Below are 60,948 nucleotides of genomic sequence, written 5' to 3'. Positions count from 1 at the left end.
TCTTTCATTTTTCTGTTGCTTGTGTCCTGTGTTTCAACCAAAGACTAAACTTGTATTCTCCAAATATATCCTCTGTATCTTTGCTTATTGCTGCCCTACCTGCTACCCTTTCTTTTTTCCTTGTGATAAAACCTACTCAGCTCCAGTGCTACTTCCCCAGGAAGTTTTCTATGGTTACTTTTAACTCAATGTGATCCCTCTGTCCTCTAAGTCTCGACATTGGACCTTGCTTACGTTTCCCTTATGAGGGGTGTGTGTGTGTGTGTGTGTGTGTGTGTGTGTGTGTGTGTGTATGTATGATTTGTCTTTTTCTCCCTAGTTGATTATAAAGTGACTGATTTCTGGAATTATTTTATTTGTCTTGTTTGCACCACTGTGCCTCACATTCTACTAGAAACTGTCGACTCAGAGAAAAACACACAAGATGAGAGTTGTGAGTTTAAGTTTTATTCAAGGTCTTGCTGAGGACTATAGCCCGGCTAACAGCCACTTAGCCCTGAGGAAACTGCTCTGAAGAGGTAGGGGAGAAGACAGTTTATTTTATGTTATTTTATTTTTAAATTTTTATTGGAGTATAGTTGCTTTACAATATTGTGTTAGTTTCTGTTGTACAACAAAGTCAATCAGCAATGCATATACATATATCCCCTCTTTTCTGGATTTCCTTCCCATTCAGGTCACCACAGAGCAATGAGTAGAAGTTCCCTGTGCTATACAGTAGGTTCTCATTAGTTATCTATTTTATACATACTATCAATAGTGTATATAGAGAAGACAGTTTATATATGATTTTTGGCGAGGAAATAACTGCAGGTTAAGCCTACATCTTGGTAAAAGATTACTGCTAATCACAAAGAATAGATATCTCAAGTTATTTTAGTGCTTTTCTATGTATGGGAAGGTGCAAAAATCTGGGGTGATTAAAATTCTTCCTGAGATATACATCTATGAGGGGCCTGCTTTGTCCAAAGCAGAGGGCCTCATCCTGTTGTTAATTTCCTCTCAGAGTGCACTGGTGGTCAGCAACTGTAGTGGGTTACGATGTAACCCTTGTAGAGATGGATGGTGAGCAAAACTATTTGTCTTAGCAATCCTGATTTATCTGTATCTACAGTACTTAATAAAATGAATGAGTGAAAAGGATGAGAGAAGATTTTTCTTAGATTAGGAATTCTCAAATATTTGAGTATAGGAGGACTACTAAAGAATTTTGTTTTTTCAGAACGCCATTCTCCTTGCAGAGATCAGCTGTATTACCAGCAGAAAATAAGACTATATTATGTGTATGCAGTAAAAAGTATTGTAAGCTTATATATGGTTTGCCCCTGGAAAGTGAGCTCCATGAGGACTTTGTTTTGTCCTCTGTTTTATCTCTGGGACCTAGAACAATGCCTGGCACATAGTTGGTGCTAAGTATATATTTGTTGAATAAATGAGTGAGTGAATACATGTGTTTCTGAAAAAAAAAGTTAAAACCACAAAGTATAAATTTAAAACAATTAAGCATAAACAATTGTTTCTGAATTTTTTTGTAGTATTTGTTTTTTATTCTCAATTTGGTAGGCAACAAAGAATTGAGGAAAAGTTAAAATTAATGGATAGAATTTTCTTAAATTCTGCTTTCTTCTGGAAACTGGTATAATTTGACAAAAATGTACACTTGAGAGTTGTTGAACAGGTAAGAACTCTTGTGTTAGTTTACAAAGTCTTCACTGGGTAGTTGGCATTTGCTACCTTGTATTCTTATTTCTATTCTTTCCTATCAGGCCTCTTATTGAAGCTCTTATTCCTCTTTCTGCCTAATTCCCCACACCTGACTTTTCACTTATTCACAGGCTGGAGAAAGCTATCCAGAGGCCCTTTCCTATTAAGCACGGTTAAAATGTGGGCTGATAACCATTGAATTTAACAAGAGACTTAAAAGCAGAAGATTTACAGCTCAAAAAATTGCAGCTGGAGGTGCTATTTTACCACAGAGGAGCTTGACAAAATTTCCCCTTATATCCTGCAAGCGTCTATTCTATCTGTTCATACTGTTAGGTAAATAGAATGGGATAGGATTGTGGAGGGCCTTGAGAATCTGGATTTCATTCTGTGGGATTTTTAGGAGTCAGGGAATAATCAGTACAAGCTGATGGTCACCTATAATGTCACCTGCGTGTGTTTTCTTTCCACCTAGATGCCAAGGAGCTCCAGAATAGGGATCCTTGTCCCTTTCTCATGTTTCCCTGTTTTCTCCACCTGTTCATTAAGTGCTTGCTGAAGGAGTGGTGAGCTTCTTAAATTATATTTTTGCAGGTTTTATTCAGGAATACTGTGCCTATCCCTCAACGTAGTTTCATCTTTCTGGGTAAATGACTTTCGTGCCAGTGATACCAGAGTCCTACAACCATGTTCTTGCAGAATTTGAGTCTCTGGATCCATTACTTTCAGCCCTGAGGCTGGACTCCGCTCGTCTAAAGGTGATTTTCGTGATCCTTATATCAGTTTTATTTTCACTTTCATATTTTTGTGTGCTCTCGGTTACGTGCCCCTCCGACCCCGTTCTTTATGTTTTATAGAATCTTGGGTGTTCTTACCTGTGCTAGTAATACCTCACATAGAAGTAGTATGTTCATAGTGCTTTCTTGATTTATTTTTCAAGCAATCGTTTGAATTCTTCTTTCCCATCCTTGGAAACTATCATATAGATTACTGAATTTTCTCGCCTCTAATCTTGCTGTCTTCTCTCAGAAAGTAATGTATTCAATTGAAAATAAAATAGTATAAATGAGTATACCCCATTGCATTTTGAGCAACACGAACCATTGCTATTAAACTAAGTTCGTTCCAAAACAAGGAGTTTGATGTACCCCCTCTGTTTTAGGGAACAGAGCTAAAAATTAGCTTTATAAAGTTAGCTAAAAATTAGCTCTGTGGGAAGGAGTATGTGCTTCCCTCGAACCTTGAATTCATTTGATAAACTCAGGAATGACATGGTAAAGAACAGTTTCATAACCAATTCCAAAATAATTTCATTCTTATCCTTTTGTTCCCACCCCAAAGCAACTTTCTAGCCTCTGAGCAAAGGGAGAATAGGAAGTAATAGGCAAAGTAATATGGACAACAATTATGAGGGTTGATATCAGACGTTTTTTAGCTGCAAGTTACAGAAAACCTTCTCAATAATATCTTAAGCAGTAAAGGTGTTTATAACCTGGTTGGAGGTTATCGTTTCTGGGTTTAGTGTAGTGGCCTTTGATATTCCTTAGGACCCAGGCTCTCCATCTTTCCTGTTCTACCATCATCTGTATATTGACTGTTGGTCACAGTTGCAAGATAAGTGTGCTGGCTCCAGTCTTAATGTCTCCGTTAGCATCTCAAGCAAGAAAGAGGTGGCCGAGGACAAAGGCTTTTTTCTCTTCAGCTCCGGCCATTTATCTGGGAGGGCAAAGCTTTCCGGGAAGCCCCAGTAGGGCTTAGTCTTATTAGCTGGATTTGAGTCACAGGGCTCCCCCTAGCTGCAAAAGAAACTGGGTAAGTGAAGATTTAGGTTTTCCAGCTTCTACGGTAGAAAGCAACAAGTTCGAAGAGGATTGAGAATTCCTGTTCGTTCACCAACCAATAATTTTTGTCACAGGGTATTGGGCACAGCCTGGCCACTGCTTTCTCTGGTGGGTAAGGAGAAGAATCAGTAGGCTGAAGGTGTGGGGAGACGTAATAGTACACTGACTTGCATTTGTGTCCTCTGCAGTCTCACTTGCTCTCAAAGCTGTGGACATTTTGTGCTGATTATACAGACGAGAAGTGATTTATGTGAGCAGGTGATTAAAGTGGTTGCTTTATCCCCTAGAGACTTACTTGATCTTCCATCATTGTGGTCAGTATTGGAATGACCTAGCTGAATTGCACAGAAGATGAATGGGCTAGTAACTGGCTTTTGCCAAGGGAAAATTACTCATTTATACAATTGAGCCTATTCAGCAATTTCGAGATTCAATTAAAAATTTAAAACCAAAATGTTCTTTCTTCTGTATCTTTCACTATCTAGAATAAGAGCTTGAGTGCCATTATGTGGTGTCTAACTGGGCAGGTGGGTTGGGTGCGGGGAGGAACCTGACACAGATCCTCAGTATTTATTTCCAGTACATAGTTTATTTGTTAAATGACTGTGACAGTTTCACACTTGTCTGTTGCCATGTTTTTTAGTGCACGAGCATAGCTGTGTCTCGAAAATGGTTGGCCTTGGGCAGTTCAGGAGGAGGACTCAATCTCATTCAGAAAGAAGGATGGAAGCACAGGCTTTTTCTTTCGCACAGGGTAAGATTAAGGGTAGCCCTGTCATGTACCATCCGGAGTATCTTTCATAAATTTGAATTTCTCTATTATCAATGATCATTTGGACTAAAAGAAGAGGGTAAAACTTGAGATTTAAAAGTAAAAAATTACCCATTTTTGAGGAGCTGCCTAATATTTTTCCTTTTGTGCTCTAGGAAGGTACAATTTCTCAGGTCGCCTGTTGTTTACATGATGATGATTATGTTGCTGTGGCTACCAGGTAAGAAACTGTTCTAAAACTGTCTGATCTTTTCCAAATGCATTTGAAGTTGACAAATGTAGTTGTGTGTTTGTTAGGGTGACCAGCCATCCCAGTGTGCCTGGGCCTGACCCTGTTTTAGCACTGAAAGTCCCGTGTCTTAGGAAACCTCTTAGATGCAAGCAAACCAGGATGGACAGTTGGTCACTTAGGGTCTGTGGAAAACAGTAATATGAGGCAACAACATTTCTGTGGCCTTAAAAGAGAAAGGTAACAGGGATAATTTAGAACATCTAAGTTCTCCTATTATATTGGATTGGTGGACTAAAGCAAGGAAATTAATACCTTGGCTTTCTACTTCCTCTTTTCTGAAGAATAAGAATTTGCTTATATATTTAACATAGTTGATATTGTGGTGCATTGAAATTGTACCTTTTTCACCTTTGCCAAAAATTTGCTTTTGTGTCTCAATACTTGCAGTCAAGGTCTTGTAGTTGTTTGGGAATTAAATCAAGAGCGTCGTGGGAAACCAGAACGAATTTATGTGTCTTCAGAACACAAAGGCCGAAAAGTTACAGCTCTCTGTTGGGATACAGCTATTCTTAGAGTTTTTATAGGTGATCATATGGGGAAAGTTTCTGCCATCAAACTCAACACTTCTAAACAAGCAAAGGTGAGAACCAGTCCAGTTCTTTGTGTATGTAGGTGAGATATAAGGTGTTGTCTCACAGAATTTCAATTAAAGGACACAGTTTGACCTACTGTGTCTCTTGGGGACTGATCTAGAGCTCAGACTATGAATTTTGAGAAGACTTGTTTGCATGTAGTACATATGGTACCCTGGTTTAGCTTGACACTGTTACAGAATGGCTTCTGTGAGCTAACTTCAGTAATTTGCAGTTGTCTATTATATTACTCCATAATTCACCTTCATGGCTCATTTAAGTAAAGCATTCTTTAATACTAGGCTGTTAAGAAAGAAAAGATGGCTGGACTTCGCGGGCGATTCACTGGTTAAGACTGCGTGATCCCAATGCAGGGATCACAGGTTCGATCCCTGGTCGGGGAACTAAGACCCTGCATGCCACATGGCGCAGCCAAAAAAAAAAAAAAGGAAAGAAAGAAAAAAGAAAAGATGCCTGTTTATTAGTTGTGTGAATAAAATGGCAAACATAGAAATGGTACCAATTGTCCAGGGTCCTATTCTCCTGGTCCCTGGTTAGAAGAAACTCATGGGTCTAGGTATATTTTCTCAGGATGGATGTAACTTGTTTGAATGGAATCTTAAAGACATCTCCTGGATTACGCTAAGCAGTGTGAGTCCCCAGGCTTCCTGCCACAGTTGTTGGAGTAGAAAAGTTGAGTCTCAAGTTATCCTAACAGAATGCTCCAGTCTGTCATTAAGGCAGAGCCAGCCTGCTCCTCGCTGTCCCTCTCCTCCAAAGCTATGATATCAGAAATGGGGGACTTGTCTCTCATTGGCTTATTTGCATGTAGGATCCTGGTAGAGAAGAATAACTATTGGCTAAGTTATTTTAATTAACACATCAGAATATTCTTGATGTATTAATTAAATATTCATGATGACCCATCAAGGTTACTACTTGATTCCTAACATATTTTTGATATACAGTTGGAATTCTACACTTATTGCAGCTCTAATTTGTCTTTTTTCCAAAGAGAGAAGTACTGTCTACAGGTGAAAAATTGTCTCACGTATTCTAAAACTTGCTTCATCTTTTTCTTCCCAACTTCTAAGAATAGATAATCACAAACAGAGCCTTAAGAATTCTCTTCTGCAGTTATGTAGCAAATTATTTCACAAAACTTAAATGAGCGAAACTTGATATTCTAACAGGCAAATTAATTTTGGCCCATTTAAAGTTTTTATTTTGCTGTCTAAACTGTTTTCATGTAAAAGCACATAATCCCCTTCTCTCTAAAGAGAAGGGGATTATGTGTATACGTAAAGATAAATAAATTTTATTTCCTTGTCATATCCCTTTTAGGCGGCTGCTGCCTTTGTGATGTTTCCTGTTCACACAATAACGACAGTTGACTCCTGTGTTGTCCAGTTAGATTATTTGGATGGAAGATTACTTATATCTTCACTTACTCGATGCTTCTTATGTGATACTGAGAGGTATATTGACTAACCATGAGTCATTGGAAATACAGAATTTTAGTCCCGGAAAGAAGTCATCTCACCCAAACCCCTCAATTCAGTTATACAGATATTAATAAGGAACCACCTGTGTGCAAGCTGATGTTAGTGAGTAGAGAGGAGCTAGAGGAGAGTGACATAGTCCAGTGGGTGACTAAGACAAATACTCAGTTAACTCTACCAAGAAACCTGGTCTAAGTGTCATGAGGGAAGACCGAACAGAGGCCTGTTTCTATATGGGGAATTGGGAAGTCTTCCTTGATTGAGTTTGTTGTTGTTGAAATTGTGTATTTAATAGAATTTTACTATAGGGTAAAATTGGGTGAAAATTATGAAGCTGACAGATATTTAATGAAATCTCAACAGTGGAACCAAAGGTGCAATGAATGGCAAAGGAGTATATTGGCGGTAGCTGTGAAATACCAGAACAGAATAGGAAATGGTTTGAAATGAATGTTGTGTATTGCTGTGTTTAAGTTCTTTAGCCATTCTCACCACAGGGAAATATTCACTGGGCATTTTTTTTCCCCCTCCATTGGCCCTGTCCAACTACCATATTCCTCAGGACCCAGCCCTTCTGTTAAAAATTTATTGTGGAGAATTTTGAGCACACACAAAAGAAGAGAGAATTGCATAATAAACCACTGTGAGCCCACTAGCCAGCTTCAGTAATTTGTTGAGGATATTTAATAGGCGAAGTTTGAAGGAAGAGAGGTAAGAGGGGATAGGATATTCTAGCAGGAAGGAACAGAGTCTTGGGGAAAAGTAAGAAAGAATTAGGCATATTCTAAAACGTGTCCTCTGGCTTGAGTAGGGGAGTCATGGGAGATCACGTTGGTAAATTAGTACCACATGGAGAGTGACAGTCTTAAATGTCACACTAATTAAGTATGTGGGTTCTCAGATCATTTTAAGAAAGTGTACATGTAGAAAATCAGGGTTTGGAAATTGATTCCCTTAGAACTATCAAGGATTGGAAACTTTTTATGTTTTTCCAGGGGTTCTTGTATCTCAGTTAGAAGACTGCTATTCTAGAAAGTAGGAGACTGGGCTCCAAAAGTTTTGAAGGAATGTATGTTGACTGTCAGGGTTAGTAGAGGGAAGGATGAGGAGAGGATGTACTTTTAAAAAATTTTCTTGGGATGAGAAAGGTATGTGGGAAGGAGACCAGTAATAGTAGGTTGCAGATGTCTGGTATCAGAGAACCTAGCTGTACAGCAGAGGGGCAAGGCTTTGAGATGCAAAGGATCAGTTTACATGGAATTAGCAGGAAGGATGGTGTACTTGGTTCTGACTTATTTCAGACTGTAGGTCCGTGATGAAGTTAGACTTACGGAACTGGAGATCATGTAGTGTCACTCTTTCATTTTTGCAGATCAGAAAGCGTAGTGAGTGATAGAGCTTGCCTCACATCATGCAGCTGGGAGGAGGCAGACTAGAATCTTTCTGTCTTGATTTTGTGCCTTTCCTGTTACCTCTAGTATATTCTTTGACATTGGACCTTTGGCCATTAAATCCATCCTTGAGATTTTGGTAAAATATTTGTTAGCTTCACAAATTTCTCAAATATTCTTCATCTATAGGTTTTCGAGTTTACCAAACAGCCCAATTCAGAAATTTGGCTGAAATTCTGACAAATGGTCAGAACACTGCATTGAATGAACACCTTATTGGGGTTGTTTTGAGAATCTAGTCAAATGGTATAAAGAGCTAAATAAGTGGAGGCTTATTTTTCCCTGTGTGCGGTACAGTTGCTAATCACTTATACTCCCATTTTACAGGATTGTGGCTAGAGTTGGTTATGAGAATAACTAACTGCAAAAATAACATGTTTTAGAAATGCCTACTTTGTTAGCTAGAATTCAGTTTGGGGGTACATGGATAGTACAATAATTGAAAATTTTTATGTATGTTTTAAGTTTTGTTTCAAGGTATATTCCCTTCCAAACAAAGAAGCATTTTTCTTTTTTAAACAAAGGCTCCTAATAACTAACGGAAGTGAGGTACGAGTTTGCTTTTCATGCTACTTTCTGTCAGTATTGTTAATGAACAGGGTGGATCCCAGGAGGAAGTAGAACAAACAGAAACAAAGAATTATGTTGTAGTAGAGAGAACATTGGATAAGGGAGCCTGACAATATGGTTTCAAGTTCTAGTTCTGCCACTTCTTAAACCTTGCCAAATGTCAGTTTCCCCATCCAGAATGTAGAGGTAGTTTTAAGGATTAACTAAGATAATGTATAGGAAATACCTAGCCTTGTGCCTGTCACATGTCATTTGAAAATGTGGAAAGCAAGACTAGTGAGCATGCAAATGAGAATGAGTTGACTGTATTGGTTTACTCAGGAGATATTTATTGCACTCCTCTGAATTAGTAGCACTGTTGTTAAGCACCAGAGGATGTGAAATAAGCAAGAAATATATTTTATTTCCCAAATAAGGAACATAGGTAATAAAACCGTAACTTCTTGTATTGCTCTGTATACATTTTAAAGCACTTTCACATCCATATTCTTCTAGTAAAGCTGATGTTATATTTTATTCATAAAGCAAATAAGTACAGGGATATTTATTGAATTATCTAAGGTCACGTAGGAAGTTCATGCTAGAGACCATATCAGGCCATTGTCCAAATAAAGAGTTTGAGTATATGGAGCACAAAAGGCACTGAGTGCTTTCCGTGGGCCAGCTACTGTGCTGTGCACTGGGAGTTCAGCTAAAGAGGAAAAAGAAATGACGTTTGTCCTGAAGAAAGTCATAATCTGCTGTTCAAATAGACACAACTACCACATGTAATGTGGTGAATGCTTTGAAAACATAGCATGGGAAGCATATCCTTCTGCTTATAGGAGTCAGGGAAGTCTGTCAGAGGAGGAATGGTAGAGTTAATTTATGAAGAATAATAAAGGAGTGTTTGGAAAGAGATATCCTCATTCTCACCTTCCGTGTTCTCAGGCAGTTTTGTATATGCAGTTCTTTTATATATCTAGCTCAGGTAACCCTCAGGGAACAGAATGTTCCAAGGTACAGCCTTTCAGAAGGACTTAGCATTTTGAGGAAAGAGTGAGGCATTTATTGGGTATATGTGGCCGAGGAGTGGCCTGGAGACAGGGCAGATCAGTAGCCTCCATGGAGTGGCCAAAGAACAAGGTGATTTGGAAAGCAGTCAGTAGGATTTAAGGATGTAGGAAATGGTTTGGTAGCACTTACTTTTTAGTTTTGAAAGGAGAGTTCACATTCTGTGGATAATAAACTGAGTACTAACTTGAAGTCATTTGCTTTCTGTAACAGAAATAGTTAATGGCAAATCAGAGCTAGAACCCTATTTTGACCTTTCCATTCTGTTGTTCTTTCCAGTAAATTGCTAATATGAGGAGAGAGGGGACATTGTGGGTGGGGTTATTATGGCCATGCTGATATGTAGTGCCATTGCTTTTGACTTTTTTGTGAGTAAACATGCTTTCTCTTTTCTGCGGGGGTCGGGTATTAGAGAAAAATTTTGGAAAATTGGAAACAAGGAAAGAGATGGAGAATACGGAGCTTGTTTCTTCCCTGGAAGATGTTCTGCCAGCCAGCAGCCCCTAATATACTGTGCTCGCCCTGGCTCCAGGATGTGGGAAGTGAACTTTGATGGAGAAGTTATAAGTACACATCAGTTTAAGAAACTCCTCTCATCACCACCTCTTCCTGTGATTAATCTAAGGTAATGATTTGTATGGCCAGCAGGGAGTATTTGAGGAACTTACAGGGAGGGTTTGGTTTGAAACCTCTGATATTCTGCATGAGTTAAAGATTTTATCGTGCCTTTTGAGAGTGAAGTAGAATTTTTATTAAAAGATTCAGAGAAACCAAAAAGTCTTTAATCAATTATCTTTCATATGCTTAAAGCAAATTCAATAAGGGTAAATGCAGTTAGGTTCTTGAATTTGTTTTGGAGGCAGAAATTTTCCTATATAGGGAAAAAGATACTTGTATATTTTGATTGAATCATTAATCATGTTTACTTCCTAGATCAGAACCTCAGTATGATCATACGGTTGGATCCTCCCAGTCTTTGTCTTTCCCCAAACTCTTACATCTTAGGTAAGTTTCTCCCTTTGATCCTTTAAAAAAAAAATGAACACTTAACTTTTCCTCTTTGTTTCTTGTTCAAGGTAGTTAACTTTTCAAGTTTGTTTTTGTACTAAATCATTTTTAGAAAATTAGGAAGTGACTGTGTTATGTGAAGTGTTCTACATATAAGAGGAATGAAAAAAAGCATAGAAATATGCTTCCCTTTCTGTTTTGAACTGGCCTAAACCAGTTGGACACTTCACAGTTGTCGAGAACTTTTGACAAATTAGAGCTCGGAGCTGTAGATACACATTCTTTCATAACCTCCTCTCCCTAGTGGAATATTCCAGTGAAAGCAAGTCTCAGACTGAAGTCTGCTGCATATGTATGTTTCCTGGTAGGCAGGCACAAAAGTAGTTGTAGAACTTGTTCTTGTAAGCTTGGTGAAATTTCAGCTCTCTATTCTTCAGGTACTTTGCATGAAAGATCTGCTCAGGGTGGATCCAGCCAGCCATATGCTAACGTCTGAGTTCAGCTAGCCTTCTAGTTGGATTAGGTCCAAAAAAGTCCACTATTAAGTGGCAGCACAGAGTGCCACTTAAAGCCATCAGCTGCTGGGCTGGCCAGTTCTTACAGCTTGTTCTACAAGCATGGGCATGCCAGTGTATGATTTCCAGTCAATCTGTGTGTCTTGAACTCTTCTTATTTCCACAGCAGAATATTATTTCTAATATCTCTTAGGCTAATTAATAAGATCCCTAATGCAGATTCAGAGAATGTTATTTAGAGCTGGTATAGGGTACTCTGGAGCTTGGCTCCTGATCGAGTTCTTTCAAAGGCTAACTAACCGTGCTTTGAATGTAATTTTAAAAAACACTTGAAATGTTAACTAACTGCCCCTAAATAACGTATGTGTATGTCACACTACCTATCATGAAATATGTGAAAATAAATTGTAAACAGTATTAACTCTTTTGCAAGTCCATAATTCATCCTAAAAGTTACTGGAGAAAGACCACTATTTATTTGCCCATAGTTAGATAAAGCCTATTAAAAACTCTTTCTTTATGGCACTTATCACAGTTTATAATTACATATTCAAACAGTATTTATGCCTCTCTTACTCCTAGACAGTAAGGCCCTTAAGGGCATCATGTCTGTTTTGTTCCCTGTGTTATTCTCAGTGTTTGGCATAATGCCTGGCATATCATAGACACTTAACATTTGTTGGCTATGGTGTGATGTGTGGGGTGTGGGCAAGTCCCCTACCCAGGAGTATGTTTTCTAATGGCAAGGCCAGTCTGCTTGGTCCTCCTGGTAGTGTTTTTCCTTTGAGTTAAACTATTTAAAGCTCCCATACAAGTTCCTGCCATAGCATTCAAAGCCCTGCATGATCTGGCTCTGCCTACTCCTCAGCTTAAGCAATAATTAATGCCACCTTGAAGCTTTTACTGACTCCTCCAGTGACTCACGTTAGACACTTATTCCCTTGCACTGTTGTCACATCTTGTTCATTTCTCTGTCACCACCCTGTTTCACTGTACTATGAATATCCATCCCAGTACCAGATTGTCAACTCCTTTGCTATGGGCACAGTGCTAGGCACACAGAAGGTTCTCAAATAATGGCTAAATTAAAGAGTTTCACAAAGATTTTTTTGAAAAAACATTAGTTACAGGGCTTTTCTTTACTTTTTTTCCCATGTGTACACTTGTGTTTTGGTAAGCTTCACTGTTACACCCACAAATTCTACGGGGAAGCAAATTTGTATGCCTCATTTTCTTTGGGGTACACTGGTGTCACTTTCTCTTCCTTAACTTTTTAAACAATGTTGTTAGGCTTGTGTCCCTGTCTGTTTATTATCAGTGAAGGGGAAGGGGATGAGGGGTGTGTAAATTACCAAGTCTCAGCTCTGATATTAGTCCCCCCCACCCCCCACCTATTCTTAAGGAATCTTTCCAAGCTGCATGTCAAGTTCAGTGTCAAAATCCTGATCCTGTGTCTCTTTATTCAGGGATCTTCTGGCTTCTGGGTTTTTTTTCCCCTCTGGCTCCTAAAGGCAGCCTTCCAATTTTACTTATTTTGGACTAGGATTCTGACCATCTCTTCCTTCTTTGTGACAAAGATTACTTTCCCATAGGGACCGTGATCTGGTCTTATATTGGCAAAATGTTTAACATTTGTGTGAGGACCGAATTCCTGTTAAATATCGCCCTTAGTTTCATCGCCACATGTTACCTTTTTTAGTACTCTTGGAGGCATAAACTTAAAAAAAAGTCCCTGTTCTCAAGATTATAGTTCGTTGGAGAGATGTAGTTTATTTCTAGAAAATGTTTAACAACAATAAAAAGTAAGAGTTGTGACAGTGCAATACATGATTAAGTGCCGTTTGAGCGGGCTTGACGAGAAATAGGTTGCGTGCAGGAGGGAGAGAGGGCTGTGCGCTGTCGGGGAGGATTTCAAAGGGCAGTAGAACTGCTGCTGATGCTTAAGGGGTGACTAGAATGAGACTGTTACAATGGGGAATGCTCTGACTGGGGATTACCAGTGGTGTATAAAAAAATAATAGCAGCCTCGAGAGAGTAAATGAGATATATGAGCAAAGGAGTATAGAAGGAGATGAGCAGAGATGGAGAGTACCAGAGGACTGGAAAGGAAGGTGGACCAAGAAGTAGTGTCCAGAGTCTAGGAAGGCGAGATTCAGGAAGGAAGGAACAGTCTGCAGAGTTGGCCTCTGCTTGGGGATCAAGAAGGAAAATGAGAAAGTAGGTTATTGGGTTTGGCATTTAGGAGATCTGTGACTTTCCAAGAATGTAGTTAAGTGGAATGATCAGGATTCCAGATAACAGTGGGTGGGTCAGTGAGGATAAATGAGGGTAGAAGTAGCTTCTGTGAGGTATGGAGAAAAAAGTCCAGGTTTTGGAGCCAGACAGTCCTTGGTATAAATTCTGACTCTTCCGTATTCATGCTGAATGGCCTTCAACATGTTATTTATCTGTCTGAGCTTCAGTTTTTCTTTTTTATAAAATAGGGATAACACTCCTATCTTGATGAGATGCTACAGGTTAGATAATATTGGTATAGCCTTTAATGAAAAAAATAAACTCCCATAGTTGACTGGTAGTTTTCAACCTTTTATTGCCCACATACAACTAAGGACATCAAAATATTACCCTCCCTGGGACTTCACTGGTGGCGCAGTGATTAAGGGTCCGCCTGCCAACTCAGAGAACACGTTCGTTCGAGCCCTGGTCCAGGAAGATCCCACATGCCGTGGGGCAACTAAGCTTGTGCGCCACAACTACTGAGCTTGTGCTGTAGGGCCCGCGAGCCACAACTACTGAAGCCCGCGGGCCTAGAGCCCATGCTCCTCAACAAGAGAAGCCACTGCAACGAGAAGCCCACACACCACAATGAAGAGTAGCCCCCGCTCACCGCAACTAGAGAAAGCCTGCGTGCAGCAACAAAGACCCAATGAAGCCCAAAACAAATAAATAAATAAACACATTTAAAAAAAAATATATATTATCCTCCCTAAAAGTGGCTCACTAGAGCAGTGATTGGTGGTTAGATGTGTTTAGTCTTTGTTTTAGATGTCATACCAGATATGGGAAGTTTAGATACTTTAATAAAAGTCAGGTAAGATACCAGCCTTTTATTTTTCTAGAAGATATTTCATGTATCTGAATTTTTCCCACTTTGGTGTCATATTATGCTATCTTTTACTGGCTTGTTGTTACAGACAGAAAAGAGGTGGTAGGATGTAATTGGCTGGATCAACTGTTGCTTTCTTTGTACAGGCTGATTTTGCTTTAATAGCTAGTGTGAGGGTCTGAAATCAGGGAATTATAAACTTCTGAATTCTCTTGACCTCTTCCATTTTCTCTTGCAGTGAGCACTGTGTGCTGACTTGGACAGAAAGAGGAATTTATATTTTCCTTCCTCAGAATGTTCAAGTCCTTCTTTGGAGTGAAGTCAAGGGTAATTGTGTTTTTCTTCCTATGTAATTTTTAATTGCATGCTTGTGAAAGATTTAGTTATTGTAGGAGGATTCTCTTGCAGTGTAAGAAGTAGAAAATAGAATGAGGTGACATTTCTTTTAAAGATTAACATCATAGGTGTATCCCATTATAAGGTACTTACGAAGTATACATTTGTGAATCTGTGTATAGTTATTTAGTTATTTTAAATACAATTTTCATTTATTCTTAAATATTAGCAACCACTGCTAAGGATTGAATGGGTTAATTTTTCCCTCTACTTACCCTGAATATTTATCCCTGTTAGAAGTCTTGCTTTAACTCCTGTTTTGTGTCTTAATAATTTAGGGTTGAAAAGTCCTTGTGGGAACAATAGCCATTTTATGTGGCTGAGGCAGAGAAAGTCAATCTCTGTATTCTTCTGGTTTAAACCAGAAATGGAGGAAATAAATCTAGCATTTTTAACATGACTGCTCAGAGAGTGTATCCTGACTTTTGAGTCATTTTCTACTTTGTAAAAACATAAAAAAGATGAAGGAACCATTACATACTGATTTCTCGTGAATTAAGTTTCCTAAAGGTGTCCCGTGAAAACTAGTTTTTTAGGTCATTTCATGGTATTCTGCCAAGACAGGTGTTTTTTCACGAACAGTTTGTTGATTTACATACTGCACTGAAATCTGTTACTGGTATCAGATTTGTAACTCAGAAATGTGATAGTCTGGCCTCCGAAGTGTCCCCTTTTAAAGTCCCAATTTCTTTTCACAAAACATAACATTTTTAAAAACAGGATTTTAGATCAGAGAGATGTTTCTTTCTCTGTATCTTTTATTCTTGATCTTTTTTAAAAGAATAGTGTCTAAAATATGATTTCTTCATTGAAATGCAAGTATAAAAATAGAGGTGAAATTCAATCAAGCCAAACCCTATATAGAAAATGAATCTATTAGAATAATTTCAGCCATCGCAAAAATGGAAAAGGAGTACTTGGTTAATGTCCTGTGTGTTCACTCCTGTGGTTTTTGTAGATATTCAGGATGTGGCTGTCTGTAAGAATGAGCTGTTCTGTTTGCACCTAAATGGGAAGGTCTCCCATCTTTCTCTGTTATCTGTGGAACGTTGTGTGGAACGCCTGCTAAGGAGAGGCCTGTGGAACCTGGCTGCTCAAACTTGCTGCCTTTTCCAGAATTCCGTCATTGCCAGCAGAGTGAGTCAGAAAGCTGACATGTTCATCTGGGTTGTTAAAACCATTCTAGCTTGCAGGATTGTGCTACACGGTTGCTTGTCTTTATTAGCCTGCTGATGAAGCAGCAGTAAATCCCCAAAGGAAACATGACAGATAAATCTGGAGTGGGGATGGGGGTGAGAAAAACTGTATACTTTCCATTCAAAAAAATCAACTTTACCCACAAATTTATTTGAATTTCAGGCCTTTTTTTTTTTTTTAGATGTTGGGGATAGGAGTTTGTTTATTAATTAATTAATTAATTAATTTTTGCTGTGTTGGGTCTTCATTTCTGTGCGAGGGCTTTCTCTAGTTGTGGCAAGCGGGGGCCGCTCTTCATCGCGGTGTGCAGGCCTCTCACTATCGCGGCCTCTCTTGTTGTGGAGCACAGGCTCCAGACATGCAGGCTTAGTAGTTGTGGCTCACGGGCCTAGTTGCTCCACGCCATGTGGGATCCTCCCAGACCAGGGCTCGAACCTGTGTCCCCTGCATTAGCAGGCAGGTTCTCAACCACTGCCACCAGGGAAGCCCAAGGCCTTGTTTTAAGTGAAATTATTATATGTACAGTAACTCTAAATTCTTAGTTCCTAAGAGAATTCTTATTAAGTCTTTTACTAGCTTTTAAAGCCCTTTTAAAGCACCTTTGAGGTTTTATGTTCTATGTTAGACCTCTTCCAATGTATTGGCCATTTGAATATAGATTTAGTTACAAACAGAAAACTCTCCTATTGGTTCTACTTATCCTTTTATTAGGGAAGAAAAACTTTGACTATAGATAAATTGGAACATTTGAAATCTCAGCTGGACTTAACAACCTATGGTGATCTGATTTCCCAACTGGAAGAATTGATCTTAAAATTTGAACCTTTGGATTCAGCTTGTAGCAGTAGAAGAAGCTCCATTTCATCACATGTAGGTATTCTCACTTTTAAAAGGGTTTTGCTGTACAGTAAGATTGTTCTACATTCGTTTGTACTCATTTACCTCTAGGATCCCAAAAGTTACCTTCCTTTCCATGTTGTATATTGTTTGGGGGTGGTGGTGAAGAGGGGGCTTTCTTTCAGGTGTTGGACAACGTTATGAAGCCTTCATTTAGGTGTGTCTTAGAGCCGCATTTTGTTTTGTCGTTGTTTATTATGTTCTGTTTGAAAATATACCTCATGTAGCCTCCAGAGCAAGTTAAGTTACCCCTAATATGTGATTTCAGATGCTTCATGCCAGCTTGAGTGTCTGCAGCTCAGGATTGTCTTATTTAATCCTCATTCTCACATTCTCACAGCCAGACTTCATGGAGACCCACTAGAGAAATATGGTAGCATGATGCCATGAGCAGGTGAGAGGGACCTGGCTGCCAGGAGCCTAGACCTTGCTCACCATTTTGTTCTAATAAGCCATAATTGTCGTTAATGACTTGTTTCTTTTAGTGTTGACTTTTCTCTTAAAAAGCTATATCGTGTTATAAAAGTTTAACTTTTCTTTAATTCTTTTTCTTTTTAGGAAAGTTTCAGCATCTTGGACTCTGGTATTTATCGTATCATTAATAGTAGAAGAGGCAGTCAGTCAGATGAAGACTCTTGTTCCCTTCACAGCCAAACCCTCTCAGAAGATGAGAGACTTAAAGAATTCACCTCACATCAAGAAGAGGACCAACCAGATCAGTGTTGTGGTTCACACGGAAATGAAGGTGAAGAATGTGTCTTTTATTGGTTGCTGATGTGAAGCAGTTATTTTCTGTGGCTTCTGTTTGCCAAGATTATCTCATGCATAGAGTTTTCTACAAGGTGTTAATAATTTTTATTAAGTTGTTAGACTTTCCATCCAGACCTATTGATCAGTTCACCATTAGAAGAATGGATTTATGTTTAGTTGGGGTTTTTTTCCCCTCCTGTTTAGGCTAACATTGGTAAATTACCTAATTATTATCATGCACCAAAGTGCTGGAAAAGTTAAGAAAGGAGGTCATTAACCAAAAGAGTGGAACAATTTTATCCTAACCAAATTATTTTCCATTCGGAATGAAAAATTACTACAGTTCTGGGGGTCATTGCCTTCACTTTTCGATGTTCAAGTACTCCTGTGACCGAACTGTTGAGATTAATAGAGACTCTAAGCTTCCTTTCTGACTTGTGGGGATTCAGGGTTAGTAGGAAAAATGAAGGTACCTGTCCAAGTGTTTTATATGTGGACCATCCCATGCATCTCGTAAACCTGTGTTCCACTCATTTGTATTTGGGTCAGTTGTGATTTTGGTATTGAATCCTTCATTTCCTTTGCTTTATTCATTTCAGAATTTCTTTAAAGATTAAAAAACTCTTCATGTGATTCGATTTTGTTTTTTCTCCCCAATTCCATTCATCAGACAATGTTTCACACGCTTCAGTGATGGTTGAGACAGATAAGAATGAAACTTTTCTCCCCTTCGGCATTCCACTGTCGTTTCGTTCTCCATCTCCTCTTGTGTCTCTTCAGGCTGTCAAGGAAAGGTAAACTCATTAGTCTTGTCATTTAATCCCACTTCTGGTTTTACTTCAGTTGTCATGTTAGGCACTTTGGCGCTGAGAATGGAGAGACATTTTAAATGTGGAAAAAGAAAGTCTCTAGATTATTCCTCATATAGCCTGTTATACAAAGCCGTTTACTTCTCATTTCAATCTTGGGGAATTTATCTTCCCTCTTTGTTTGAGTACCTGGATATTTGAATTGTTACAAATGTGGTTTTTTTCCCCCTCAGGCTGAGCAAAAGTTAAAAAATGTTTTTTCCTCATCCCCGATTGGAACAATTTCCATATATCATTAGTCATTTCTTAACTTAATCATTTCTCAGTTTGGGCTCAGAATTGAAGACTCTTCAGAAGTCTTTCTAGCTACTCCATGGGCCCAGAATTGACTTACATGAATTTATGTCCAAGTTTTTCCACTTAAACGTTTTACCATAATAGGATAAAGTCTTCATAATTATAACTTAATAATTATACAATGTGTCACTGAGTCCCTGTATTATGAATATACTAATGATTTCTGTAAAAAAAAAAAAAAAAAAGACATTTAAGTTTGAAAGAGAAGACTTCTGTAGCTCCTTCACTGCTAATGGGAGTTTTACTGGATACAAATTTTGCTTTTTCAAAGGATATATTGTGGCAAATCAGCAGCTGAGTTTCCTGAAGAAATTCTTTGGCTAGGATGGGGCAGGTTTTCACATGGCCTTCTTTGCCTAAGTAAACAGAAACATTGCAGACACAGCTGCAATTAAAGACCTTTTCTTTAGGATTGAATCAGAGTAGTTTAGTAAATGAAGTAAATCCTTATTATAAATTTTACATGGGCCTTATGTGAAATATGTAATTGATTAAGGAAGTTGCTATAAAGAGTCTTTCTTTATAGCAAGTAAAGAAAGACTTGCTAAGTCCAAGTTGCCTTCAGGGACTGACAGGAACATAGAGAACTCAGATACTGAAATTTTCATTCTTGGCAGTAATGAGATTCTTTTCATATTAGTTTATTGGTATTTGACTTGCAGCGTTTCTAGCTTTGTGCGTAAAACTACTGAGAAGATTGGCACCCTTCATACGAGCCCTGATCTGAAAGTGAGACCAGAACCCAGGTGTGATGAGCAGTCATGTGAAGAGGATGTGGGTCCAGTCACTTGTCCAAAGGAGGAAGACACTGAGTAAGCCATTGCAGAGAAATCTGTGTAAATTCTAGAGGATACAATTGTCGGTTTGAAGAGAGCCATAAACCATGTCGTCTTGAAGAAGACACATGTATGACTCTGTTCATTGTAGATTATTTGCATAGCTTATAAAAACTGAATACCACAGAGTAAGTGTTAGAAAATTACATCAACCCATAAAAAGTCTATTGAGACAGAATTTTAATTTAGCACCTCTTCTTCCATCTTTCCCCTGAACAACTTCCCTCACCTCCAGATCTCTTCAAACTTCAGCAGTGTTAGAGAAGGAGTATTAGAGTAAGAGTAGGATGACCAAGGATATAGGCCTCGTTCTGGTTCTGCTTCTGACTAGCATGTGACGTTGGTGACGCCCTCTGGCCTGTAAGATGAGAGCATTGGCGTTAATGTCGTCACGTGCCTTCCTATGATATGCTGGTGGCATAGTCCTTATGGAGTGGGGTTGTAGCAGAGCCCTTGGTCTGGCACAGTGTGAAGTATCTTGTCCACCTGGTCTCTGCCTTTTCTCATAATTCAGGGGATCTGGGCATTGGAGGCAGGCAAGCTCAGCACTCACCCAGGAATTGAGATAGACCCACAGGGCCAGTGTATGCTGACTGGACATTCAGATGAGAAAAAAGGTGTGTTACCCTTAGAGTAACTTAGCTATGAATCCGTATGTATATCGGGAAAAAAGTGTAGATAGTGCGGTGGCATTTAAGGCAGCCCTCAGTCTGACGTTAGCCCACCTTTCCAGCTTCATTTCCAACCACGTCTTTCTAAGCACTCTAAATTCTAGTCCTGTCAGAGAAGTGGGTGTGTACACCTCACTACTTTTCTTCATGCTGTTTCTCCCACCTGCAGTATTTTCCCCCCATTTTTCCTAACGCAAATACACCTCCTCGGGAAAGCTGCTCGTGGTTGCCTAGTCAGAATAATTATTCCTTTTTCTGTGCTTTCAGATCACAGTGCTTGTGCTGCTCTTTAGCATTCATTCTATTCTTTCTTATATTACAGTTGTTTTCTTGCCTTTCTTTCTGACTAGGGCTTACTCTGACTCGAACTTACTCATCTTGAAGCCATGGACCATTTTTTATACTCATCTGTTTGTTTCATGTATCATTAAGTACAATACCTACCACTTAGTGAGCACTTAGAAATATTTGCCCAAGAAGGTTCTAATCCCCTTTAACTCTTCTCACACTTCTCTAGGGGAAAAGAAGAAGTAACTAGTCAACCTCCAGAAGAGGAAAAGTTTCAAGAGATCAGAATGGCAACAGCAGAAGCAATGTGAGTATTTATGGGTGAGAAAGTTTTATAGAGAGTGGGAATGACTTTTTGAGATCATTAGTAGTGGTCCTGAGACAGTGTGGGGCAGAGGCAGTTTCATTTGGAATTGAAATTCATGAATTAATACAAAGGTAATGTTCTCTGTGTTGTTGTCTTGCTACTGAGATAATTGTTATTTAAAGAGTTGAAAAGTAACATTTATTCTGGATAAGTAATGTTGTATCTGTTAGGCTCATTTAGCATGAAACAATTTGTTTTTGAAAAACCACATAAAACATAAATTTCATACTTGTCTGTCTTATATAGGACCAAGCTACAGGACCCACTGGTATTGTTTGAACCACAGTCTCTGAAAATGGTTTTACAGGAGTGGCTTTCACAGTTAGAAAAAACATTTGCCATGAAGGACTTTTCAGGCATTTCAGATACTGGCAACTCATCCATGGAATCAAACCAGGGTATGCTATTGCTTGATGAGTCAAAAAAGGGAATATTAGACGAAGATGAAAAAGAAAAAAGAGACTCTTTAGGCAATGAAGAAACTGTTGATCAAGCAGCACGTGACTCTGTAAATAGTCTGAGGGAGTCCCTGGATGATGACATTTTTCAAGTATGTTCTCCATGCAGTATACCAGGCAGTCTTCAGAAGGACCTGGCTGAAGTGACAACATTGTGTTTGGAACTGAGTGTATTGAATTCTGAGATCAAAAGTGCAAGTAGACATGTAGACCACACTTTGCAACAGTGCTCTCCTGAAATTCTGGCTTGTCGGTTCCTAAAGAAGTACTTTTTTCTTCTGGACTTGAAAAGAGCAAAGGAGAGCATCAAGCTGAGTTATACTAACAGTCCTTGTGTTTGGGATACTTTTATTGAAGGATTGAAAGGTAATAATCAGATTGCCTTACCAATAGAGGACAGTAGCATCTTGGCATTTTTTAGTTTAAAGAAGAAGATTTAAGTAGAAAATCACCTCTGTTCTGGTCAACCATCCCTTCAGTTTTCCACTCAATTTAGTCTTTTGTTGCTTTTTTTTTTCTGTTGAGATTGCTCACTTTTTTTTTAAATTGAAGTATAGTTGATTTACAACTCAATTTAATTTGTAATAGTTCTTGCAACTATTATAAGAAGTTAGTTTTATTTCTCTCACAGTCATTCAGAAAATGATACAGCAATGTTGGAGAAGTTGGGTTGAGTAAAATTTTATAAATGCAGATATATGAAAACCAGAAAATCCCTCTTGTAACTTACTAATATAGAGATAATATATACCATTTATTGAGTACTCACCAAGTGCCAGATAATATGCTAAACACTGCCAGCATTCTTTCATTTCATCCTTACAACACTTTGGAGTAGATGGTGTTATTCTGTTTAATAAGTAAGGAAACTGAGGCACAGAGAGATTATAATAGTTGAGTAGGCTAAACTTCTGTAGTATCTCACAATAACTCAGATACGATATAATAACTCAGATATGGTAGTTTATTTCTTGCTTATATATCAGCCCAGGGCAGATGTTCCAGGTCAGTGGGCAGCTCTCTTGCATGTGGTAACTCAGGGTTCCAAGTTCCTTCCATTTTTTTGGTCTCTATCCTCCCTTAGGGCTGATGATTAAGGCTGGGTTGCTATGTCCAGGGGGAAGCATGTGGAAGAGGCAGACAGGCTCTTACAGGGAGGTGTGGCCTGGTAGTGGCTTACGTCTCTTCTGTTGGTGAGAATTCTATCTCATGGCCCCACCTAACTGCAAAGGAGTCTGGGAAATGACCTCTCCAGGTGTCTAGAAGGAAGAGGATGGACATGGGTCAGGAGCCTGCATGTCTGCCTCAGATTTTGGTGGGCAGTCAGCAGCCTCTACTCCACACTTGAGTGAAGGTCACACTGTTGGTCATCCTCATGTAGATACCAGCTTTCATACCCTAGAGGCCATGCCTGCCCTTTCTACTACATAGTCCCATGTTTTTGAACAGGTGGATTTTCTTAACTCAAAACTCTGAATAACAGATGTCATGTTTCTAATAATTGATGTAGACTTTAAGCAAACTTTTCATTCATTACCAAAAGTGAGTAGTCACAAGTAGAGATACATTTTTATATTATCTGACTTAAGGTTTCTAGAAACAAGGATCTATGGTTACAGTTCTGCCTCAATTCACATTTAGCAGTTAAAAGCATAAGAAATGATTTCAGCTTCTTTATCTGAATTGAGGTAGACTGTCTTTTATGTTGAAGTAAGAAGAGTTATTCCTTTTCAAATAAGTTCAAATGTTTGATATTACACTGGAAATTTGCTCTATCTGTCTCTATTATGTGATTGTACCCAACCTTGGTTACAGGAAAATAGCAAAAAAAAATAACCACTTCACCAACCTGAGTGGTTAACTTATGCCAGAGCTGTGGCTGGAGCCAGCGTGGAGGGTGTTTGAGATGATGCAGCTGCTTCCAAATTGAATTTAAGGGGATAAGTTTGGCTTAGCGCCCACCCAATCACAAAGCTTTCCCTCTCTTCATACGCTCTAAATGATGGCCTTCTCCTCTGAATCCCTTGAAATACTTACTGTCTGACCCAGTCAAATTGGAAATAATGAAACTGGGAAAAATTGATATATTTTTTTAAACAAATATATCAGAAATTGAAGGTTTGGCTCTTTAGAAACGGTCTATTGAACAGGTTCTACTCTTCTAATGATGTTGTAATCATGAAAACAGCTTTGGAACTGTTCTTTGGGATTTATCTTCAGAGCTAGTTGAAAACTTCTTGAAAAAACTCATTTTATTTTAGATTCATATATATGTAAACATATATTTTTTAACTACAAGTAGTTTTAACTAGATCTTCACTCACTTTATTTACACACTTGGCTTTAAATGACTTGGCTATTCCCCAAAGTCAGATCTTCCTTTGGAGGAAGATTTGCTATAACTGATGTTTTTTAAAAATAGGTCAAATATTTTTAAGTTAATTTAATTAAATTTAATTAACTAATTTTGTTCCAAAAGATTGATTAGGGATATCAGTTCTAGAAAAAAACTGAAGAATTTGGCATTGATGGTAGAAATATAGCTTATATATATATTAGCTTGCATATATAATATCATATATATGTAATACATATATTACATATATAAAGGGTACATTTTCAATGGTAATAGTCATGTATTGGTTATCTGTTCCTTTATCTTATTTAAAACTTCCAATATGCTTTGCCTCCCAATTTGATTTTTATTTTTAACATCTTTATTGGAGTATAATTGCTTTACAATGGTGTGTTAGTTTCTGCTTTATAACAAAGTGAATCAGTTATACATATGCATATGTTCCCATATCTCTTCCCTCTTGCTTCTCCCTCCCTCCCACCCTCCCTATCCCAGCCCTCTAGGTGGTCACAAAGCACCGAGCTGATCTCCCTGTGCTATGTGGCTGCTTCCCACTAGCTATCTATTTTACGTTTGGTAGTGTATATATGTTCATGCCACTCTCTCACTTTGTCACAGCTTACCCTTCCCCCTCCCCATATCCTCAAGTCCATTCTCTAGTAGGTCTGTGTCTTTATTCCCGTCTTGCCCCTAGGTTCTTCATGACTTTTAAAATTTTTCCTTAGATTCCATATATATGTGTTAGCATACAGTATTTGTTTTTCTCTTTCTGATTTACTTCACTCTGTATGACAGACTCTAGGTCCATCCACCTTACTACAAATAACTCAATTTCATTTCTTTTTATGGCTGAGTAATTTTCCATTGTATATATGTGCCACATCTTCTTTATCCATTCATCTGTTGATGGACACTTAGGTTGCTTCCATGTCCTGACTATTGTAAATAGAGCTGCAATGAACATTTTGGTACATGACTCTTTTTGAATTATGGATTTCTCAGGGTATTTGCCCAGTAGTGGGATTGCTGGGTTGTATGGTAGTTCTATTTTTTGTTTTTTAAGAAACCTCCATGCTGTTCTCCATAGTGGCTGTATCAATTTACATTCCCACCAACAGTGCAAGAGGGTTCCCTTTTCTCCACACCCTCTCCAGCATTTATTGTTTCTAGATTTTTTGATGATGGCCATTCTGACCGGTGTGAGATGATAGCTCATTGTAGTTTTGATTTGCATTTCTCTAGTGATTAATGATGTTGAGCATCCTTTCATGTGTTTGTTGGCAATCTGTGTATCTTCTTTGGAGAAATGTCTATTTCGATCTTCTGCCCATTTTTAGATTGAGTTGTTTGTTTTTTTGATATTGAGCTGCATGAGCTGCTTGTAAATTTTGGAGATTAATCCTTTGTCAGTTGCTTCGTTGACAAATATTTTCTCCCATTCTGAGGGTTGTCTTTTGGTCTTGTTTACGGTTTCCTTTGCTGTGCAAAAGCTTTTAAGTTTCATTAGGTCCCATTTGTTTATTTTTGGTTTTATTTCCATTTCTCTAGGAGGTGGGTCAAAAAGGATCTTGCTATGATTTATGTCATAGAGTGTTCTGCCTGTGTTTTCCTCTAAGAGTTTGATAGTGTCTGGCCTTACATTTAGGTCTTTAATCCATTTTGAGTTTATTTTTGTGTATGGTGTTAGGGAGTGATCTAATCTCATACTTTTACATGTAGCTGTCCAGTTTTCCCAGCACCACTTATTGAAGAGGCTGTGTTTTCTCCACTGTGTATTCTTGCCTCCTTTATCAAAGAAAGGGTGACCATATGTGTGTGGGTTTACCTCTGGGCTTTCTATCCTGTTCCACTGATCTATATTTCTGTTTTTGTGCCAGTGCCATACTGTCTTGATTACCCAATTTGATTTTAAAGTCCTTAAAAGCAGAGGTTGTCTCTTGTTCTGTTTTTGTCTCTCCTATGATGCTTTACAAACGTTGGGACTTGCACACAGTAGGTGCATGACTAATTGTTGATTAATGTGTTCATGAATAAAATATTTACCACTGTGAGATGAAGGGAAAGGGGTGTGCTTTGTCTTTTAGAAATGGCAAGTTCCAATCCTGCATATATAAAGATGGAAGAAGGAGACCTTCCAACAAGATTAAAGTTATTGGATGACTTAGTCTCTTTTGACAGTCCTTTGTTGATTGCTTGTGCTACCCGGTGAGTGGTCCTGTATGTTGTTCGTGTGAACTAAAGCACAGACGTTTTCTTCGTCTCAGTCTGTAAAGTTTTACTCTGTTACGTGTTGCGCAGCTTCTTGTTAGTATATTTATTTTCATTTCTAATAAATACGTAGATAATGTAACCAAGTTATATTATCTTACTGAAGTTAGAGACTAACATGTTTTGTTTTTAAATGCAGATTGTATGAGAAATTTGGAGAATCTGCCCTTCGATCCTTAATCAGGTTTTATCCATCCATTTTGCCTTCAGATGTCATGCAACTTTGTCATCATCATCCTGCTCAGTTTTTGGCTTATTTAGACAGTCTGGTAAAATCAAGGCCTGAAGATCAACGGTGAGAAGGAGAGAATATTTGCGGACCCTCCTTTTTTTTTTTGGACTCTCTTTTGATAGGGCACTGTTTCTCTAGTATAAGCAGTTGGAACATTTTTACTATTAACTGCCACAGGATTGAGGCACCTGCTATTTAAGAGGAGGATTTTGGCAGTTACGTTCCATTCTTTCACAATTCACAGCACACACCACAAATGTGTGCATAACCCACACTTCTCTCTCCTCCCTCTCTCCCTCTCAGAGATTCTCAGATCAACAGTGTAAAATTAAACTCCGTTTCAAGGCGTATGCTAAGACAGATAAGCTTCCTTGTTGTCTCTGCCAGTGAGTGGATTTGCTGCCACCTTTTTGTTGTGATATATCCCAGCTTTTTGTGGGTGGATCTGTTACAGCTCTTAACTTCTTTGGGCTGAGGCCTCACTTCCTGTCTCCACATGGCAGTGAACACACATGTCCTTTGGTTATTGAGAATGGCAACTTCCCCCCTCTGTTTCTTCTGATTGGTTCACATTTGCTATACTGGTATTTATTTCTCCTTTTTTTTTTTTTTTTTGGCCCTTTGGTATTTCCCTTATTATCTTGAAGCTCAGCTGTTCAGTTAAAAGGCTATTATATTTTCACCAGCATTTCTCTACATTTTGTAGCAGAAGAGTTTTCAAGTTATTTCATCCACTGTCTTGATCCCTTAATAACATTTTCTTCACATCTGCACATTTTATCTTTCCTTTCTCAGCATGAATATTGGTGATTTTTTCCCCAACTTTCTCTTAGGCCATTCTTCCTTGAGTCCCTCCTACAACCAGAGTCTTTAAGACTGGATTGGCTGCTGTTGGCAGTGTCCCATGATGCTCCCCCAAGCACCAGCACTATGGACGATGAAGGAGACCCCAGGTATAGAAGGAGTCCTGTTTCTAAGTTCTGCTGCTCCTTTGGAATGGAACCAGTTTATTCACATACAGCATTCTGGGCTTACTTCAGGAATAGCTATGGAAGCGACTGACTCAAGTCATGGTAGTAATCAGATTGAGTGTACTGCTTAGTGGTTCTGAACAGGTTTTGAATCACAGACCCTCTAAGAATCTGATGATTCCTCTCAGAAAAATGCACATTCATACAAAATTTTGCACATGATTGCAGAGAATTAAACTGGGCTACTGAAACTTTCATGGACCAACATTAAGAGACCTTGGTGATTAAACCTGTGTTAGAAGAAAATTGTTAGAAAATTGTGTGTATGTATGTGTGTGTGTGTGAGTGTGTGTGTGTGTGTGTGTGTGTGTATGTGTGTTTTCTTCCTAGAAATTTGCCAAGGGATTTTTAGATGTAACCTGATGTAGGATATTTTTTTAACTTTGACTCTTTTTTTAAAGCTTTTCTAGTACATTTTAAAAACTTTTAATTAATTTATTTTTTGGCTGCATTGGGTCTTCGTTGCTGCACACAGGCTTTCTCTAGTTGTGGTGAGCGGTGTCTTCTCTTGTTGAGGAGCGTAGGCTCTAGGTGCCTGGGCTTCAGTAGTTGTGGTACACTGGCTCAGTAGTTGTGGCTCACGGGCTCTAGATTTGCAGGCTCAGTAGTTGTGGAGCATGGGCTTAGTTGCTCCGCGGCATGTGGGATCTTCCTGGACCAGGGACTGAACCCGTGTCCTCTGCATTGGCAGGTGGATTCTTAACCTTTGCACCACTGGGGAAGTCCCTGATTAGGATTTTTTTTTAAAAAAGAATTCATAAAAAATACACACTGTTACTTGTAATCTATCAGAAATATTCCTTGTGTTTTCCTCCAGGAGAAACTTTTTAAAAGCTCCCAAAATGCCTATCTTATATGCCTAGAGAAAAAGGTCTGGAAAGATATAAAATGGCTATCTGTGAGTGATGGAATTATGAGCTTCTTTCTTTTGCTTTTGATTACTAAAATATATAATTAAAAAAAATAAACAGGTATTTGTCATTGGAAAAATAGCTGTTTTAATTTTACAAAGGCCAAGTAGAAATGTTTGAAAAATATAATAATGGAAAAAATATAATTAAACTCTGATCTTACCTATCAGCTGACGAATAAGCATTTTTATAGAGTTTATTTCCTGTCTAATTTACTGATATTTTTTTCATTTTTCAGGCCTCATTCCCACTTGTTTTCCTGGGGTTACAGTCAGCTAATCCTTCATCTAATTAAACTTCCTGCAGATTTTACAACAAAAGAGAAAGTGACTGACATCTGTAGGTCTCATGGGTAAGTGAGAATTTTCCTAGAAGCTGAAGTTAAGATTAGAATCATTTTAGTTAGTAACTTTGTAGTTAGGGGCCTGAACGGATATGCTTTGTCATTTGGGATTTTTTTTGCTACATAAAGGTGGCTTTTTGTTTTTTTGTTGTTTGTTTTTTTTGTGGTATGCGGGCCTCTCAGTGTTGTGGCCTCTCCCATTGTGGAGCACAGGCTCTGGACGTGCAGGCTCAGTGGCCATGGCTCACGGGCCCAGCCGCTCCGCAGCATGTGGGATCTTCCCGGACCGGGGCACGAACCCGTGTCCCCTGCATCGGCAGGCGGACTCTCAACCACTGCGCCACCAGGGAAGCCCGGCTTTTTGTTTTAAGTGATAATAAACATCTTTTTTTGTCTTAAATTTTGAGTGTATTTTATTTTGTGTGTGGAAGAGACTGGTCCTTGCTCATTCCTCTCTCCCCCTTTTGCTTAGTTGTTAGCCCCAGTTCTCAGGTTTATTTAATTAAACACCAGACTGTGTGATACAAGTTATAATTGATATAGTTTTGGAGAAGGGAGAGATCAGAATGGGCTTGGTAGAATGGCTGGTGAAGGACTCAGGAGGAGGTGAGACTTTGAGGTAAGCCCTAAGTCTGGGTAGGATTTGTATTCAAACAGGAGCCAGGAGGAGGGCAAGTCAGGTGAGAGAAACAGCAAGAGTAAGGCCATGAAAAACTGCCCTTGCTTTTTATCTGTACCACATATTTGTAGTTATTCATGGCCTGAAGATGTTATCTTATGGCTTTACCTGGATTACAGTCTTTTGGAGATAGGGACATGTGTCTTCCTTTTCCCTCATGATGCATAATTCCTAAAGTGGTAGGCACTTGGTACATATTTGTTCACTGATAATGAGGGATGAGACTGGCCAGGTTGTGGGTCATGAGATCATATAGGACCTTGAAAGGTGGTTAGAAGAATTTAGTTATCAGCAGAGACCCTTTTAGCCTTTTTGGTACAAAAATGACATGATAAAATGCAGGTTTCTGGAGATCATTTCTGGTTTCATACATGAGAAAGATTGGAGACGAGAAAGGAAGGCCAGCTAGGAAGCTGGTGCAGTAATTCAGGTATGACCAAATTGATTCTAGGTCAGCAGAAGGAGCACATCTAATGGCACATTTCAAAGGAAAATGCAGTCGGACCTGTAGATACTGGGTATAGCAAATGAAGGAAGGGGAAGAGTCAAGGAGAACTTCCAAAGTTTGCATACTTAGGGAAGAAATATGCTAGTTTGTTATTGAACCTTAAAGTTTATGAAGTGCATAAGCTTAAATGTCTCATAATTGGGGCTTGGCCTCAAATGTCAGTATTTATCGCTAGCTTTATTTATTTTTTTCTTAAATGCTCTAGATCAGGGCTGTCTAATAGAATTTTCTGAGGCAGTGGAAATATTCTATCACGCTGTCCAGTATGGTAGCCACTAGTCACATGTGGCCATTAAGTACTTGAAATATGTATTGGTCAACTGAAGAACTGACTTTTAAATTTTATTTAATTTAAATGTAAATAGCCACATGTGGCTAATATCTACAGTATTGGACCACACAGCTCCAGATAAATTCACTGCTTTTTATTCCTCTCTCCAACTTTGGTCTCTTTAAAGTTTCTGGCCTGGATATCTTATTCTCTGTTTGGAGCTGGGGAGAAGAAGAGAGGCCTTCACGAATATTGTGTATCTGAATGATATGAGCCTGATGGAAGGGGACAATGGTATGTAAATCCCAATCGGTTCTTCTTGGTTATAGTATTTTAGAAGTCACTACAGACTATTCAATAAAGAAATTTGATAAATATTTCAATGATCATTTATGTTATTCTAGCTAGCTGTCACATTTTTGGAGTTTTTTTTTTTTTTAATCTGTACTACTTGGTATACCATGAAATCATAACTAGAAATAAACTACAGGCAACTTTTCTGTTTCATGAGTGCCTACCATGTGAGGCATTATATTGATACCTGATGCTTTTCCATATGCTGTTTAAATGAGATATTAAACCTGTCGGATAGTTACTATTATTTCGATTTTAAAAAAGTTATGATTGAGGCCCAGAAAAAGGATAATTAGTTTCCCCACAGTCATACAACTAGTTAATGCTGGAGCTGGTGTTCAGACCAGGTCTGACCATCTCTAAAGCTTGTGCTCAGGTTTTTTGATCTGCATCATGTTGCCATTTTACACAGCCCAAAGTTAGAGATCATTAAGATGAACTTAGAGTAGCAGTCAGATTTTCCTAAGCCTTTACAGGTACTTAGGGATTTTTTTTTTTTTTTTTAATTTTCATCATTCAATACAGATAAAATGGCAGTCAGGAGGCCAGGACTTTGACACACTGATTTCTGAAGTCTGAGAGTTCATCCTGCACTCAGAGAGGTGGTCTTGGTCTGTTTTGTAGTGTTACTTTATTCATCTCAATGCAGAGATGCCAGCAGCATGACATCAGGATCCTTCATCTAGCAGTGTGATCTACAGCCTTTTTCAGCCCTATTGCTGTAGAAGAAGAAAAGTTACAACCAAGCAAAGAAACCAGATGACTGGCAAAGAGATAGCCTCAGGTGTCACAGTTACAGCAATAATAACTGAATCATCTTTGTTTCAAAAATGAAACAAGAGGGTCACATGGTTTTGTGGAACTATAGATGTGTTCACTTTGGAAAAATAACCAGAAAAGTTAAGATATAAATGGTTTATTCTTTTAAAGTTACAACATGATGTTTGTTATAGAAAAAAATGGAAAATCTAGGAAGAATGAAGAAGATATCACCTAAAATTCTTCCCACCCAGATAAAAGTACTCTTAATACTTTGTTAATGTAATAATAATAGCTATTCTTACCCTTGGTGTATTAAATGGGAGTCTTTTCTTGACATTTTTGTCTCCTAACTTATATTTCACTTCAAAGAATATTGCTTTTGCTGCCAAATATATATCTCATATCTATCTACTTTCTTTGGCTCCACCACGGTCATTCTGATCCCAGCTACTAGCCTGGTTACTGCAATAACTTTATAATTGGCCTTCTGGTTTCCATTCTTGCCCATCTTTAACCGATTTTCCTTAGAGCAGCCAGAATGGTTCTTTTTTTTTAATTAAAAATTTTTTTATCGAGGTAACATTGGTTTATAACATTATATAAGTTTTATGTGTACAACATTATATTTCCACTTTTGTATACCCTGCAGTGTCTCACCACTAAAAATTTAGTTTCCATCTGTCACCGTGTTTGTTCCCTTTTACCCATTTCACCCTGCCCCCACTCCATCCCCTCTGGTAACCACTACTTTGTTCTTTGCATCTACATGTTTGTTTTTGTTTGGTTTGTTCATTTATTTTGTTTTTGTTTGTTTTTGTATTCCACAAATGAGTGAGATCATATGGTGTTTGTCTTTCTCTGTCTGACTTACTTCACTTGGCATAATATGCCCAAGGTCCATCCATGTTGTCACAAATGGCAAGATTTCTTCTTTTTTTTATGGCTGAGAAGTATTCCATTACGTGTGTGTGTGTGTGTGTGTGTGTGTGTGTGTGTGTATCACATCTTCTTTATCCATTCATCTATCGAAGGGCACTTAGGTTACTTCCATATCTTGGCTATTATAAATAATGTTGCAGTGAACATAGGGGTGCATATATCTTTTCCAATTAGTGTTTTCATATTCTTTGGGTAAATACTCAGAAGTGGGATTGCTGGATCATATGGTAGTTCTATTTTCAGCTTTTTGAGGAACCTCCATGCTGTTTTCCACTGTGGCTGCACCAACTGACATTCCCACCAACAGTGCACAGAGTTCCCTTTTCTCCACATCCTTGCCAACATTTGTAGACTTTTTGATGATAGCCATTCTGACAGGTGTGAGGTGATATCTCATGTGGGTTTTTTTAATATAAATTTATTATTTTTTATTTATTTATTTTTGGCTGCGTTGGGTCTTCGTTGCTGCACATGGGCTTTCTCTAATTGCGGCGAGCAGGGGCTACTCTTTGTTGCGGTGCACAGGCTTCTCATTTTTGTGGCTTCTCTTGTTGCAGAGCACGGGCTCTAGGTGCACGGGCTTCAGTAGTTGTGGCTTGCAGGCTCTAGAGTGCAGGCTCAGTAGCTGTGGCTCACGGGCTTAGTTGTTCTGCGGCATGTGGGATCTTCCTGGACCAGGGATTGAACCCGTGTCCCCTGCATTGGCAGGCGGATTCTTAACCACTGAGCCACCAGGGAAGTCCTCCCATGTGGTTTTGATTTGCATTTCCCTAATAATTAGTGATGTGGAACATCTTTTCATGTGCTTCTTGGCCATCTGTATGTCATCTTTGGGAAAATGTCTATTCAGTTCTCTGCCCACTTTTTCATCCAGTTGTTTATGTATTTTTGGTTATTAATCTCTTATTGGATATATTATTTGCAAATATCTTCTCCAATTCAATAGGTCATCTTTTCATTTTGTGGATGGTTTCTTTTGCTGTGTAGAAGCTTTTTAGTTTGATGTAGTCCTATTTGTTTATTTTTGCTTTTGTTTCCCTTGCCTGAGGAGACCTAGCTAGAAAGATATTCCTAGGACTGATGTCAGAGAGTGTCATGCCTATGCTTTCTTCTAGGAGTTTAGGGTTTTGGGTCTTACATTTAAGTCTTTAATCCATTTTGAGTTGATTTTTGTGTATGGTGTGAGGTAGTGGTCTACTTTCATTTTTTTGCATGAGACTGTCCAATGTCCCCAACACCATTTATTGAAGAGACTGTCCTTTCTCCATTGGATGTTCCTTATTCCTTTGTTGTATGGGTTTATTTCTGGGCTCTCAGTTCTGTTCCATTGATATATGTATCTGTTTTTCTGCCACTACCATGCTGTTCTGATTACTATGGCTTTATAATATAGTTTTAAATCAGGGCGTGTGATACCTCCAGCTTTGTTCTCTTCGCTCAGGATTGTTTTGGCTATTTGGGGTCTTTTGTGGTTCCATGTAAATTTTAGAATTTTTTGTTTTATTTCTGTGAAAAATGTTTTTGGGGTTTTGATAAGGATTGTATTGAATCTATAGATTGCTTTGGCAATATGGACATTTTAACAATGTTAATTCTTCCAGTCCATGAGCAGGGAATATCTTTCCATTTATTTGTGTCTTCTTCAGTTTCTTTCAGCGGTGTCTTATAGTTTTCAGTATACAGGTCTTTCACCTCCTCGGTTAAATCTGTTCCTAGGTATTTTATTCTTTTTGTTGTGACTGTAAATGGAATTGTTTTCTTAATTTCTTTTTCTGCTAGCTCATTGTTAGTGTATAGAAATGCAACAGATTTTTGAATGTTGATTTGTACCCTGCAACTTTATTATTTCTAGTAGTTCTTTGGTGGAGTCTTTAGGGTTTTCTATGTATAAATCATGTCATCCACAAATAGTGACAGTTTCACTTCTTCCTTTCCAACTTGGATGCCTTTTCTTTTTCTTGCCTGATTGCTCTAGCTGGGACTTCTGGTACTATGTTGAATAAGGGTGGTAAGAGTGGGCATCCTTGTCTTGTTCCTGATTTAGAGGGCTAGCTTTCAGTTTTTCACCATTGAGAATGATATTAGTTGTGAGTTTGTCATATATATGGCCTTATTATGTTGAGGTATGTTCCTTCTATGCCCACTTTATTGAAAGTTCGTTTTATCATAAATGGGTGTTGAATCTTGTCAATTTTTTCTTTTTTGCATCTATTGAGATAATTATATGGTTTTTATCCTTCATTTTGTTAATGTGGTGTATCACGTGAATTTATTGTGGATACAACTATTCTTGCATCCCTGGAATAAATCCCACTTGGTCATGGTGTATGATTCTTTTTATTTATTGTATTCGGTATGCTAATATTTTGTTGAGAATTTTTGCATCTATGTTCATCAGAGATACTGACCTGTAATTTTTTTGAGTCTTTGTGTGGTTTTGGTATCAGGGTGTTGTTGGCTTTGTCAAATGAGTTAGAAAGCATTCCCTTCTCTTCAAGAGTTTGAAAAGGATAGGTATTAAGTCTTTTAAATGTTTGGTAGAATTCACCTATGAAGGCATCTGGTCCTAGACTCATGTTTTTTAGGAGCTTTGATTATTATTTCAATTTCTGTACTAGTGATCGGGCTATTTAGATTTTTCATTTCTTCATGATTCAGTCTTGGAAGGTTTTATGATTCTAAGAATTTGTCCATTTCTTCTAGGTCGTCCAATTTGTTGGCGTGTAGCTGTTCATATTATTCTCTTATAAGCCTTTCTATTCCTGTGGTATCCATTGTTATCTTTCTTCTTGCATTTCTGATTTTATTTATCAGAGCCTTCTCTAAGATTAGTGAGTCTAGCTAAAGATTTGTCAATTTTATCTTTTCAAGAACCAGCTTTTAGTTTTATTGATCTTTTCTATTGTCTTTTTAGTCTTTATTTCATTTATTTCTGCTCTGATCTTAATTATTTCCTGCCTTCTACTGATTTGGGGCTTCATTTGTTCTTTTTCTAGTTCCTTTATGTACAGGGTTAGATTGTTTATTTTAGATTTTTCTTGTTTCTTGAGGTAGGCATGTATTGCTTAAACTTCCCTTTTAGTATCACTTTTGCTGCATCCCATAGATTCTGGTATGTCATATTTTCATTTGTCTTTGGGTAACTTTTGATATCTTCTTTGATTTTCATTGACTTGGTAGTTGTTCAGTAGCATGTTGTTCAGTCTCCACATATTTGTAATTTTTCCAGCTTTCTTATAGTTGATTTCTATTTTCATAGAAATTGGAAAATATTCTTGATACGATTTCAGTCTTCTTAAATTCACTGAGATTTGTTTTGTGTCCCAACATACGGTTTACCCTTGAGAAAGTTCCATGTCCACTTGAGAAGAATGTGTATTCTGATGCAATTGAATGGAATGTTCTGTACAAATCTATCAAATCCATCTAGTCTGATGTTTCATTTAAGGCTGCTGCTTCCTTGTTGACTTTCTGTCCGGATGATCTATCCATTGATGTCAGTGGGCTGCTAAATTCCCCTACTATTATTGTGTTGCTGTCAATTTCTCCTTTTAAGTCTGTTAATAATTGTTTTATATATTTTGGTGCTCCTGTGTTAGGTGCATATATATTAATAACATTATGTCTTTGTGATGAATTATCCCCTTTATCATTATATACTATCCACTTTTGTCTCTTGTTATCTTTTTTGGTTTGAAGTCTATTTTGTCTGATATAAGTATGGCTACACCCACTTTCTTTTGGCTGCCATTTGCCTGGAGTGTCATCTTCCATCTCTTTACTTTGAGCCTATAATTGTCTTAAACTCTGAGATGAGTCTCCTGGAGGCAGCATGCAGTTGGCTCTTGGTTTTTAGTCCACCCAGCCTTTCTGTGTCTTTTGATTGGTGAATTCAATCCATTTACATTTAGGATGATTATTGACAGATGAGGATTTGGTACTGCTATTTTATCTTTCGTTTTCGGTTGCTCTATATCTTCATTATTTCTTTTTCCTTGTATTTCTGTCTGCCATTTTGCTTTGGTGTTTTTTCATGATGTTTTTCTCACTTTCCTCTTTTTTAATGTTTTGTGTCTTTGCTCTAGATTTATTTTTTGTGGTTACCATGGGGTTTGTATGAAACATGTCATAGATAAAGTAGTCCTTTTTCTGCTTATAGCATCTTATCTTTATGTACCTATATGAGTTCCACCCTTTTCCTCTCCCCCTTTTGTATTTTTCTTGCCTCAAATTATCCCTTTTTATGTTGTGAGTTTGTTACCAAATTGAAGTAGCTATAATTACTTTTTCTACTCATCTTTGCCCTTTAACCTTTATGCTGTAAAGTGTTTAAAAAACCTATTCTGATAAAGAGTTGCAGTTTAAAGATTCTGTCTGCTTATCACTTTACTCAAAGATTTGTGTACTTTGCTCTTTTCTGTTTGTTTCTGGTAAAGAGCTCCTTTCAACATTTCTTGTAAATGCAGGTCTAGTGTTGATGAACTTCCTCAGCTTTTGTTTGTCTGGGAAAGTCCTTATTTATCATTCATATCTGAATGATAACTTTGCTGGATAGAGTATTCTTGGGTGATGGTTTTTATCTTTCAGTATTTTGAGAATGTCATTCCACTTTCTTCTGGACTGTAGAGTTTCTTCTGAGAAGTCTGTTAGTAGCCTAATGGAGGTTCCTTTGTAGGTTACCCTTCCTTTTTCCCCTGGCTGCCTTAATTCTTTGTCATTGACTTTTAACAATTTTAATATAATATGTCTTGAAGAAGGTCTTCTTAAAATACATATATTTATTTATTTATTTATTTTTGGCTGCGTTGGGGCTTCATTGCTGCGTGCGGGCTTTTTCTAGTTGTGGCGAGCGGGGCCTACTCTTGATTGCAGTGCTCTGGCTTCTCATTGTGGTGGCTTCTGTTGTTGCAGAGCACGGGCTCTAGGTGGGTGGGCTACAGTAGTTGTGGCACGTGGGCTCAATAGTTGTGGCTCGTGGGCTCTAGAGTGCAGGACCAGTAGTTGTGGCACACGGGCTTTGTTGCTCCGTGGCATGTGGGATCTTCCTGGACCAGGGCATGAACCCATGTCCCTTGCATTGGCAGATGGATTCTTAACCACTGCACCAGCAGGGAAGGAAGTCCCTTGAAGAAGGTATTTTTGTATTGAGATGGTTAGGTGTTCTCTTAGCTTCATGGGCTTGTATATCCAGTTCCTTCTCCAGTTTGGGAAGCTCTCAGCTATTACTTCTTTAAATAAACTCTCTGCTCCCCTCTCCCTTTCTTCTCCTTCTGGGAAGCCCATTACCCTAATGTTGTCTTTCCTAAGGAGTTGGATAGTTCTCATAGAATTTTTTCAAATATCTTATTTCTTTCTTCTTCTGCTTGTGTCATTTCTAGAGTTCTATCTTCAAGCTCACTAATTCTCTCTCCCATGTGATCTGCTCTATTTTCAGTGCTTTCTAATGTTTTCTTCAACTCATTTATTGAATTCTTTAGTTCTAGAATTTGTTTTTCTTTTTTAGAGTTTTAATCTCTTTTGTAAAGTATTCCTCTGTTCATTAATTTCGTTCCTGAGTTCATTGAACTGCCTGAGTTTTCTTGTAGTTCCTTGACTTTCTTCATGACAGCTATTTTGAATTCTCTGTCAGTTAGATCACAGTATTCTGTGACTTTAAGTTTGGTTTCTGGAGAATCGTAATTTTCCTTTTGTGGTACAGTATCACTATGGTTCTTCACAGTGTTTGATGAAGTTGTTCCTCTGACACACATTTAAAGTAGCAAGCACCTTTCTGCTTGATTCTAATGATCCAACAGGTTAGAAATTAGAGGCCTTTCTTTTGTTTTCCAGTGGGTGGCGCTATAGCACAAGTTTTGGGTTTCTCTTACGTCAGCTGCCTCTGGTTATATTTGAGAGTCTGCACTTTGTGCCCTCTAACATCTCCATCTGTGGTGTGGCCCAATGCCTGCATTATCACTTCCTGTACCTGCAGGGTCGCCTTACTTCTGCCAGTGTTGCTAGCATTGCCACCTGGTGCACCAGGATGGTGGGCTCCCTCCTGTCCAGGAGCCCTTGAGTGGCAAGTTCCACTGCTATTGGGGAGGAAGGGGCAGGGGCAATAGCTAGGATTGCTCAGGTGGCCCTGCCATGTCCAGTGTTGTAAGATTCATGGGCTTGCTACTTCGAGTTGGGGGCTGGAGGCTGGGGTCATGTGCACTGCTTCCCCTGCCTACTGTCAGCTTCTCTGGGGCTGGAGGGCTGGGACTGCAGACACCACCTCCACTGTTTCCCTGGTTCTGCCTCTTCTATGTGTTCCAGTCCATCACCTTTAGTTGTATAGATATGTGGAGAATTCTCTGGTTTCTTGGTGTGTCGGACACAAGAACCTTTGTTGTGTTGTGGATGTTTTACTGGTTGTAGGTTAAGGGGAGAGACAAAGGTAGCTTTTCACTCCACCACGTTGCTGACTCTCAGAATGGTTCTTTTAAACAAAAATTGGATTATGTGGCTGTCCGCCTTGAAGCCCCTTACGTTGGACTCAAAATAAAATCCAGATTCTTAAGCTGTTCCCTTATGGCCTAGCCCTATCATCTCATTCTCACTCCTCACTGCCACCTTTGTGCATTGTAGGCCTTTTTTGAGTTCCTTGAACTCACCTAGTTCCTTCCTGTGTCGAGTCATTTTCCATGTTTCCTTTGTCAGAAATGCAGGCTCCTTCACCCTCCATTCCTGACACCTTCCCTGCACGTTTGTGTACATATGGGCCACAAGCACATGCTCACTAAACTTGTCTCATCTTTCAGCTCTCTGCTTAACTGTCACTTCTCATACAGCCCTTCTCTGATCCTTAAAAAAAAAAAAAAAAAAAACCCAAACCTGCCAATCTCTCTAATGGCTCTTTGATCTTTTCCTTTATAGCAAGCACTTAGCACAGTTTATAAGCATAGATTTATTTATGTGTTTGTCTAAGTTCTGTCTCCTTTACTGGACCATGAGTTCCACAGGAGTGCAGGCCGGGCTCATCATGTCTGTTTGTTCCTCATTCACATTCAGTGCCTAGTATGGAGTGTGCCCTGGGTAATTACTTACTGCGTGAGCAAATGAAGGAATGTTGAAGCTAATTTTATGGCTTCTCCTTTTCGTGAGCTATTTGTTCAACAAATATTCAGAAAACAACTCTGTATTGGGGGTAATGAGATTATATTCTTTAATATTTTTATGTTTTGGTATGAAACATTTTCACGAATAGTTTCTCCTGTATGCAGGCAGAGTGCTAAGAGCAGTCAGAGCCCACATTGTTTCTCTGTGTTTGAGTAGGTTGGATCCCAGAGACTGTGGAGGAATGGAAGCTTCTCCTACATCTGGTACAGAACAAGAGCACAAAGCCAGCCCCAGCCCCCCAGAAGTCACCAAATGGGAACTTCAGCGATGGGCCTTCCCCTATCAACATGGAGAATGTGTCACTCCTGTTAGCTAAGGTCATGGGCCCAGACCGGGCCTGGTCACTGCTACAAGAATGTGGTTTGACCCTTGAGCTGTCAGAGAGGTTTACCAGAACCTGTGATATCCTGAGGATTGCCGAGAAAAGGCAGAGGTAATGTATGTCTGTCCTGCCCTCTCCACAGGCACCTGGGGAATGTAGAATTGCACAGATTTTCAGAGGTGGATGGGACTATAGAGATCACATAGTCTCAACCCCTCATTCATAGCTGAGGGAACAGAGACTCCTCTGTTGATGAAGGTGATTAAGAGAAGAGGCTAAAGTAATATTTTGTTCACAGTCATCACCGAAACACTGTTTAGGTTAATGTAAATACCCAAATCTGACGTGTACTCAGTTCTTGAAGAATATTATTGGTACCGCATACCTAATTGTCTCAGTCAGGGTTTTTTTTTTTGTTTTGTTTTTTTTAAACTGTGGTAAAATACAGATAACATAAAATTTCCTGCCAACCGTTTTTAACTACTTGGTTCAGTAGTGTTAAGTATATTCATATCAGTGTGCAGTCAGTTTCCAGAACTTTTTCAGCTTACAAGACTGAAACTCTATACCCATTAAACAACAGCTCCCCCTTTCCCCTCCACCTAAGTCCTGGTAACCACCATTCTACTTTCTGTCTCTGACTTTGACTACTCGAAGTACCTCATATAAGTGGGATCATACAGTGTTTGTCTTTTTCTGACTGGCTTGTTTCACTCAGCGTAGTGTGAGTAATGCTGCTATGAACATGAGTTTACAGATATCTCTGAGACCCTGCTTCCAGTTCTTTTGGGTGTATACCCAGGTGTGGAATTGCTGGATCAGATGGTACTTCTATTTTTAATTTTTTGAGGAACCTCCATACTGTTTTCCATGGAGCCTGCACCATTTTACATTCCCACCAATTATAGCACATCCCCACCAACGCTAGTTATTTTCTGTTTTGTTTTGTTTTGTTTTGTTTTTTTGGATAGTAGCTATCCTAATGGGCATGAGGTGATATCTCATTGTGGTTTTATTTGCATTTCCCTAGTGATTATTGATGTTGAACATCTTTTCATATGCTCGTTGGCTATTTGAATGTCATCTTTGGAGAAATACCTGTTCAAGTCTTTTGCCCATTTTTAAATTGCATTATTTGTTTTTTGTCATATGAGTTCTTTACATATTCTCAATATTAACCTCTCAGATATGTGGTTTGCAAATATTTTCTCCTATTGTATAGGACAGGATGCCATATTCACAGGATGCCTTTTCAGTCTGTTGATTGCGTCTTTTGATGCACAGTCAGCTTTTTTAATCCTTTCTTCTGAAAAGAATGAACAATGACAGCTAAATTTGCCTGTTTCTTTTCTTTGGGATTTCAGAGCCTTGATACAATGCATGCTTGAAAAATGTGATCGGTTTCTCTGGTCTCAGCAGGCCTAATTGAAGAAGATTCAGCAGGGTGTCACGACATTTTGAGAAAAACTGAATCGTGCTCCGGAACCTTCTGAATGCATTTGTTATTGAAGGAAAGGCCCCACCTGAGATCCCTGCCACCTTATTGGGAGCACTTTTGTCCATGTCTGTAACCTCTGCATTTGTGGCTCTATCTGTACCTCAGTGTTTTTCAACTGAAGTTGAATTTTGAAAGGAATCAGTCCTTGTTTGCTGAAATGAAGTGCTCTGGAAGGAATCAGAATGTGAATATCCCCAGCTATGCAGTCCTTATTCTGAACAACAGTGTTATTTGTTCCTTGCTGGTGGACTGGGGGAATTCTTTTCCTGTCGTGACTGCCATGTAGGGAGCAGAAGTTTCTCATCCTGGTCACATGAAGACATACAATGTAATTGACAGAAATTGAATTCCTTTTTTATCTTCTCTGGGACACTTGAGAAATTACCAAAGCAAGATCTGGTATAATGGAATTAACACATAAAATGAGTGAAACACTGAAGATTCAAATCAGATGTTTAAATGAAATGGCCCTATATTTAAATTGAGCTAATTTAAAGTGTATTTTTTTTTCCAGTGCTTGACATTTTCTAATCTGAACCTATATACAACTAATTCATTACTGGAAATGTTTTACTCCAGTCTTTCCTAAACAGTAGCCTAAAGGAGTCATGCACTTTTAAAATTTGTTTTTTAAAAGCCATAATAAAGGAAGGCTGAGTACTGATAAAGATCACAGCAAGTGCTTGTATTATTTAAGCCAAGTACTAGATTGCCATTTTCAGGCTCCTGTATACTTACACAGCATGTTATATTAATAATAAATGTAAAATCTAATTTAAAAATTATTTGAATGGAATGTAGACATGAGGTTTTATAGTGAGCAATTTGCAGGAAGGTGTGGTGTAAACTCAGTGTGGAATAAGCAAAGTGTTGGGTACATTGAATGATTCACTTCTTTCTTTCATTTATAACACAGCCAGAGAACTATAGACACAAATTGCTGTCATACTTCCATGTGACATTTGGATATGACATAACCAGATTAGTTGAAGAGATGATCAGAGAAGGGAGGCTTCACAAAGCTTCTTAGCATTTTGGGAAGTGTGGAAAACCTAACAATTTTGGTCACCAGTGTGTGGCAGAGTGTGTGGGGGGGGTGTCTCCCCACGCCAAGCAATTCTCCAACACCAGCTGGGTGTCCTACAACTCAACTCAATTGAACGTATCTCCCTGGAGATAGCATCCGATTTCACAGGTTAGGGGCTCAGAACCACAAAACTGCCCCCACTTAAGATGCCAGTCACAAATCCAGGTTGTTAACCATACAGGTGTACCTCTTTTTTTTTTCAGGCGTACCTCTTTTTTTTTTCAGGCATACCTCTTTTTATTGTACTTTGCTTTATTGTGCTTCACAGATACTGTTTTTTTTTCTTTCTTTTTTGTTTTCTTTAACAAATTGAAAGTTTGTGGCAACCCTGTGTTCAGTAAGTCTATCAGTACAATTTTTCCAACAGCATTTCCTTACTTTGTGTCTCTGTCACATTTCCCTGATTCTTGGAATACTTCAGTCTTTTTCACTCTCATTATTTGTCAGGGTGATCTGTGATCAGTGATCTTTGATGTTACTATTGTAATTGTTTTGTGGCACCACTGCACCCATGTATGATGGTGAACTTAATCGAGAAATGTGTGTTGTGACTGCTCCAACTGGCCTTTCCCCATCTCTCTCCCTCTCCTCAGGCTTCCCTATTCCCTGACACACAGCAATATTGGAATTAAGCCAATTAGTAACCCTATAATGGCCTCTTAAGTATTCAAGTGAAAGGAAGAGTTACACATCTCTCACTTTAAATCAAAAGCTAGAAATGATTAAGCTAAGTGAGAAAGGCATGTTGAAAGCTGAGATAGGCTGAAAGGTAGGCCTTTTGCATCAAATAGCCAAATTGTGAATGTAAACGAAAAGTACATGAAAGGAATTGAAAGTGCTACTCCAGTGAATACAAGAATGAGAAAAAAGTGAAAGAGCCTATTGCTGATATGGAGAAAGTTTTAGTAGTCTGGATAGAAGATCAAACCAGTCGCAACATTCCCGTAAGCCAGAGCCTAATCCAGAGCAAGGCCCTAACTCTTCAATCCTGTGAAGGCTGAGAGAGGTGAGGAAGCTACAGAAGAAAAGTTTGAAGCTGGCAGAGGTTGGTTCATGAGGTTTAAGGAAAGAAGCTGTCATCATAACATAAAAGTGAAGCAGCAGGTGCTGATGTAGAAGCTGCAGCAAGTTATCCAGAAGATCTAGCTAAGATCATTAATGAAGGTGGCTACACTAAACAACAGATTTTCAGTGTAGACAAAACGGCCTTATATTGGAAAAGGAGGCCATCTAGTACTTTTCATAGCTAGAGAGGAGAAGTCAATGCCTGGCTTCAAAGCTTCAAAGGACAGGCTTCCTCTCCTGTTAGGGGCTAATGCAGGTAGTGACTTTCAGTTGAAGCCAATGCTTATCTACCATGGTGAAAATCCTAGGGCCCTTAAGAATTATGCTAAGTTTACTCTTCCTGTGCTCTATAAATGGAACAACAAAGCCTGGATGACAGCACAAGTGTTTACAACATGGTTTAATGAATATTTTAAGCTCCCTGCTGAGACCTACTTCTCAGAAAAAGAGATTCCTTTCAAAATATTACTGCTCACTGACAATGCACCTGGTTGCCCAAGAGCTCTGATGGAGTTGTACATCAAGTTTAATGTTGTTTACATGCCTGCTAATACAACATTCATTCTGCAGCCCATGGATCAAGGAGTAATTTCAACTATCAAGTCTTATTTTTTTTTTTCAAGTCTTATTTTATAAGAAATACATTTTGTAATACTATAGCTACCATAGATAATGATTCCTCTGATGATTTGGGCAAAGTAAATTGGAAACCTTCTGGAAAGGATTCACCATTCTAGATGCCAATAAGAACATTCATGATTCGTGGGAAGAGGTCAACATATTAACATTAATAGAAGTTTGGAAGAAGTTGATTCTAACCCTCATGGATGACTTTGAGGGGTTCAGGACTTCAGTGGAGGAAGTAATTGCACGTGTGGAAATAGCAAGAGAACTAGAATTAGAAGTGGAGCTTGAAGATATGACTGAATTGCTGCAGTCTCATGGTAAAACTTTAACGGATGAGGAGTTGCTTCTTATGGGTGAGCAAAGGAAGTGGTTTTTGAGGTGGAATCTACTGGTGAAGATTGCTGTGAAGATTGTTGAAATGAAAACAAATGATGTAAAATATTACATAAACTTAGTTAATAAAGCAGTGGCAGGGTTGAGAGAAAAATGACTCTAATTTTGAAAGAAGTTCTACTGTGAGTAAAATGCTATCAAACAGTATTGCCTGCTACAGAGAAATCATTTGTGAAAGGAAGAGAAGGAAGAGTCGGTGATCTGCCAAACTTCATTGTTGTCTTATTTTAAGAAATTGCCACAGCGCCCCAACTTCATCAAACACCACGCTGATCAGTGAGCTGCCATCAACATGGAGGCAGGACCCTCCACCAGCAGCAAGATTGCAATTTGCTGAAGGCTCAGAAGACGCTTAGCATTGTTTTTAGCAATAAAGCAGTTTTAAATTAAGGTATATACATGTTTTTAAGACAATGCTATTGCACGCTTCATAGACTATAGTATAGTGTAAACATAACTTTTATATGCACTGGGAAACCAAAAAATTCATGTGACTCGCTTTATTGCTGTGGTCTGGGGACCGAACCCACAATAGCTCCAAGGTATGCCTGTACTTCTGACCAACTGGCTATAAATCAGAGGTTCCCGTGACCCGCTCCTTGGGTTCAATTAATTTGCTAGAGTGGCTCACAGAACTCAGAGAAACATTTTACTTACTTAGATTATCAGTTTATTATAAAAGGCTCAGGAACAGCTGGCTGGAAGGGTAAGGTATGAAGGGGCAAGGAGCTTCCATGCCCTCTCCTAGTGCCACTCTAGACCAATCTCCACGTTTACCAACTGGAAGCTCTAGATAAAGCAGCGGCAGCATTGAGAGTGGAGATAGGCTGGACGTTGAGTTCAATTGCCGATGGCCAGTGTCAAGAGTGGGACTGAAAGTTCCAACCCTCTAATCACATGGTTGGCTCCACTGGCAGCCAGCCCCCATCCTTAGGTGTGGTCCAAAACTCACCTCATTAACATAACGAAAGACACTTTTCTCCCTCTCATCACCTTGGAAATTCCAAGGGTTTTAGGAACTTTGTGCCAGGAAAGGAGATGAAGACCAAATATAAATTTCTTATCACAATATCACACCTTCCCACTAGTTCAGCTAGATTGTGGCTGTATTGGATTAAGTTGACTGTGAGTCTATAAGGTAACGGGTGAGAGCCCTCCTGTCACTTTCAGCTTTTGTCATTACACAGTGACTGTCCAAAAGAGTGTGTGGAGGAAATCTCAGGAGGAGGAGACACCTTGAACTGGCACAATTGTGCAATCATTTCCCGACAGATCGTTCTAGGGCACGTTACAGCAATCCTCATTTACCGAAAGGGTAACAGAATTTTCTAGCATTAAAACAACCCCCCCCCCCCGAAACCCCACATCATCTGAATTTATTTTCTAAGGAAAACAAACAAAAATCCCATTCAGTTAAACATTTAAATTTGAACAGTCTACTTGGATATTAGGTGGTGTTTTCAAATACAACTTGTAATCTTTCACTTGCCTAAAAATGATAGGTTGATTCATGGTTGCCTCACTTTTATTTTTGCATCCAGACTTGACTGGTGTTTAACAGGGCTTCAGGGTATCATAATGGCAGAGGGCTTGGGTTTGTCGACTGAAAAAAAAGAAGCACAATGTGAGAATTGTGAGGTGTTTTTGTTTGTTTTTTTGCGGTACGCGGGCCTCTCACTGTTGTGGCCTCTCCCGTTGCGGAGCACAGGCTCCAGACGCGCAGGCTCAGCGGCCATGGCTCACTGGCCCAGCCACTCCGCAGCATGTGGGATCTTCCCAGACCGGGGCACGAACCCGTGTCTCCTGCATTGGTAGGTGGACTCTCAACCACTGCGCCGCCAGGGAAGCCCATGACTTAAGTTTTATTTGGGGCAAAATGAGGACTACTGCCCGGAGACTGCATTTCAGATAGCTCTGAGAAACTGCTCCAAAGAGGTTGGGGGAAGGTCAGTGCTGTAAATGATTATAGTGAAGGGGGGTGGTGCATGCAGTCAAGCATGCAGTTGGACAGAGGCTTGCTGCTAGTCAGGAGGAGCAGATGTCACAGTTAATAATTTTAGTTCTTTTCTAGATGTGAGTAGATGCAAGAATTGGAGCTCATAAGATCTTCTCCTGAAAATATCTAACTATGTGAAGACCTGTTTTGCCAGTTTTTCCCAGATCACAGAGTGCCGCATTCCTGATCTCCACCCTGACCTCCTTTCAGGGGGTGTTGAAGGTCAGCAGCCACAGTGGTTCATGATTCAATCCTCGTAGAGGTAGATGGCAATGCCAAATTTTAGTTGGCAGGTTCTGAGGCAGACTGGCTTTGAATGTCTGCTCTTTATCTAGATGACCTTAGGTGAGTTCCTTTGTTTCTCCAAGTTTCAGCTTCCTCATCTGTCAAATATGGATAATAGCAGCAGTCCCCTTGGGGGTAGTTTGAGGATTAAATGAGGTAATGAATGTGAACCAGAGCTACGTCATGGTGACAATTAAATGAGACTAAAATGCAGAGCATGCTGCCTGTGGCATAGTGTCTGGGTAATAAATATTAGTTGTCGTTTGAAAGATTTGGAATATCGTTTCACCCAGTAGTGATCAGACCCGTGTACACTGGTTTTCATGAATAAAAGACGGTGGGAAGACCAAAATTGAAATAATTTCCTTGCATGTATTTAATTTGTCACTGCCCTGACCAAGGCTCAAAACCTTGTCGTCATCCTTGCCCCCTTCCTCAACCCTCACTTCCAATTACTAGGTAAATTCCCTCAATTCTACATTGGTGGTGTTTTCCGTTAGTCATTTATTTTTCCATTCTCTATTGCCACCATCCCACATTCTCATTACTTCTTGCCAAGACAATTACATCAGTCTTACGGGAACTTTCTTCACTTCTGTTAAAAAAACAAAATTCAACAGTACATTTGAAGGTCTAGTTGGCTTTATTCAACAACTCATGAATCAAACAGCATCACACCTAGCAACTAGAAGAGTGCTCTGAGTGGGTGTACGAAACGGAGAGCTTTTATAGGAAGAAGGGTGGGACAAGACAAAAGAAAAAAGATTATTTCTAGGTCAGGATATCTTCTTTTGGGGGGAAAGGGATCATCAAAACTTTTATCATGCATGTTACCTCTTCTGGGGGTGGGGCGTGGATGGAGAGGGCCCACATGCAGATTACCTCTTCGGTGCTGACCAGAAAATTCCACTGGTTAAGATTACATTTCTGGGGAGGGTTGAAACTGCAACTAAGTCAAGTATTAAGTCTAGGCTTGGTATCACGGGAGCACAAGTGGCACCATTTGGGGCCTGTGGTTTTCTCGTTAACACTTCTAAAGACTGCCTTCCCCACCACCACTGAGTCTCAGCACATCACAATGGAACCAGCATTAGGTACCACCCAGTCAGGTGATTCACGAACTTGCCATGCATCAGAATCATCACAGGAGCTCGTTAAAAATACAGACGCTGGGATCCTGCCCCAGACCTGGAACTTGTAGATCTAAGGACTAATTTAACCTCCTTCAGCTTGTCTCCTACCCCCACGTTATTCCTAAATTTAGATGTAGAGTTATCCTAGTATGTAGATAAACCTAGGCCCCTGAGAAAGAGTGATTCCCTGGGTCTCAAGGGAAGTTAATTGGAGATATATTGTCAGAATCCTTGTCCTCTGAGGCATAGCCTTAAGCCACTTCCCAATCAGAAACTTTCGGTGGCTCTCCTCTGCTTTCAATATAAAGCCCAAATCCTTGAGATTGACATTTAAACTGATGAAACAAAATTATTTTAAGGCAGGACAAGGACAAAATCTCACGTAAAATGTTCTCTGCTTTTTGAACCACTATCCCCTCCCCTTTAGTATACATTGTGCATCTGTACTACACATTAACTAGGTTCCCTTAAAAGACACAGGAATGCCTACTTGCCAAGAAGAAAAAAAAAAGCAATTTCCTCCTGGCATCAGCAAGGTAACTTTTTTTTTTTAATTATTTTTATTTATTTATTTTTTGTGTGTGGTACGCGGGCCTCTCACTGTTGTGACCTCTCCCGTTGCGGAGCACAGGCTCCGGACGCTCAGGCTCAGCGGCCATGGCTCACGGGCCCAGCCGCTCCGTGGCATGTGGGATCTTCCTGGACCAGGGCACGAACCCGCGTCCCCTGCGTCGGCAGGCAGACTCTCAACTACTGCGCCACCAGGGAAGCCCCCAGGGAAGCCCCCAGCAAGGTAACTCTTTAGGAATTAACGTTTCCTTTTAATCCTGTAAGGAGTCACAATGACCCACTGCTTGCCTGTTGGACTACATAGTCAATATGTCACTTTGATGTATAACCCTTTGCCTCAAAAACTTATATAACTGCTTTGACCTCTAATGGGTGGAACGGCTTGCAGGATCTTAGTTCCCTGACCAGGGATCGAACCCGCGTCCTTGGCTGTGAAAGAGCAGAGTCCTAACCACTGGACCACCAGGGAATTCCCCTCAGAGCTTTTTTTTTTTACATTTTTTTTCTTTTTTCACATCTTTTTTTTTTTTTAACATCTTTATTGGGGTATAATTGCTTTACAATGGTGTGTTAGTTTCTGCTTTACAACAAAGTGAATCAGTTATACATATGTTCCCATATCTCTTCCCTCTTGCGTCTCCCTCCCTCCCACCCTCCCTATCCCACCCCTCCAGGCGGTCACAAAGCACCGAGCTGATCTCCCTCTGCTATGAGGCTGCTTCCCACTAGCTCTACCTTACGTTTGGTAGTGTATATATGTCCATGCCTCTCTCTCACTTTGTCACAGCTTACCCTTCCCCCTTCCCATATCCTCAAGTCCTTTCTCTAGTAGGTCTGTGTCTTTATTCCTGTCTTACCCCTAGGTTCTTAATGACATTTTTTCCCCTCAAATTCCATATATATGTGTTAGCATACGGTGTTTGTCTTTCTCTTTCTGACTTACTTCACTCTGTATGACAGACTCTAGGTCTATCCATCTCATTACAAATAGCTCAATTTCGTTTCTTTTTATGGCTGAGTAATATTCCATTGTATATATGTGTCACATCTTCTTTATCCATTCATCTGATGATGGACACGGGTTGTTTCCATCTCCTGGCTATTGTAAATAGAGCTGCAATGAACATTTTGGTACATGACTCTTTTTGAATTATGGTTTTCTCAGGGTATATGCCCAGTAGTGGGATTGCTGGATCATATGGTAGTTCTATTTGTAGTTTTTTAAGGAGCCTCCATACTGTTCTCCACAGTGGCTGTATCAATTTACATTCGCACCAGCAGTGCAAGAGGGTTCCCTTTTCTCCACACCCTCTCCAGCATTTATTGTTTCTAGATTTTTTGATGATGGCCATTCTGACCAGTGTGTAGTTTTGATTTGCATTTCTCTAGTGATTAATGATGTTGAGCATTCTTTCATGTGTTTGTTGGCAGTCTGTATATCTTCTTTGGAGAAATGTCTATTTAGGTCTTCTGCCCATTTTTTGGATTGGGTTGTTCGGTTTTTTGTTATTGAGCTGCATGAGCTGCTTATAAATTTTGGAGATTAATCCTTTGTCAGTTGCTTCATTTGCAAATATTTTCTCCCATTCTGAGGGTTGTCTTTTGGTCTTGTTTACAGTTTCCTTTGCTGTGCAAAAGCTTTGAAGTTTCATTAGGACCCATTTGTTTATTTTTGGTTTTATTTCCATTTCTCTAGGAGGTGGGTCAAAAAGGATCTTGCTGTGATTTATGTCATAGAGTGTTCTGCCTATGTTTTCCTCTAAGAGTTTGATAGTTTCTGGCCTTACATTTAGGTCTTTAATCCATTTTGAGCTTATTTTTGTGTATGGTGTTAGGAAGTGTTCTAATCTCATACTTTTACATGTAGCTGTCCAGTTTTCCCAGCACCACTTATTGAAGAGGCTGTCCTTTCTCCACTGTACATTCCTGCCTCCTTTATCAAAGATAAGGTGACCGTATGTGCGAGGGTTTATCTCTGGGCTTTCTATCCTGTTACATTGATCTATATTTCTGTTTTGGTGCCAGTACCATACTGTCATGATTACTGTAGCTTTATAGTATAGTCTGAAGTCAGGGAGCCTGATTCCTCCAGCTCCGTTTTTCGTTCTCAAGATTACTTTGGCTATTCGGGGTCTTTTGTGTTTCCATACAAATTGTGAAAGTTTTTGTTCGAGTTCTGTGAAAAATGCCAGTGGTAGTTTGATAGGGATTGCATTGAATCTGTAGATTGCTTTGGGTAGTAGAGTCATTTTCACAATGTTTCTTCCAATCCAAGAACATGGTATATCTCTCCATCTATTTGTATCATCTTTAATTTCTTTCATCAGTGTCTTATAATTTTCTGCATACAGGTCTTCTGTCTCCTTAGGTAGGTTTATTCCTAGATATTTTACTCTTTTTGTTGCCATGGTAAATGGGAGTGTTTTCTTGATTTCACTTTCAGATTTTTCATCATTAGTGTATAAGAATGCCAGAGATTTCTGTGCATTAATTTTGTATCCTGCTACTTTACCAAATCATTGATTAGCTCTAGTAGTTTTCTGGTAGCATCTTTAGGATTCTCTATGTATAGTATCATGTCATCTGCAAACAGTGACAGCTTTACTTCTTCTTTTCCGATTTGGATACCTTTTATTTCCTTTTCTTCTCTGATTGCTGTGGCTATAACTTCCAAAACTATGTTGCATAAGAGTGGTGAGAGGGGGCAACCTTGTCTTTTTCCTGATCTTAGTGGAAATGCTTTCAGTTTTTCACCATTGAGGACAATGTTGGCTGTGGGTTTGTCATATATGGCCTTTATTATGTTGAGGAAAGTTCCCTCTATGCCTACTTTCTGCAGGGTTTTTATCATAAATGGGTGTTGAATTTTGTCGAAAGCTTTCTCTGCATCTATTGAGATGATCATATGGTTTTTCTCCTTCAATTTGTTAATATGGTGTATTATGTTGATTAATGCGTATATTGAAGAATTCTTGCATTCCTGGAATAAACCCCACTTGATCATGGTGTATGATATTCTTAAAGTGCTGTTGGATTCTGTTTGCTAGTATTTTGTTGAGGAATTTTGCATCTATGTTCATCAGTGATATTGGCCTGTAGTTTTCTTTCTTTGTGACATCCTTGTCTGGTTTTGGTATCAGGGTGATGGTAGCCTCGTAGAATGAGTTTGGGAGTGTTCCTCCCTCTGCTATATTTTGGAAGAGTTTGAGAAGGATAGCTGTTAACTCTTCTCTAAATGTTTGATAGAATTTGCCTGTAAAGCCATCTGGTCCTGGGCTTTTGTTTGTTGGAAGATTTTGAATCACAGTTTTAATTTCAGTGCTTGTGATTGGTCTGTTCATATTTTCTATTTCTTCCTGATTCAGTCTTGGCAGGTTGTGCATTTCTAAGAATTTGTCCATTTCTTCCAGGTTGTCCATTTTATTGGCATAGAGTTGCTTGTAGTGATCTCTCATGATCTTTTGTATTTCTGCAGTGTCAGTTGTTACTTCTCCTTTTTCATTTCTAATTCTATTGATTTGAGTCTTCTCCCTTTTTTTCTTGATGAGTCTGGCTAATGGTTTATCAGTTTTGTTTATCTTCTCAAAGAACCAGCTTTTAGTTTTATTGATCTTTGCTATCATTTCCTTCATTTCTTTTTCATTTATTTCTGATCTGATTTTTATGATTTCTTTCCTTCTGCTAACTTTGGGGTTTTTCTGTTCTTCTTTCTCTAATTGCTTTAGGTGCAAGGTTAGGTTGTTTATTCAAGGTGTTTCCTGTTTCTTAAGGTAGGATTGTATTGCTATAAACTTCCCTCTTAGAACTGCTTTTGCTGCATCCCACAGATTTTGGGTCGTCGTGTCTCCATTGTCATTTGTTTCTAGGTATTTTTTAATTTCCTCTTTGATTTCTTCAGTGATCAGTTCGTTATTAAGTAGTGTATTGTTTAGCCTCCATGTGCTTGTATTTTTTACAGATCTTTTCCTGTAATTGATATCTAGTCTCATAGCATTGTGGTCGGAAAAAAATACTTGATACGATATCAATTTTCTTAAATTTACCAAGGCTAGATTTGTGACCTAAGATATGATCTATCCTGGAGAATGTTCCATGAGCACTAGAGAAAAATCTGTATTCTGTTGTTTTTGGATGGAATGTCCTATAAATATCAATTAAGTCCATCTTGTTTAATGTATCATTTAAAGCTTGTGTCTTCTTATTTATTTTCATTTTGGATGATCTGTCCATTGGTGAAAGTGGGGTGTTAAAGTCCCCTACTATGAATGTGTTACTGTTTATTTCCCCTTTTATGGCTGTTAGTATTTGCCTTATGTATTGAGGTGCTCCTATGTTGGGTACATAAATATTTACAATTGTTATATCTTCTTCTTGGATGGATCCCTTGATCATTATGTAGTGTCCTTCTTTGTCTCTTGTAATAGTCTTTATTTTAAAGTCTATTTTGTGTGATATGAGAATTGCTACTCCAGCTTTCTTTTGGTTTCCATTTGCATGAAATATCTTTTTCCATCCCCGCACTTTCGGTCTGTATGTGTCTCTAGGTCTGAAGTGGGTCTCTTGTAGACAGCAAATATATGGGTCTTGTTTTTGTATCCATTCAGCCAATCTGTGTCTTTTGGTGGGAGCCTTTAATCCATTTACACTTAAGGTAATTATCGATATTTATGTTCCTATTCCCATTTTCTTAATTGTTTTGGGTTCGTTATTGTAGGTCTTTTCCTTCTCTAGTGTTTCTTGCCTAGAGAATTTCCTTTAGCAGTTGTTGTAGAGCTGGTTTGGTGGTGCTGAACTCTCTCAGCTTTTGCTTGTCTGTAAAGGTTTTAATTTCTCCATCAAATCTGAATGAGATCCTTGCTGGGTAGAGTAATCTTGGTTGCAGGTTTTTCTCCTTCATCACTTTAAATATGTCCTGCCAGTCCCTTCTGGCTTGCAGAGTTTCTGCTGAGACATCAGCTGTTAACCTTATGGGGATTCCCTTGTGTGTTATTTGTTGTTTTCCCCTTGCTGCTTTTAATATGCTTTCTTTGTATTTAATTTTTGACAGTTTGATTAATATGTGTCTTGGCGTATTTCTCCTTGGATTTATCCTGTATGGAACTCTCTGTGCTTCCTGGACTTGATTAACTATTTCCTTTCCCATATTAGGAAAGTTGTCAACTATAATCTCTTCAAATATTTTCTCAGTCCCTTTCTTTTTCTCTTCTTCTTCTGGGACCCCTATAATTCGAATGTTGGTGCGTTTGATGTTGTCCCAGAGGTCTCTGAGACTGTCCTCAGTTCTTTTCATTCTTTTTTCTTTATTCTGCTCTGCAGTAGTTATTTCCACTATTTTATCTTCCAGGTCACTTATCTGTTCTTCTGCCTCAGTTATTCTGCTATTGATCCCATCTAGAGTATTTTTAATTTCATTTATTGTGTTGTTCATCATTGTTTGTTTCATCTTTAGTTCTTCTAGGTCCTTGTTAAATGTTTCTTGCATTTTGTCTATTCTATTTCCAAGATTTTGGATCATCTTTACTATCATTATTCTGAATTCTTTTTCAGGTAGACTGCCTATTTCCTCTTCATTTGTTAGGTCTGGTGGATTTTTATCTTGCTCCTTCATCTGCTGTGTGTTTTTCTGTCTTCTCATTTTGCTTATTTTACTGTGTTTGGGGTCTCCTTTTTGCAGGCTGCAGGTTCGTAGTTCCCATTGTTTTTGGTGTCTGTCCCCAGTGGCTAAGGTTGGATCAGTGGGTTGTGTAGGCTTCCTGGTGGAGGGGACTAGTGCCTGTGTTCTGGTGGATGAGGCTGGATCTTGTCTTTCTGGTGGGCAGGTCCACGTCTGGTGGTGTATTTTGGGGTGTCTGTGGACTTGTTATGATTTTAGGCAGCCTCTCTCCTAATGGGTGGGGTTGTGTTCCTGTCTTGCTAGTTGTTTGGCATAGGATGTCCAGCACTGTAGCTTGCTGGTCGTTGAGTGAAGCTGGGTGCTGGTGTTGAGATGGAGATCTCTGGGAGATTTTCACCGTTTGATATTATGTGGAGCTGGGAGGTCTCTTGTGGACCTGTGTCCTGAAGTTGGCTCTCCCTCCTCAGAGGCACAGCACTGACTCCTGGCTGCTGCACCAAGAGCCTTTCATCCACACGGCTCAGAATAAAAGGGAGAAAAAGTAGAAAGAATTAGTAGAAGTAGAAAGAGAGAAAGAAAGAAAGAAAGGAGGGAGGGAGGGAGGAAGGAAGGAAGGAGGAAAGGAAGGAAAAAAAGAAAGGAGATAAAATAAAGTAAGATAAAATATAATAAAGTTATTAAAATAAAAAATAATTATTAAGAGAAAAAAAGAAATAACTTAAAAAAACAACAAGAAAACGGACGGATAGAACCCTAGGACAAACTGTGGAAGCAAAGCTATACAGACAAAATCTCACACAGAAGCATACACATACACACTCACAAAAAGAGGAAAAGGGGAAAAAATCATAAATCTTGCTCTCAAGTCCACCTCCTTAATTTGGGATGAGTTGTTGTCTATTCATGTGTTCCACAGATGCAGGTACATCAAATTGATTGTAGAGCTTTAATCCGCTGCTTCTGAGGCTGCTGGGAAAGATATCCCTTTCTCTTCTTTGTTCTCACAGCTCCCAGGGGCTCAGCTTTGGATTTGGCCCCGCCTCTGCGTGTAGGTCGCCGGAGGGCGTCTGTTCTTTGCTCAGACAGGACGGGGTTAAAGGATCGGCGTTATGTTGCTGCAGCCTGAGGCGCACCGTTGCTGCAGCCTGAGGCGCGCCGTGCGTTCTCCCGGAGGAGTTGCCCCTGGATCCCGGGACCCTGGCAGTGGCGGGCTGCACAGGCTCCCCGGAAGGGGTTGTGGATAGTGACCTGTGCTCGCACACAGGCTTCTTGGTGGCGGCAGCAGCAGCCTTAGCATCTCATGCCCGTCTCTGGGGTCCGCGCTTTCAGCCGCGGCTCGCGCCTGTCTCTGGAGCTCCCTTAAGCAACGCTCTTTTTTTATTTTTATTTTTTTGCGGTACGCGGGCCTCTCAGTGTTGTGGCCTCCCCGTTGCGGAGCACAGGCTCCGGACGCGCAGGCCTAGCGGCCATGGCTCATGGGCCTAGCCGCTCCGCGACATGTGGAATCTTCCCGGAACGGGGCACGAACCCGTCACCCATGCATCAGCAGGCGGACTCCCAACCACTGCGCCACCAGGGAAGCCCTAAGCAGCGCTCTTAATCCCCTCTCTACTTGCGCACCAGGAAACAAAGAGGTAAGAAAATGTCTCTTGCCTCTTCGGCAGGTCCAGACTTTTCCCCGGACTCCCTCCCGACTAGCTGTGGCGCACTAATCCCCTGGCGGGCAGTGTTCACGCCGCCAACCCCAGTCCTCTCCTTGGGATCCGACTGAAGCCCGAGCCTTAACTCCCAGCCCCGCCCGCCCCGGCGGGTGAGCAGACAAGCCTCTCGGGCTGGTGAGTGCCGGTCGGCACCGATCCTCTGTGCGGGAATCTCTCCGCTTTGCTCTCCGCACCCCTGTGGCTGCGCTCTCCCCCGCAGCTCTGAAGCTTTCCCCCTCTGCCACCCGCAGTCTCCGCCCGCGAAGGGGCTTCCTAGTGTGTGGAAACCTTCCCTCCTTCACGGCTCCCTCCCACTGGTGCAGGTCCCGTCCTTATTTTTTGTCTGTTTATTCTTTTTTCTTTCGCGCTACCCAGGTACGTGTGGAGTTTCTTGCCTTTTGGGAGGTGTGAGGTCTTCTGCCAGCGTTCAGTAGGTGTTCTGTAGGAGTTGTTCCACGTGTAGATGTATTTCTGGTGTATCTGTGGGGAGGAAGGTGATCTCCGCGTCTTACTCTTCCACCATCTTCCCAGAAGCCTCCCCCTCAGAGCTTTCTGAAAGACTGTCTCCTGAGTTATAATCTTCATATTGGCTGGAATAAAATTCTCTATTTCTTTCTTAGATTGACTACTGATTAAAATTTTGTCGACAAGGCCCTCTGTGACTTGTTCCCGGACTCTTGTTTTCAGTTTCAGAGCCCAAGTTTGTCTCTCATCCTGGGCTCTCTGTTCTTGGACACGCTCTGCACTTGCCCTCCGATTGTGCCCCTGCTCAATCAACCCTGAGCTGCCCTTTGCCCCAGGGCCCACCTGCTGAAATTCCACCAGGGTTCTGTTTCTTCAGGTTCCACATGTCAAGTTCGTTTTTTTAATTGTAAACTACAGATACCATAAAATTTACCATCTTAACCATTTTGGGGCACAACAAGGGGCTGAAATCATCCCTTGCACCAGGAACAGTAACTTTAGAGTAAGGTCAGAGCAAAACCCAGCTTTTCCCTTCCCTTCTTTTAGAAGAAATCTGGATACCATGAAACTTCTTGAGTAACAGTACAGAATTACGACAGAATGCTGCCTTGCAGAGTTGACCAGCCTGGAGTTTCCAGTCAACCCTGGTTTAGTGGATCAAATACAAACCACAAGAGAGGCCTGGAAAATTCCTGCTTGGCATTTCTTCCCAGAGGGTTCAGAAAAATACCAACTGGCACCGCCGTGTCCTAAATACAGAGAATGTTTTCCCAGATTGTGGTTTTCCCATCTTCCCCAGGTAATAATACATTATTCCAGATGGACGACTCTGAATCAATCTGAATATTCAAGTTGATATATTCTTCTAGCAATCTAAGCATGATTTTATCTGATACTAATAGGCAAAGCCTGGGTTTAGTGACTTTGTATCAGAGTTTTTAATCCCCTGGCTGTCTGTGTAGCTTTTCCTAGGAAACTGCCCATCTTTGTGGCATCAGGCTTGTGCAGCTGTGCAGAGCCCCATGCTTAGCACGGCCCAGTGCTTGGTTAATGCCCTACTTTCACCATTTTAGAATTTTTAATAATTTCTGAACAAGGTCCGCACATTTTTATTTCGTACTGGTACCACACATTATGTAACTGGTCCTGGCTGCCATAGTAGATCTGAGGTAGAACTTGAGGTTTTGCATTTCTGGGAGGATCCCAGGTGACAGTCTCACAGCTTGTTCTGTTCTCAGTTTATTTAGGCTTAAATAAACTTTCTGTGCCTGGGAACTTGACTCCAGCTGGATCAAACACAAGCTCAGGCTCTCTGGTCCCTCTCTTCCAGTGATTCTGGGTGCTGATTAGAATGGCCTTTATTATTATTATTTTAATTGAGATATAATTAATACATTACATTAGTTTCAGTTATACAACATAATGTTTTGATACTGGTACATATTGTGAAATGATCACCCCAATAAGTTTAATTAACATCAGTTACCATACACAGTGATGAAATTGTTTTCTTGTCATGAGAACTTTTACATACTTACATGTGGAATCTAAAAAATAAAACAAACTTGAAAATAACAACAACAATAAAAAACCCAACAGACTCACGATATAGAGAACAAATTAGTGGTTACTAGTAGAGAGAGGGAAGGGCATGATAGGGGTAAGGGATTGAGAAGTATAAACTACTATGTATAAAACTACAAGGATGCACAGGGGATAATAGCTAATACTTTATAATAACTATAAATGCAGTATAACCTTTAAAAATTGTGAATCACTGTGTTGTACACCTGAAACTTACATAATATACATCAACTGTACCTCAATTAAAAAAATTTTTTAGAAGATACATGCACCCCTATGTTAACTGCAGCATTATTTACAACAGCCAATATATGGAAGAAACCTAAATACTTAAATGTCCATCAATGGATAAATAGATAAAGAAAATGTGGTATCTGTGTATAATGGAAATACGTTTTATAAGAAAGGTAATGCATTTCTCTTACCTTGCAAAAATTCCCTTCTTACTAGTAAGTTAAAAAATAAATTCTCTCAATCGTTCATGTGTTCAATAAGTGTTTGTTGAAGTCCTGTTATGTGCCAGATACCTTTCTTGGTGCTAGATAAATGAGACAGAAATTGTTACAATCTAGGGTGGAAGACAGACCAAGAAAACAATCAAAACCAACAAACCACCCAAGTAACAGAAAAAGTAAACCGAGAAATGAATAAAATCATCCCACATATTGATAATTGCTAAGAAAGAAAGAACAGTCATGGTAGGTCACTCAGAGTAGTCAGAGAAGGCCTTTCCGAAGAGAGATTTCAAGTGAGAGTCACAGGAAAAAAGGAAGCACCCATGTGAAGGAGAGGTGGGAAGCGTGTTCTAGGCAAAGGCAATATCATGTGTAGACACCCTGGTAAATTAGAGCTTGACTTGTTGGTAGGACTGAGGGAAGAACAGTGTGGCATGAGATGATGCTGGAAGGTGACCAGGGACCAGATCTGCTAAAGGGTTTTAAGCAGACGGGACACATGATCAGATTATGGTTTGCAAAGATCAGTCTGAATGCTAGACAGACAGGCCTATTTTGCCCAGAACAGTTCCAGTTTATTCCTGTCATCCAGGTATAATTATCAATAATGTCCCTTTCACAATGGAAAGTGACTTGGTTTAGATGATAAACTATACAGTCACACTTAAGCAGAGGCGGAAGCCATGAAGATGGGGAGACTACTGAGACAGCTGTTGCAGGAACCCAGGTGAGAACAGGTGTGGCTAGGAACGTGGAGGTGCACGTGAGACCAAGCTGATGGGCTAGAGATGAATTTTGGAAGTAGAATCACAGGGCTTGCTAGTGGATTGGATGTGGAGGTAAAGGCAAGGGAAGCATCAAGCACATTTCCCAATATCTGGGGTGAGCCACAGAGGGAAGAGTCGTGTCGTTTGCTGAATCGGAGTGGCCTGGGGCTGAAGAGTTCTGGACGGAGATGAGCGTTTCCTTTGGACATGCAGAGTGTGAGATCTCTGGAAGCCCTCCAATCAGAGGTTTCAGGAGGGCAATCAGATAAACAAGCATGGAGGTTGGAAACCAGGTTCTGAGGGGGAGATATAAGTTTCAGAGCCGTCAGCATGTAGATACTATTTGCTGCGCTTGTTGGGGAGAATACAGAGAAATAAAAAGTGCGAGCCCAGAACCAAGTCTGAGGGACACTTAGAGTTTGGGGAGATGAAAAGACCCAGCTAAGGAGATAAAGGAAAACTGAAGGGAAGCAAAAGGAGAGTGTGGTACTATGAAGCCAAGAGAGAACCTTCCAGGAAGGAGGGAGAGGACAACTGTGCTGAGCATGGCTCAGAGGAGAGAAACATGTCCATTGTTTTGGCAGCATGGAGGTCAGTGGTGACCAGAGCTCTTTTGCTGAGTGGTGGGGACAGAAGACAGGCTGGTGTGGGTTCAAGTGTGAGTCGGAAGCGAGGAATCAGAAAGTGCAGATGGGCAGGTTTTCAACAAGTCTGACTATAAAGAGGAAGAGGAAAACGTGCAAGAGTGAAGAGTGATGTGGATTGAACTCAGGGTTTTCAATGTGGTGCTTTATTGGGAAAGCTGGTACTGACTGTGTGGACTCTGCAAGGTTTTGCCCATGTGAGGAACAAGCACATTTTCCTCCCTGGCGTGAGTGTCACTGGGTGTCCTGTGCAAGAGAAGAGCACCACAGGAGCTGGGCGGAAGGAAAGCACAAACCAGGAAGTGTTTGCGTCCTACAACGTCCCTCCTGCGCCCTGAAAGGACAGAGGTTAACACCGTGCCCAGCTGGCACAGGAGAAATGTTTACCAGTTCCAGTATCACAAGCGGGGCAAAGAAGGGTGGACGTGGAGTTCAGAGTAAATAAACTGATAACCGGCACACACTTCTACCCTGAAAGTGGGATTCAGGAGCACTCCTAAGGGGAGACGATTCATGATGAAATGATCTCTGTAGGGGAAAGACAAGTTTAATTTCCTTGTCAAGGAGGAAGAATAACTGTGTCTATAAGGTAGTGAGTCACAGGAGAACTTTCTCATACAGTTCCCATCAGAAGGCACTGTCAGAGGTGTACGTAGAGGCTGTGTCTCAGAAAAGCGAGTCTGACAAAATAAAGCAGGAGCAGGGTAACTGGGATTAGGGAGAGCGTGGTGGCAGATTGGCTGGCAAGAACAGGCTCAAAGCACTGCTGAGTTTAGGGCTCTAGTGGTAAAGTCTCAACAGACCCCAGGTTGTAAGGAGACTCCTGTTATGAGAATGTTCACTATTAGATTTCTATCCCAGGTACTGAAGGTATAGAATTTGCAAAATGAGGGGAAAGAAAGGAAAAGTAGGAGAAAGGATGACTTGAAAGTTTGGATAAAGCAAGTTCTCCAAATTATTGTAAATAGGAAAAATTTAATACTCAGCCTTTTTATTACTTAAAATAAAAGTTGGATACAGAAGTCTATTCACCATTTTTTGTTTTTTTTTTGGCTGCATTGGGTCTTCGTTGCTACATGTGGGCTTTCTCTAGTTGCGGTGAGTGGGGGCTACTCTTCGTTGCGGTGCGTGGGCTTCTCGTTGCGTTGGCTTCTCTTGCTGCGGAGCACGGGCTCTAGCCGCGCGGGCTTCTGTAGTTGTGGCGTGTGGGATCAGTAGTTGTGGCTCGCGGGCTCTAGAGCGCAGGCTCGGTAGTTGTGGTGCACAGGCTTAGTTGCTTTGCGGCATGTGGGATCTTCCCGGACTACGGCTCGAACCCATGTCCCCTGCATTGGCAGGTGGATCCTTAACCACTGTGCCACCACAGAAGCCCCTGTTCCCCACTCTTTAAAGTGTTAGATCATTTTACTTCTTGGAATCTGTAATCTGAAAAAACCAAACACCAAAACCAAATTTTTATCCAAGGAAGAAGGTTATTGGTTTATCTAGGAATTTGTGATTTATAGAGTCACACGTAATTCCTGTGCTCTAACAGGCC

The 60,948-nt window shown here is 39.8% G+C and overlaps 1 protein-coding gene across 1 annotated transcript; it reads left to right on the top strand.

Annotated features, from left to right (window-relative positions):
- The first annotated feature begins 2,331 nt into the window (after positions 1-2,331).
- On the top strand, positions 2,332-41,574 carry HPS5 (HPS5 biogenesis of lysosomal organelles complex 2 subunit 2). The gene is made up of 22 exons (XM_065881544.1): positions 2,332-2,462; positions 4,189-4,299; positions 4,473-4,537; positions 4,997-5,189; positions 6,526-6,659; positions 10,170-10,382; positions 10,691-10,762; positions 14,625-14,713; positions 15,741-15,919; positions 16,691-16,849; positions 17,435-17,621; positions 18,297-18,420; positions 19,455-19,604; positions 20,817-20,894; positions 21,201-21,778; positions 25,853-25,973; positions 26,176-26,331; positions 27,102-27,221; positions 28,449-28,562; positions 30,199-30,305; positions 39,363-39,639; positions 40,893-41,574. Exons 1-22 carry the CDS (start codon positions 2,355-2,357, stop codon positions 40,951-40,953), a joined length of 3,396 nt encoding a protein of 1,131 aa, XP_065737616.1. The 5' UTR covers positions 2,332-2,354; the 3' UTR covers positions 40,954-41,574.
- The last annotated feature ends 19,374 nt before the right edge of the window (positions 41,575-60,948 follow it).

This window comes from Phocoena phocoena, chromosome 8, assembly GCF_963924675.1.
Source record: "Phocoena phocoena chromosome 8, mPhoPho1.1, whole genome shotgun sequence".
NCBI lineage: Eukaryota > Metazoa > Chordata > Mammalia > Artiodactyla > Phocoenidae > Phocoena > Phocoena phocoena.
Note: the sequence above shows the minus strand (reverse complement) of the source record. Positions and strands in the feature narration are given on the sequence as shown.

Bases quoted from the DNA above. Each gene is read 5' to 3' on its own strand.
- HPS5 (XM_065881544.1), top strand. From the start codon at position 2,355: ATGACTTTCGTGCCAGTGATACCAGAGTCCTACAACCATGTTCTTGCA. The intron at 15,920-16,690 runs GTGAGTCAGAAA...TCCTTTTATTAG, and splicing joins ATTCCGTCATTGCCAGCAGA to GGAAGAAAAACTTTGACTAT. The intron at 19,605-20,816 runs GTAAGCCATTGC...ACACTTCTCTAG, and splicing joins CCAAAGGAGGAAGACACTGA to GGGAAAAGAAGAAGTAACTA.